This window comes from Microtus oregoni, unplaced genomic scaffold (genome assembly GCF_018167655.1).
Source record: "Microtus oregoni isolate MIOR12 unplaced genomic scaffold, Mior012 000005F_ref0000423, whole genome shotgun sequence".
Classification (NCBI taxonomy): Eukaryota; Metazoa; Chordata; class Mammalia; order Rodentia; family Cricetidae; genus Microtus; species Microtus oregoni.
The window spans coordinates 52,960,313-53,032,401 of NW_024543064.1; the positions used below are offsets into that span (position 1 = coordinate 52,960,313).

The window sequence follows — 72,089 nt, forward strand, 5'->3', positions numbered from 1 at the left end:
TACCACAGATTCTGTATCCTTAAGTGTCTTAATTAGGGTTCCTATTGCTGTGAAGACACCATGATCACAGCAACTCTTATAAAGAAAACATTCAACTGGGGTAGCTGATTTACATTTTCAGAGGTTCAGTCCATTATCATCATGGCAGGGAGCACACCAGCTGGGAGTATGATGGTGTGCAGGCATGCTGTGCACCGTGGCCCCAGTCTGCGCTCTATGTGCTAGACCCCAGTTCGCGAGCTTCGGGCAAGGGGCTGAAGGTTTAGAATACAGATGCAGAGACAGACTGACACGCAGACCTTTTAACACTGATACCAAAGTCCCTCTTTATTAGCACCCTATAGGCTTAAATACACTGCAGTCAATGGCCAACAGGTGAAAATCCCATCCTCTGATCCTCTAAGCTAGGCACAGCTTCTAGTAACTTTAATTAGAAGGTTCTAGGAGGGGAGAGCAGCTGAAGGCCAGCAGGACTCATTAATCCCAACACAGGCTGATATGGTGCTGGAGAAGTTGCTAAGAATCCTATATCTTGCAGGCAACAGGAAGTCAACTGAGACATTGGGCGGTATCCTGAGCACAGGGTCCTCAAAACCTGTCCCACAGAGACACTCTTTCTCCAACAAGGCCATACCCACTCGGGTAAAGCCATACCTCCTAATAGTGCCACTACCTATGAAAGTCAATTACATTCAAACTAACACACTAAGACTTAGCACAGAGCCTATGACAAAATATACACCCCCCTTCCACTTATGTCTTGGTCATCCATTCACTGAACATTATATACTCACACATGGTATATGTGTTGCTTTGCAATGGGGTGGGGAGGAACTAAACTGAATGCTGGGAGAAAGAAGGGGGAGTCAGAGAGACACCATGTAGCCACTGCCACCGAAGGAGACAGATGCCCAGGGAACTTTACTGGTAAACTACGAACCTCGTGGTAAAATATAAAATAATGGAAATAGGTTAATTTAAGATATAAAAGCTAACTAGCAACATGCTTAAGCTATTGGCCAAACAATATTTTAAATAATATAGTTTCTGATCTGGGCAGCTGGGAAACCAACAAGCAGCCTCCAATAACATATACACATGTGCATGCATAGTCCCAAACACTGTTTACAGGTGTGCATGTGCACACACACACACATACACACACACACCTACTAGCTATTGGAAGACGCAGGATGTGTCATTAGAGTATTGGAATTGGATAGCAAACAAATACAAAGTGAATATGCATGCCAGTTGTTAGTATATCATGAAGAAAACAGCATTTCAGACATGGGGATGGAGGCTGGGAAGATAACTCAGGAAAGTGCTTGCGCTGTAAGCATGGAGACCTGAGTTCAAACCCAATCGCCCATGCACAAAGAGTCAGGTACAGAGTTACAATGCCAGCACTAGAAAAGCAGAGACTGTAGAATCCCTGGGGTTCTATGGCCAGGCAACATAACATACTTGAGGAGTTTCATGCCAGTCAGAGACACTGTTTCAAACAACAAATGAACAAAAAGCCTACAAAGGACGGTTGTGAAATAATCTTTTTGTACCCTGTGAAAAAGTATCGCTCCGATTGGTTTAATAATATTTGAATGGCCAATAGCTAGGCAGGATTTCCAGGCACAGAGGATGCTGGGAAGAAGAGGGTGGAAACAAGAGAAGACACAGAAGGAGCAAAAAAGCAGGATGGACAGTGCATAGATGGTAAACAAGCCTCGGGGCAGCACATAGATTAGTAGAAATGGGTTAATTTCAGTTAAAAGAGCTCGCTGCAGATAAGCCTAAGCTATTGGACAAGCTTTCATAGTTAATAATAAGTTTCCATGTAATGATATGGGAGCTGACTGGTCAGATAGAGAAAGACTCATTACAAAAAGGACAGGCAGTGCTTGAGCACACAAGAAATTGTCCTATGGTTTCTTCATGTACTCATACGCATGTGCATGCCCACTCCCAGACCCTATATAAAGGCACACACACAAACACACACACACAAGTACAGGGAGATAACACAATTGGTAAAGTGCTTGCCATTCAAGCACGAAGCCTTGTTAGAGAAAAAACAAAACAGGTGTGGGTATATGTACTTGTAACCGCATTACTGAGGAGGCAATGACAGGAGGATCCCTGGAGCTTGCTAGATAAATACTCTAATTAACTCAGTAGACTCCAAGCTTGATAAGAGACCTTGTCTCAAAAAATGAGACGCAGAATAATTGAGGAAATCACCTGATGTCAATCTCTGGCCTCCACATACATGCGCAAATATATGTGCCACATGTACATGGACAAACACACAAACTTGTTGCGGTGCTTTGAATAAGAATGGCCGCCATAGGCTCATATTTGTGAGTGCCTAGTTTAGTCATCAGGGAGTGGCATAATTTGAAAAGTATTAGAAGGTGTGCCTTGTTGGAGGAAGTATGTCACTAGGGATCATTTGAGTCTTCAAGAGTCCATGCGATAATCTCTCTCTCTCTCTCTCTCTCTCTCTCTCTCTTTCTCTCTCTACCTTCAGATCAGGATGTAATTTTCAAATACTCAGCTACTGCTCCAGCATCTGCCTACATGATTTCATGTTTCCTGCCATGAAGATAATAGAATAAAACCCTGAAACCATAAGCCAAGTTTTAATTAACTACTTTCTCTTATAATCGTTACCTTGCTCATCATGGTATCTCTTCACAGCAATGGAACAGTGACTAAAACACATGTGCACACACATACAAAGTGGGGACAGAGACATGAAGATATACTTTATGTAGGAAGTGATCTGGGGAGATGTCTCTGATTTCATAGTTTTTCAGTGGGCAGAGCCTTAAGGCAAATGAAGAAGTAAGCCATACAGCTACCTGTGGGGAGTATGTCCCAGGGCAGCAGAAGGGAAGGAAGTGCAAAGACCAGCTGCAAAGCAGGAGTGTATGGAAGTGTTAGAGACAATGAAGAAGGTGTGGGAAATGGAGCAGGGGTTGGGGAGGAAGAGCAGCTGGAGAGACGGTCCAAGAAGATCTTGTGGGCACTCTAGCCAGTGGAATGGGCAATGTTTCAACTGACAGGGAAATCCAATTGGGAGTTCAAGTTGATCAAGCTCTCTCTGAAGGCTATGTCTGTATAGTTGAGAGTGAATACGAGGGTAGAAACAGGAGCTGTTCAAGGTTATTGCAACAGCTGTACAACGAGATGATAGTGGCCATGACCAAGGTGGTGATGCTGAGAAATGTGTAGATCACTTAGGAGCTCTGCAGTTCCCCTTGGCCTAAAAAAAAGAAGGAAGACTCTAGATTTCCGATATGGCTGCAAGCTGAGCCTGTATTTGTTTTTCTCTTTTATAATTTCATTGATATATATTTGACAAGCATAAACTACATTCATGTAGTATATAACATTGCAATTTGACTGAACCAGATAGCTTGCTCTTGCCAGCCAGATAGCTCAATTTTTTTTATGTTTTCTATAGTAGCTAAATAGTGAATTTATATTTGTACCATTAAAGAGTACCTTATCCTTGTCAATGCTTACCCTACTACTCTGGAAGAAGAGCAAGTGCTCTTTACTTTTTGCTGAGCCATTGCTCTAGCCTCCTTCCTTTTCTCATTCTGTGAAACAGATGTTTCCAATGCAGGGTTAAGCTTCCCGGTGAGTGGCGGACAGTGATTATAGGACCTCCAGGCATGCTAGATAATTCAAGGAATGGAGAGGTGATGGATTCCAGGCATCTTTGGAATTCCCTAAGGAAGGAGGCAGGTTATATTACAAAGATGTAACCAACCGTTTGGAATAAAGATTTTATATAAAACTGAGAAAATGTCATTTACAGGTAGCAGCTGAAATCACGCAGGTAAGTTGAGAATAGTCTTTCCCCATTTCTATATTGTGCAATTTTCCTGTGAGCTACATGTATCTCGATTAACAAAAGAAAGAAAAGATAAAGAATAATTGATCTAGAATACTATGTTAAGAAAGGCAGGAAAAGGAATCTATTTCCTGGAGCTATAATTGTTTTTTAATGAAGTAGATCTACATTTGTTAATTAGGGAAAAAAAGACAACTTAGCCACAGTGTCTGGGGATTGAAATTTTCATTGGTGTGGGTCACCCAAATACATCTAAGGTCCCTGGTAGTACATGTTTCTTCATGAAACATGAGCTTTCTTTGTTCATCTGTGTGGTTTGTGGGTTCCTTGAGGAAACTGTGCACATGCTACGTTTCGTGCAAAAGGTTTTTGTGCTTTAGAGTGTGTCTCTGTGTGTTTTGTCAATTAGTGTTTGCTCTATCTACCCCAGGAGCCAAAGAGCAGCAGAGCTGGGCTCCTGTCTTAGCTCTCACTATCTCCCGGTGGCATCTCCAAGTTCAGATGATCACAACCTGGAGTTGAATGACCACGTGCACTGCTGCCATTGCCCTGTGTAAAGGACACCAGGACACTGTGATCCTGGAAAGGAGGTCAGGACAGTCCAAGGAATGGGATACCCAGGAACCCTACAGCATGGAGAAGGGCTGACAAAACTAATATGCATTCTACATGGGAGTGGCTGAACTGGGAAGGATGTGATAATACCATCAAAAAGTTGACTTGATCCCAACCCACACTGTTACTGAGCCAGAGATAGATTTTTAACTCACTTTTCACAGAAGAAAAAAAAAAACAAAAAACAAAAAAACAAACAATCCTGACAGTATTTGCCACTCAACAGTGAAATGAACTGCGTTAGAAAGAGTTGCCATTCTTGGGATAACAGAGAGATGGAGTTCAAGGAGCAGACCTGAGAGTGAACTGCATCTTCCTAAATCTCCTCTCAGTTTGCAGATGCCCTTGGGTGATGAGTGCCAGGAGCGAGCGCAGCTCTGCAGACTCCCGTGTACCTGTGATTGATAGTAAAAACACTAGTCAATGAACAGCACATGAACACATTGTTATGCACAAACCATGCTGCATGGACCCTCACCATCAATTTCACTACCTTCTCCCCATATTTTTATGCTACTCTAACTCTAACACAGGGAACAAAATCGCACGGGCTTTTCCTAAATGGCTATTAAATCTCCGGTTCCTTTCCTACCAAGATGCACACTGTCAGTTTGACCTAAGATAATCCCAAGGCTTCTGAGAAATTTACAGCGAGGCAAATACCTATCATTCCTCAGGCTTCCTGGACCGTGTGGTGACTGCCTTTAGCCAGGCACTGAAAGGCACCCTTGCCCCAGAAGGTGCCTGCTCCTGGTGTGGCCCCAGGTCAAGGCCAATCAATTTGGCTTTGAGGGAAGGAATGTGAAGCAAGTCTCTCCAGGAAGGTCCAGATGTTCTGTTGCACTTGCATGACGGCTTCTGCTAAATGACATATGGCAGAGTCCTTGAGAGTCTGGCCAGGCATTGTCAGGAAAGGCAATCACTAATGGTCAAGGCCCCCTGGAGGACAAGGGAGATGCAGATGAAGTAACAGAGGAATGAGCTGTCACAGAAACCGGGGACTAGAAGGTGGTTTTCAAGCCAGAGAACCTGATACTCACACAGCTTGACCTCTTCACTTTTATAGACGAGGCAGTGACTTTCCAGAAGCGAAGTCCAAGGTCAACTCTGCAACAGTCAGAGCTGTACTTACGTGGCTCAGAACATTATTTCCCTCTGGATTTATACCTGCAGATCCTTGTTTAGCTCATCGCATCTTAACCCTGAACACACTATACCATTTAGGCTGCAGAGCATCCACTGCACTCAAATGCCTTCAGAGGGATTGACGAATTTTAAATATTTGCAAGCGCCCTGCTTCCCATCCCGAGGTCACATAGTGAAATCTTAAATTCCAAGGTGATGGTATTAGACAGTGAATGGGCTTTTAAAAGATGATCAGGGTGGAGCCTTTGTGAGTAGAATTAGGGCCTGTGTCGATTTTTGGTGTTGTAAAATCTATTATAGACTGGATTATCTCTAAGTAATAGAAATGTATTCCTCCCAAGGCCGAAAGCTAGAAAGTCCACGATCAAGCTAGTGTGGAGTGTTATGAGAACTGGTTTCTGCTTCTTGCTGGATGGTGCCCTCTTCAAAGAATGGATGCTACGTCATCCTACGGTAAAAAGGTTGAAAGTGGCCCAAGCGCGTAATGAAACTTCTTTCCTCAGGGTCAGAATCTCCGTTGCGAGGGAGGAGTCCTGTGACCCTGTGACTTCCTAAAGGCCAGGCCCGGTATTATTACTGCATTGGAGGCCAAGGTCTAACGGGGTGAAATACAAACACTTGAGCCACGGCCGTGCTCTTATTGTAGAAGGCCCCGGAACCTTCTTCCTAGCCCCTCCCCCGGGAGGCGAAATGGCAAGAAGCCATCATTTTTGAGGAAAGTGGTTCTCACCAGGCACTGAATCTGCCTGCACCTTCATCTTAGGCTTCCTGGCTTCCAGAACTTTGAGAGACAAGTTGTTACTGTCTGTAAGTCCCCTGGTTTATGGCGCTTTCTTCTAGCTAAGCTGGACCGGATTAAAGAAGAGATTCCATCCATGGAAGGTGCTGAATTTCCTACCAGGGCAGGGGGCCATACCCCCAATGGGACAAAGAAGAGCGCCTGTCCACAAGCAACCAAGGGGAATTCCGCCATCTAGTGACAGGTTAACTATCCCACTGGGTAATCAGAGTCTCTCTTGAGAATTCAAATCTACAAAGAGGTGCAGTGTTACACAAAATTCAGAAACAATTTAATTTTTTTTTTCAAACAAGGTTGCGTTCTATGGTGCGGGCTGGTCTAGAACTCAGAGATTCCTTCTGTCTTTGCTTCCCAAGCGTTGGTATTGAAGGTGTGCCAACACACCGGGTCAAGTTCAAAAGTTTTAATCATCAAGAAAGGATAAAATTCTTCAGATGTTAATTAAGTAAACTTACTGTTCCTTAATTCTTGTTTCTGTGTGTCCACCCTTTCCTGTTATGGAGAGCTAGGGAAAAATAAAGACAGACAGATAGACAGAAACAGAAAAGCAGCCCCAACCCAACTTTTCAGTATAAATAATTGGAGCAATTCTTAGACCATTCACTGTTTAAATTCCAGGCAATCACTGCAGGGGTCACTTGATTTCTCCTTCCTCTATTTAACATTGATAGAAAACTCCATTTATTCAAGGCACAAAGATAGTTAACTCTTATTCCTCCGTCTCAGACTTAGCTGGAAAGTGGAGGGGGAGCACTATTACTACTCGGTAATGATTAAGATGAAGAGATCAACAGATAGTGTTGGGGCAGCACACACACACACATACATAACCTGCCTGGTGAAGAGGATCTGAGAGCAGGGAGGAACACTGGGAGCACGGTTGCCAAAAGGAGTAGGATTTCAGCAAAGGAAGAGAAGGGCCAGGCAGGCCAGCTTCCATCGAGGGCACTGAGCTAAGGATCTGTATGTGTACGTGGGGAAAACTGCAGTTTGACGGTCATAGGGCTGTTAAGTCATCAGGGCATAGCAAGAAGGAGGCTGACCATTATCAACAAAGATAATAACTCAGGTTTCATGTTCTGGCCAAGTCTCACCAGCAGTCAAGGCCAGAACAAGCTTCACTGAGCCTGTAGACTAGAATTTTCCAGAATTCTTAATTTGAATGTCATTAGTCAGCCAAGCTCAAGTTCATCAGGGTCCTTACTACACCTCCTTGCCTCTGTTCTCTTATGGAATGTATTTCCTTCTGCCCCCCCTGAGTGTGGTCCTTGCTCTCAGAAGGGTTGTCAGTTTTCTATGGGTAAGGGGATGATGGGACCCCTGCTTTACATGGGTTGTCTCAGGAGATATGGAAGGGGAGGTTCGGAAGGATGCTCTTGAGGGAGAGAAATCCCTTAGAAAGACACTATAAAAGACCAGCCAAGAGATGTCAAACACCGATAGCTATGCCCCGAAGGACACAGTACATGTAGAGGAGTGGCATGCATCACCTCTTGCTATTCCAACAACTGTGGAGCTTTTATTGCCTTTCCCTCCATCATTCTTTGAAGGCACAAGAAGGCTGACTCAATTATCTCTATGAAGCATTGACCTGAAATTCAGACTCTAGGTTACATGATGTAAATTTCACCCAACTGCTCTCTCTTGTGTGAGATTTTTGTGGCGTCCAAAGGTAGCTCAGCTGAAGCTTAGTATGGACTTTGGGATCCAGGAAAAACCACTGAAGATGGCTCACTGATCTGTGTGCTTGAAGCTGGTGGATTGCATGGCGGTGTCTGCGTCTATTTGGGCTGCAATAGCAGTATACTGTAGACTGAGTGGCTCATAAAAAAAAATTCTTATTCCTCACAGATCTGGAGAAGTCTTTGGCAAGATACAGTGTCCCATGAGGACATGTTACCCCTGTGCCCACATGGTAAAAAGAAGTGATTATCCCTCTGGGATTTCTTTAATAATGACACTTATTACCTTGTTCAGGGGCCTCTACCCTGACCCGGTCATATCCTAAAGCTCCCCCTTCTAATATCAACATGCAGGGAATGCAATTTTAACATATGAATTGGGGTGGGGCACAGACATTCATACCACAGCACTTGGCAAAACCTCTCTACATTTTCCCTTTAGAAATAAGGGGAAAATAATCCAAGCTTGGTTTGTATAATAAATCACAAACACCAAAGAAAGGTTAGGTGTTATAATTTGGCTTACAGAACCACTGGTTTCAAATAGGGTCAGAGGATCCTTTGTGGGCCATAGCAGCCTAGACTGGGAGCCTCTATCTCCATCTCCCCCAGTTCTGAGGAGAATTTAGAAACTACCCCCAACCCTGAGCAGCACCCCCAGAAACTGAAATGTTCCCCCTAAGAGAGAGCTTCCCAAAGTGCAGTTCCAAGAAGATAGTATGGGCATTGTTAAAGGTAAACAAGGAATAATTTCAGTGCTGTACAAAGAACCATGTAACAGAGAAAGTAGCTCAGGAGGTAAGACACCTTGTAAAGATTAGCTAGCAAGCACACTGGCCAACGTGACTCCCATCTTTTATCCGTGACATCCGTGATAGCATTTCACCCGTGGGAGCTAGACTTCACAAACTGATGCAACTGGCTGATTTTTGCAAAGGGAGACGTGAAGGTTCAGAAAACATGAGTCCTTGCTGACCATACTGTCTTCAATGTCTAAAACAAAAGGCGAAGGAGGGCTCTTACAACAGATTGCTTGGGCACCTGCAATGCTGAATTCTCAGGCCCCTCCTTAGACCCCTTGAACTGGAAACTCAGAAGTTTGGGTCTAGTGATCAGCTTCCCCAAGCCTGCTATGGGATTCTGACACTGAAGACTGAAACCATTGCTCCAAAGGGCAGCAGCAGACCAGAAATGTGCTGTTGAATTCGTGAGTCTCTCCTGAGTTCTGGATTTCATCCAAGTGAGAAAATTCTGCAAAGTCATTCAGAGCCCCAGATGTTATTGGTCAGAGTGAACGTGAGCAGACAGCCTGTTGGGAGGTTCAAATTCAAGTTTCATATGTTTTTTTTTAAATCTTTATTTATTTCTTGCTCTGATCTTACCTGTGGTGATGGTTCCTTTGGGAAGCCTCTACTGACCATCCTGGACCTGTGGCACATGTTCCTGCTCATCATTCCAGTGTCTGTCACCTTTTGGTCACATACTCCCCACTCTGGAGCCAGATGAATAGAGACATTGACCTTCTTGTTTATCCTTGAGTTTCCAGAATGTAGTAGTAGTAGTAAGGTATTCAGCAAATATGTACTTTATTCAACACTTAGCTCACCTTTGCTGGGAAAGCCCATTATGGTAGCCCTTGGCCTGAGTTGATGCTCCTCTTTTTGCCTTGTGCCTTGTTCTATCCCCTTCAGTCCAGCTGTAGCTACTAGGCCATTAGAGATGCTTGGGCACTCTCTCCCTAATACAAGTCTATGCTGAACTCTAAGTTGGTCTCCAGCATCCCACTGCATTACAGTCAATGCTATAGTCACTGTCATCCCATAATCCTACCCCAGAATTCAAGATCTACCATGAGGGAGTGCTCCATCATGATCTATTGTACTCTCACTGAACAAGAGGCCTCAGTGAATGACTTATCACTGACTTACTTATTCAACATTCAAACATCAGCTATAAGGTCATTGAGGAGATGAAGAAAAACCAGCCCCAAAAGGAGTGACTTGTCTGGGCTATACAGCAAGTGGGTAGCTGGGCTACAGCTGGGATCTATGGCATCAGACTTTCATCAGGACCACTTTATACCTCTGTTGTCTCTTCACTGAACTAAAATGTTTGGTCTTTTTTTTCCTGTAAGTAATTGGAGCCATTGAATCTCTGATGCTTCGGGGAAGTGGCAAGATGTTTTCTATTACACAGAAGGTAAGTGCCTCCTCCCTCTTGCCACATTGACTTGCCCGATTTCAAAGGCATCTGCTTTCCCAGAAGAGGGTCACAAAGTCACCGCTGCACCCCATAAATCCTTCCTGGGCATTTCCTCACAGCTGTGCCCCTTGACAGCTCTGAATCCGCATCACAGTGGAGATGCCAGGAGAGCTGTCCCAGCACGTCATGTGCACAGCCAATGACGGCCCATGGCTGCAGGAGTGCACCTGAACCAGGGGAGGCCTGTCCACCCTGCCTAGCTGACCATCACAAAGAGCTGATGCGTCCCTTGATTTACGCCTGTGGATTAAATACGACTCCCCATCCACTCTTGCTCAATCATTGCAGAGCATCATAAACTGGAAAGCAAAGTTGTTTCTTGGCTGTTACTTTGAGTGAAAAGGAAAACACGATGTTCACGGAAACATTTTAATAATGTCAATAAATAAATAAATAAGATAGGAGAATTGGCTGAGCCACTAGCTGGCACCTTTCAGAGGAAGGACGTCTTTCATAAGAAGAGTTATTATAGTAAGACAAAAGGAGACAAATTCAATTTTTTATAATAAATTAATTTGAAAATTAAGTTACAAAATGTAAGTATCCCATGAGCTTGTTTACTTTTAGAAAAGAATCTTTGGCTAGATGGATGAATGAATGGGTGTGTAGAAGAATCACAGAAAGACATGTAGGAAATTTGATATGTGACTCCCGAAGACATCAAAACCCCCCCGGTTGAGAACCCTGCTTTGAAGAATCAAAGTTTGTATAGATGGAGACGCGCGTAAAGGAAATATATAGTAGCTGTGAAAACAAACTATGTCCTATCACAGACTAGACTGAGCTCATTCCAACCACACAACCACACAGACACACAACCACACAACCACACAGCCACACAGCCACACAACCACACAGCCCCACAGCCACACAACCACACAACCACCACACAGCCACACAACCACACAGCCACACAACCACACAGCCACACAACCACACAGCCCCACAGCCACACAACCACACAACCACACAACCATACAGCCCCACAACCACACAGTCACACACCACACAGCCACACAACCACACAACCACACAGTCACGCAGTCACACAGTCACACAGCCACACAACCACACAGTCACACAGCCACACAGTCACACACCACACAGTCACACAGTCACACAGCCACACAGTCACACAGCCACACAACCACACAGCCACACAGTCAGTCACACAGCCACACAACCACACAGCCAAACAACCACACAACCACACAGCCACACAACCACACAGTCACACAGCCACACAACCACACAGCCACACAGCCACACAGCCACACAACCACACAACCACACAGTCACACAGCCACACAACCACACAACCACACAGTCACACAGTCACACAGTCACACAACCACACAACCACACAGTCACACAGCCACACAATCACACAGTCACACAGACACACAACCACACAGCCACACAACCACACAGTCACACAGACACACAACCACACAACCACACAACCACACAGCTACACAGCCACACAGTCACACAGCCACACAACCACACAGCCACACAACCACACAGCCACACAACCACACAACCACACAGCCACACAGCCACACAGCCACACAACCACACAGCCACACAGCTACACAGTCACACAACCACACAACCACACAACCACACAGCCACACAACCACACAGCCACACAACCACACAGTCACACAGCCACACAGTCACACAGCCACACAACCACACAACCACACAGTCACACACCACACAGCCACACAACCACACAGCCACACAACCACACAGCCACACAGTCACACAGCCACACAGTCACACAACCACACAGACACACAACCACACAGACACACAACCACACAGCCAGCTTTCTACCCAGTTCATACTGTCTGGAACATAGTGTTTACTCAGGAGATATCTGTTAGTGACAGCTATCCTAGTAGCTATGCTGATGGAATTCTTATAGCTGACAGTAATTTTAACCTGGATTTAATAAGAATTTGCTCATTCTTACAACACTATGAAACAGTTTATTCCCATCTTACAAGCAGAAAAGGTGAGTCTTAAGAGGCTGGAAGGCTAGGCTAGGATCACTCAGCAAGAAGGACTTAAACTGAGGCAGAGAGGCTATAGGATGCTGTACATTTCTCTTGAATTAATCCACCGGTAATGATAGTCTACCCACCGATGCCAGCAACAATTCCCAACTCGAGGAGTTCCGTTGGAAGAAACGGTAAGCTGAATACCAGATGAGTCTAGTGAGATTCTGAAACAGATGGGTACCAAAAGTCCATCCAGAAACGTGGACAACCATGGGTGAGGGTGGAGAATCAAGACAGCCAAGGGCTTCCAGGCTTAGAAGAGCAAATGCAAGGGCATGGAGGTAGGCTGGAGCAATAGTCAGGTTTCCTGTCCTCATTGTGCTTCTCGAGGACGAAGCCACTTCGGAAGCATCTCCATTTTCCTAATCCCAAACAGCACCTGGAACTGGGCCCTCGGTGAAAGTGTAAAACATCAGTAACATTGGCTTCTGTGTTTCCAAGAAAGACAGAAAATTGAATTTCTAGAAGACACTGGAAGGCTGAATTGGAAGATGACTCCAACTTGTAAGGAGTAGCCAAAGATGACCAAAAGGAAATGAATTAATGTTTTTACCAAGACATTCTGGCCTCAGGCCCCATCTCAAACCTGTTCTCCCAGTAACAGAATGCAAAAGCCCCCACCTCTGACTAAGGTGCTGTGGAGTTGCTGGGATATGAACATATTTACCCAAAACCACAGACATTTGGATCAAGGACAGCCTCCTCACACGGGGCCCATCATGGGGATGCAATCAACATGAAGGCCTCTGGGGACTTGGAAATCAGCCGGGGAAGATAATTGCCTCGAGGGTGCTACGGCTGAAGCTCTCCCCACATTTTGCTGTAATAAGTTCTTTTTGTTGTTGTTGTGGTTGTGAAGTTCATCTGCTTTGGCCCCTTTGGGGCTGTAAAATTCAGTTGTGATTGGCACCAACTTTTTTTGAACTTAAGAAAACGTGAGGGAAAAGAAAAGAGTCAGATTTTCCCACTCCTTGGTCTCTGAGTTCCCAGTCTGCATGTGTTTGTGACTGCTCGAGATGCCCGGGGGGAGGAAAATAGGGCATGGCAGGTGGGGAGCACTTTGGTTGAGAATGATGGCTGGGACAGGTGCCGTGCACCAGAAGATGGTTGCTCCTGCGGTGATCCAGAGAGATGGGGATTGCCTTTTATCAAACTGCAGGCCACAAGACCCACTCACTGCCTACAGCAAGGCCAGGTACTCAGCTTGCAAAGGTTTCAAGTGGAGAGGACTTGCAATCCCCGGGACTTGGGAAGCTAAAGCAGGAGGATCACAAATTCAATCTGTCAAAAAAAAAAAAATAACTAAACTTGATGCCAAGGAGTAGCTTATCACAAGAGAGCCCAATGGCCTCAGTTCCCGGGTTTTTAGACCTTGTCTTCATTATTAAGCTCTCAAAGTCACGATTCTCTGTCAGAGTCTGTCCAATAAAGAGCTGTACACTTGTCTTGGCATCATAGTCACCAAGTAGTTTTTCAGCCCCCGTTCTGTGTGACTACAGGATGGACAGTGAATCACACAGTTGTTTCACCCCAAATTTTCATAGAGATTGCAGTCAAATAAACTCCTCTTTGGTTGAAGTTACTGTTTCCAACGGACAAACTATCTTCAATTTAATTATTGGCAGCAAGGCTGACTCAATCTTCACACTTCTGAGACTCTATTTGAGGGCACTGATTGCTCCCCAAACCCCCAAATAATCATCCTAGGCCACAACCTTTACGATGGCTGGAGATTTGTTCAGTTTTTCATCCTGGTAACTTTGGTGGCATACCAGGTAACATATACAATTCTGATGGTTACACTGGCAACTTCTATGGCTTAAACTATATATCCCATGGTTCACTGCTTCAGCTTCTCTCTGGTTCTCATGGGAAACTAACAAGCCCTTTATTGAAGTGCCCAGGGTCCAATCACATGGCTCTCTTCATTTGCATATATTGCTCTTTCCCAGAGCTTCTTGTGTCAAACCGAGGCCCACATGATCATCTCTAAAGGAGTACTACAATCGGACTATCTCTTCCTTGGCTTTGACCTCGACATTGCAGGAAATCCAGCAGACGATCTGTTGCTAGAAGTCTGGAGACCTTATCAGCCTTATCAGTAGTTTGTGTCTTCCTGCAAATCCAATTAGAACACTTAAAATTATTTTATTTAGGAGCCCAGAGAGATGGTTCGGTGGTTAAGATAACTAGTTGTTCTTCTAGAGGACCCGAGTTCAATCCCCAGTGCTCTAATGATGGCTCACAATCATCTGTAACTTGAGTTTCAAGGCCTCTGCAAGCACCAGGCATGAACATAATACACAGATATATGCAGACAAAACACCTATAGACATAAACATCCTGAAAGTAGTAGTATAAATTAGTTATATTTTCTAAACCCTAATTGTTTTGTATTTTGATTTTAACATATTGTGAAATAAACTCTTGTGAATAAAAGCCATGACTTTTAGAAACCACCACTGTTGATCCTGCTACACAAGGTAGAGAGGCTGATGACCGTTCTTGGTTCCTCTTGGTTGAGGAAGTGTTTCAAGTTCAAGCACTAGTCTTTAAAAAAGACTTTTTCAAAATGTTTTCTTCATACAATATGTTTGGATTATACGTTTCCCTCTCTCTCCCAACTCCTCCCATATCCTCCTCACCAAGCAAAGGTCCCCCTACCTCTCTCTTTAGAAAGCAAACAAATAAATACAAACAAAGAAACCACTCCCTCTCAATGGAAATTAAAAGAAGATAAATAAGATAAACAAACAAACAACAAACAAAAAGCCCAAACAAACCAACAGGAGACATAACGTCTTCAAACACATCACTAACTTCATTTTGTTCTGGCCATCTAGTACTTGGCCCGGGGCCTACCCATGTGTGATTAATATTCCCTGTGAAGCTCCAGTGGAGAAAACTAACTTTTCCCCTGTCAGCGGTTATCAGCTGTAGTTAGCTTCTTGGTCTGGGGTGGGAGCTCAAGTCCGCTTCCCCCTCCGAGTGCTAGGATGCTGTCTAGCAGCCTCCTTGCTTTCAAAAGGTGGCAATCTGGTTCCCACAGGAAAAGGAAGGAAGAACGTTCACACTGAGTTGCTGGAAGAAAAGGCAAAGGTGCAAAGGGAACCCTGGAGCTCGACAGCAGCAGGAATCTGTTACACGGCGGATGTCTTCACGGGCGAGAGGAGGGAACAGCTCCAGAAATGAAAGGCAGTATTTGTAAGGAAGGGTCCGCTGCTCAGAGGCTAACCTGTTAGAGCAGGCCCGTAAGCTTGAGAAGGGAAAGCTGAAGGGTTAACATCCATGTCCTTTGCCATAACCACTACTCACTGCTGCTTCCCTTAGGCTGGGCTCCTCCAGAAGTTAAGAGGCTAGCACTGCTCAGTGCTGTGACCCCTGCAGGTTATCTGTCTGGGTGCAGGTGAGAACAAGGCCTGGGGGTAATCAGGACTGGCATGGAAGTTTATCAACACAATAGTTACGACTTCATTGATAACTAATGTACAAGTAGGCATGACTGTAAGGGATAACTGCCATGGTACTTGGTATACACTTGGCCCTTTGAAAATGCTTATGTAGACTAACTCGTTGAATCTTCAGCAGACACAGGAGGTAACACAATCACGATCCTATTTAACTGACTCGGAAACCCGGGATCGTAGATCTCAAACACTAACTGTAAGTGAGAGTGTAAACTCAACCTGGTGTTTATTATTACAGATTCAGTATTTATTGTCCACCTTACCCCCAAATGATAATCACTGGTTTAGATCTTAAATCCGAGATAAAATAGGGGAGTGACTGAGGTGTGGGCTGGGATGCGAGCTATTTATTGTCATCAAGGTCAAGCAAACATCCTCCAGTTAAAAGATGTTAAAGTATAACCCCGGAGAAGAGAGGAAGAGGCGAGGGAGGGAGGAGGGGCTGCCAAGCCAATGGCACATAGAATACAGGCCAAATGTCTAATTATAGCTGACAAGGCTCTCATGATCTGGGCCTCTTTCCCTCTGCCCCCCACGGGGCACTGTGTCCCAGCCAAAGTCAACTTTGTTTAGTTCCCTAAATAGCCCGCAGGTCTTTGCCCCAGCTGCTGCTTCTGCCTGGAACACCTCACCCTGTTTTCTATTGCCCCTTCTTAACTCCTGCTTACCTAACAGGCAGGGCCCAGTGAGGGCCTTTCTTTCATCATTTCTCCCTCTCCTCCCTCTGATAGGTATTTATTTGACTGCCTGGTGTACACGGACACCATGATAGCTGGCCCTAGGCCTGCAGGGTTCTCTGAGGAAACTGCTCCTCCACATCCACGGGTAGGCTGGGTATTTTCCAGTGTGTTGGCATGACATTCTGGGCTTATCAGATGGCAGCTTTCTTACTCTGTGCCGTGGCACCCCGGATATGGGTCTGTCTCTGTTATATCACAGGCTCCACAGGACAGAAGTCTGTCTGACTGGGTGGGTATTAGATTTCCATGCTTCAATAACAAATTGCCTGACTCCGAGGTTTAAAATGACAGAAATTTACCGTCTGTGGTTACCTAGGTATATGTTTCACAGAAGTTCACTGGGCTAAAGTCAAGACACCCAGAGGCTCTTGGGAAAACCTATTTTCTTGGCTTTCCAACTATAGGCTACCCATAGTCTGTGGCCAAGAGCCCCGTCCTTCATCTGCAAAGGCATCTAAGGCGCATAGCAGTTGCTACAAGACATCACTATGATGTTGACTTTTGTCTCTATCTTACAGTTTGTAAAGGCCCTGATTATATTAGGCGGTCCTAGATAAGCCAGGTCAGTAAGAAGACTTTTAACTCTAGCCGGCACGCTAATTCCCTTTTGCTTACAGGTTCCAGGGATTAGGACTGAGATATCTTTGGAGGCCTCTCCTTCTTCCCACTATAGTGTGCTTCCTAAATGTAGGATATCCAGGAAAGACCAAATGTCTGAGTATGCGGCTAGAAATGTGAGTGGACGGAACACACAGAACCTCCAGGTATATGTTAATATGTGATGCATAAAACTGCTGTGTAGCTGGATATTGGGGTTGCAACAGGACTATGTGTGGGGGTGGAGTGGGGGGCTGAAATTACACACTGCCTGACCTCACTGATGGAGCGCTGGTATGTAGTGCATGCTGGGAGCTTAGGGATCATCAGAAACAGGAAATAGAAGCATGAAATCGATAACAGAGTTCTATTTTCCTGAAAGTACTATGAAGTATTTAGTTTATTTCCACTGTGGATACTCATGATTCTGGACCTGGATTTCTATCTTTTTTTTTTTTTTCGAGACAGGGTTTCTCCGTAGCTCTTTTGGTTCCTGTCCTGGAACTAGCTCTTGTAGACCAGGCTGGCCTCGAACTCACAGAGATCCGCCTGCCTCTGCCTCCCGAGTGCTGGGATTAAAGGCGTGCGCCACCACCGCCCGGCCTGGACCTGGATTTCTGCACTCTATCCTCACATGTGCCTGTAGCCACACTGAGAATGAAAACCCTGTCTTGACCTGGAACAGGCAGTTCTGAGGTTGACTTGGATGAGTCAGCACACAGCTCAGACACACGTGTGCTGCCAGCATTGAGAAATCAATCACTGCACAGCTCCCTGTTGTTACTCTGAGGGCAACAGCTCCTCACACAGATGCTTTGAATCCCTAGCCCACTTCTTACCTAATTTCACAGATCTAAGAACAGTAGAACCCTTAAGTCATGTCTCGCCTGACTTTCTTTTCACAGACAAGTTACTTCCCAGTGAGTGTAGATGCTGTCCAGTGAGTGCAGATCCTGAGGAAGAGGCTGAGAGAGACACTTAGGATACAGACTCCAGAACTGCAGGAAGTCTTCCATGGTCTCTCAGGAAGCCTGGAGGAAGAACACAGGATTTCTGGTTCAATTCTACATAAAGACAGATTCACTCTTCCAGAAAGCCCCACCTGCCTGTATCCTTGAAGAGTAACTACACTGTCTCCCAAGGGGAGGAAAAACACTACACAACTCCCCATCCGTCTTCAATTCATGCATCCCAGTCTTACTGTGGGTATGTGTGCTATCTTGGTATTGTTAGCTGTTGTGCTGAGCTGATTGTGTCAACTGACACAAACTAGAGTCATCTGAAAGGAGGAAATCCCATGAGAAAGTGTTTTCATAAGTGCAGGCTATAGGCAAGCCTGTAAGTATTGTCTTAATCTGTGGTGGATGTGGAACGCTCCCAGCACACTGTGAGTGGTGCCAGTTCTGGGCTGGTGGTACTGGGTACTATAAGAAAACAGGCTGAGCAAGAGATGGAAAGTACACCAGTAAGCAGCTCCCCTCCATGGCCTCTGCATCAGCTCACCAAACCTTCAGATTCTGCTCTACTAGGGTTCTTGCTGTGACTGCCTTCGGTGATGAACTGTTGTGTGATGGAAGTGTAGGCGAAATAAACCCTTTCCTCCCAAGTTGCTTTTGGTCATGGTGTTTCCTCACAGCAATAGTAACCTTAACTAAGACAGCAGTTGTCATGTATACATGCTGTGACAGAGGTAAAATACAGTAGGCGCTCCTTCCACTCATTCAGCCAATAGCCTTTAAAATACCAGCCCACTTGAGCATGGTCTCTTAACTATAAATGCAGCTGTAAAGCCTGTGCTCGCTCTTTTGCTTCTGGCTCTCACTTCTGGCTCTGCTAGACTCTGTTCCTGTTCCCTGTTTGTGTAGAGGACTCTGATCTAGGACAGTGATCTGTGAGTCTCCCCTAAATAAATAGTGCTTTATTATACATTATTCTGAACTAGTATGGGATTATTTTGTAACTTCTGCCATAATCTGGTGCCACACTTTTTGGGATTGGTCTGCCAGCTGTGTGGCACATTGGGCACTGACTCTCCTGCCCAAGGCTCTAGTTGGCCCTAAGACACAGGCTGCTGCTCAGTGCTCCCTGACTCATGACTCACATGCTACCTCTCTGTGTGTTGCACACCAGCCCACACACTGCTGCCTGAAATGCCCATGGTGTATACAGTCTGCAACTCACACTGACAGAAAACTTTGAGTTTTCTTTTTTTTTTCCCATGGACCCCAACTCTAGGAATTGTTTGATTGCCTTAATAACTGCTCTTAATTTGTTAAACAAAGCATATTTTTCAGTACCTAAGTAAGCAACACATGCTGTTCAGTGCGTTAGCGTCTCTCAGTCACATGGCTATAACTGCAATACCTGCTGGCTGATAACGATTATCACACCTATTCCAATTCATTGTAATTACTTCTCGACAGGTAAGATCTGAAAAACTACAAAAAATGACTGATAACATCCAGGAGTTCAATAATTATTTTGCTTGAACTATGGAAAATATTGTGCAAGACTTATGCTATTTTTCTTACCTTTATTTGAGTCTAGGAATTAACTTTGTTTTCAATATTATCTCATTAAAAATGGTCCAATATATGGAGAGGGATAATGTCAATTTGATAAAATTATCTGAAAGAATTTGTGCTGTTGAATCTAACTATTGAGATTTGTTGAAAAGTTATGATATGCCAAGGATGAGACATTATCTTTACTGGACAAGTTTCATACCTTAGAACAGAACACAAGACAGGAGATTCAGACTTCTAAGAAGGCAGTAGTAAAAGTATTTAAAAATATTGAGGAATTTATTGAAATTGATGAATATGGACAGAAATTAAAAGGACAGGATTTAGCCTCATGAGTATATGCCAGATCATTAGGATGACTTAGAGTTTCAACTGCAGATCTGGTAATTTCCTCAGAAAGACCATCTGGCACAAAGTACCCTAAGGTAGTCAAAGAATATTCATGGGAACCAATACGTATGAGTGATCTAAAAGACATAACAAGCAATAGTTTCTTATGGGCCACATTCACCTTTTGTCAGGGAAATGGTAAAAACATGGGCTTCAAGAACTAAGGCTACCCCACAAGATTAGCTTCAATTAATCAAAGTGGTCCTAGAAAATGGACCTCAGCTGCTTTGGAAGTGTTGCTGGAAAGAAGAAGCAAAAATTTTAGAGCAACAGGGGAAAGCAAAAGGATTTGAGATGTCCCAATATCAAATTTTTAGTGAGGAACATTACTCTGATCCTCAGGAATATTTGGCTCACTACGATGAACACACCTTGTTCTATGTAGTACAGCAGCTTTAAATGCTTGGGACAGGATTCAGGAACTAGGAAAGAGGACTGAGTCATATATTAGGGTTAAACGAAGCCAGAGAGAATCCTTTACTGACTTCGTACAAAGATTAACTAAGGCTGTACAATTAGGAGTGGCAGACCCTGAAGCTAGATGTACTAATTGAATCCTTGACTTTTGAAAATGTCAACTTAAAATGTAAGAAGATCCTTGGTTCTTTAACGGTTAGATCAGCACCCATAGATGAATGGATCTTGCATACAATGAATGTTGAAACATTTGACTATAGTACTGAAGCTTGGATAGGAGAAGCGATTGCCAGTGGTAAAAGGAGACACCAAAATGCCAAATGTTTTAAATGTGGAAGAATAGGGCATCAAGAAGGGACTGTAGACAACGAATTCCTGGGAATAATGTCTCCTCAAGGAATGGTAAGGAAAGTAGGACTCAGTCTTCTGGGAGGAGATGTGACAAAGGCTGACAATGAACTAATGAATGTAGGTTGACAAAAGACAGACAAGGCAACCTGATAGCACTGAGAAATTCCTTGGTGGGCCTCTCACAGGCTCCAATGTCAAACAAGGTCCAGTCATTCCCAGTCACTGTGGAGAACATGACTCACCAGGAAAATTAAACAATCCAGTGTCTACTGTAAAAAAAAAAAAAAACCATACTGTTCTGGATGATGAGATAGACTTGAAAGATGAGTTAAAAACTCCAATAGGAAATAAGAAATGTATATTTTGGCAGACATCTATAAATAATCAAAGACCAAGCTAAGAGTGCATATAAATGACATTGTAATTAAAGGATTACTAGACACAAGTGTGAATGTGACTATCATTACTCCAGAATCTTGGCATCCAGATTGGCCTTTTCAAGAGGCATATATTTAATTCCTAGGGTTTGGAACAACATCTCAAGGAAAACAAAGCATGAGATGGGTTGAATGCATATGGCCAGAAGGACAGAAAAGAAGGCTGAGGCCATATGTAGCTAGTACTGCAGTGAATTTATGGGGCCATGAACTATTGCAGCAATGGAAAATCCAGGTTAACATTCCTGCAGTCCCCAAAACTCATGTTTCTTGGAAGGATATTATAAAATATTATAAACAAAGGTCACCAGCCATTCAGGCTGTACAAGAACACAAAGCAACTAGCAAGCTGTCAGAAGTACTAACAGCCTTGTCTTTAAAATGGTTGACTGAGAAGCTCATATGGGTTTTAAAAAATGGCCTTTAATGAAAGACAAACTGCAGGCTTTGGAACAGCTGGTACAGGAGCAATTAGATGCTCAACATATGGAAGAATCAACAAGCCCTTGGAATTCTCCTGTATTTGTTGTTAAAAAGAAATCCAGAAAATGGAGAATGGTGACAGATCTAAGAGTTGTCAACAGGTTATCCAACCTATGGGCCCTTTACAGTCTGGAATTCCTCTGCCTTCTCTATTACCAAAAGGATGGCCTCTTATAGTTATTGATTTAAACGATTGTTTCTTCACTATACCTTTACAAGAAAAGGATCGAGAAAAATTTGCTTTCACAGTGCCTACTTATAATAATTCTCAGACTACTAGGAAATACCAGTGGACCATCTTCCCACGGGGAATGCTCAATAGTCCCAACCTGTGCCAATACTTTGTAAATCAGCCATTGGAAATAATACACGAGCAATTTCCTAAGTCTATAATTTACCATTACATAGACAACATTTTGTTATATGACTCAAATGCAGATACTTTAGAAAGATTGTTTGAAGAAGTAAAAAAATAAAAAAAAAGTTTTGTCTAAAAGGGGATTACAAATTTCTCTTGAAAAAATACAAAGAAGAGATTCTGTCAATTACCTACGTTACAAAATAGGTTTACAGAAAATTAAAACACAAAAGGCACAAATCAGGAGAAACTGATTGCAGACTCTTAAAAACTTTCAAAGATTATTAGGAAATATTTCCAGTCTATGACTGGCTGTTGGGATAATACCTGACCTAATAATTCATTTAAACAAAACCTTAGATGGTGACAAAGGCTTAAATAGTCCCAGAGAATTAACAGCTGAAGCAGAAAAAGAATTGATGGTCTATGAAAAGAAATTACAGAAGGCACATGTAGATAAAGTGAATCCAAATCTTAATTATATTCTAGTGATATTGCCTTCCAGAATTTCCCCTATAGCAATTTCAATGCAGAGGGAAGATATTATCTTCGAATGGATCTTTTTACCATATAAACCAAGTAAAAAAAATTAAAACTCATGTGGAAAAAAAATCTCTGAATAAATTATAAAAAGAAAACTGAGACTTTGGCAACTAGCAGGTATAGACACAGCAGAGATTATAGTGCTTTTTACTGCTGATGAAATTAAAAAATTATGGGAAGACAATGAACCATGGCAGAGACCTTTTGTTAATTTCTTGAGAGAAATTAATAGCTATTATTCCAAAAGTGATAGAATTAACCTATTAAAGATAACTACTTGGATTCTTTCCTGAAGTGTACATGATGCACCAATAACTGGAGCCCATACATTTTATACTAATGCAAATAAATCAGGAAAGGCAGGTTACAAATCAGAAGAATTAAATAAGGTGGAACAAAGCCCTTATAATTCTGTCCAGAAGGCAGAATTATTTGCTATTCTCATGGTACTAAGGGATTTTAAAGAACCTCTCAATATAATTACTGAATCACAATAGGCAGAAAGAGTTGTCTTGACTATTAAAACCATTGAATTTGTACCAGATGATACAGAATTGATTGCATTATTCATACAGGTTTAAGATATAATCAGGAATAGGCTTTGTCCCATATACATAACACACATCCAATCCCATACAGGTCTGTGAGGTACGCTAGTTCAAGGTAATGCACAAATTGATCTATTATTGATTGGAAATATGCTGAAGACCTCAAAATTTCATAAGAAACATCATGTCAATAGCAAAGGTTTAAAGAGTTTTCTATTACATTGCAACAAGCTAAGGAGATTATAAAGAGGTTCCTACTTGCTCTTTCTATAATCAAACACCATTACTAGCAGGAAGTAACCCAAAGGGTACTCAAAGAAATGAGATCTGGCAGATGGATGTGTTTCACTTTACAGAATTTTGAAAATTAGAATATGTACACCACATCATTGACACTTATTCAGGTTTTCAATAAGCAATTACCTTGAGCTTAAAAAAGGCTGATTCAGTAATCACACATTTATTAGAAGTTATGGCCATTATGGGTATATTTACACAAATAAAGGCAGACAATGGTCCAGCATATGTGTCTAAGAAAACAAAACAATTCTTTTGCATATTACAGGTATACCAAAGAATCCTACAGGTCAGGCAGTTATAGAGAGATCAAATCACACTATAAAGGATATGCTAAACAAACAGAAAAGAATGGAAAATACTCCCAGAAATATATTGCATAATGCTTTATTAACCTTGAATTTTCTTAATGGTAAGGAGAAAGGAACAGTGGCAGCAGAGAGATGTTGAATAATAGAAAAAACTTCTGAATTAAATCAGCCAGTATATTTCAAGGATGTGCTGACCTTACGATGGAAACCAGAAGATGTGCTATGTTGAGGAAGGGTTTTTGCTCTTGTTTCCATGGGAGAAGAAAAGCTATGGACACAATAAAAATAGATAAATATTCAGTTTGAAAAAGAGAGACATCTTGAGAAAGAGAAATGATGGCTCATCTACAGAGGTGACAATCATACAGGTGGTAAGAAAACCTCATAAGGGTTGGGGTAGGGTTCTGTTCTTGTCTTTGCAGGAAAATATTCATCCTCAAAGAATGGTGAGACCTTGGACATCTAGGTGCCTAAAGAAAAAAAGATAGCTATCCAGAAAGAGTCAACAAGCAAAGAGAAATATACCTTATGATGCTGTATTATCTGCAGGGTAAAATTTGATTATTTGGACATATATACATCTCTAGTTAAAAATAAGAGCTGGCTTTGGAGTTGGACAATGACTATCCTTCTCTAAATCCAAGCACGTTGTTCAAAGAAAAATTCAGAATTTCTGTCTCATGTCAGGAGCCATCTGGTATGGGACAGGAAGAAGATAGATTTTAAGGAAATATACTTTTCTCCATGCCCATTTTGTTTATATTGTATCTTTCATTGACTATATGTCTATATAAATAATGCTTAAGTTTTCCACAGTGAGCAGTAGATTTTCCTGCAGTAATGTTTAAAGCTTCCAGGAAGAAGATGGGACCCCACAACAATGACTCCACCTGGTAGATATAACATCATGATGCTAATAGCACTACTATGAGACCAGTTTTTAGGTACCAGCTGCAGAAATGGTGTACCTTCTTACATTTTGGCCAGAACTACAAATAAGAACTTCAAAACAAATAAACAAAGACCCTATCAACTACTCAGAGACCATCTATAATTATACAAAACAGCAATCTTGAAACTTAGCCATCATTTTACATTTACGGGATCCCATAGAAAAAAGCATTGACCATATGACAGTAGAAAGCATTTCTAGAAAGCAAAGTCCCCTCTCCCAACAAAGTTTGTCTTCATGGTTAGAGATACTATTTAGGGGTTCATTATTACTCACATAGGGCTCGGGGTTGGGGTGGAAATTATATAGGCCTAGAGATCTCAATTAAAAAAAGATTGAATAAGATAATAGGTAATTTAATGTGAACTTATTCACACTAATAATAATAATAATGAGTAATAGAGTGATACTTGTGAACTATTATTTATGGACAATTTACACTGATATAGTTTCTTGTATATTGATACTTCAAATTATATTTGTTAATTCTGTTTACAATATTTGTACACTAATGGAGGTGGGTCTTGTATCTATCTGTTGCTTTCATTGGTTAATTAATAAAGAAACTGCTTGGCCTTTGATAAGACAGAAAATTAGGTAGGTGGAGAAAACAGAACAGAATGCTGGGAGAAAGAAGCCGAGTGAGGTAATCACCATGATTCTCCCACTCCAGACAGACGCAGGTTAAGATCTTTCCTGGTAAGCCAGCTCGTGATGCTGCTACACAGAATATTAGAAATGGGTTAGATCAATATGTAAGAGCTAGCCAATAAGAGGCTGGAACTAATGGGCCAGGCAGTGTTTAAAAGAATACAGTTTCCATGTAATTGTTTCAGGGCATAAGCTAGCTGGCGGCCAGGAGCCAGATGGCAGGAATGCGGCCCGCAGCTGCATCAACAGTACACCTATGCAAAGTTATTTTGCCATATTGTATGCATGCATGTTTCTATCTCTGTTTAAGGCAAATTGATACAATTTTAGGATATAGTTATCATATTGCATTATATATTTCTACCTCTGATTAAGATATTTATACATTGTTTACATTTTGATGTCATTGTCCTCCTTTACTGAACAGTTGTTTAAAGACTTTAATATTCTGATTTGAAGTCTTAATCTTTAAGTTATGTAGGTATTAAGTATTATAGGTCTATAGTCATTCATGTTTGTTATACTTTTAGTCAGACTAACTAGATTCTTTAGATACATAGAGATTTATTCTGCATCGATTGGTAACCTTCAACCACTTTAAAGATCTGTAGTACATGACATTTAAATAACTTAGGATTCTGTTGACGAGAGACACAATTGCTCCTGGCAGCACTGATCTATTCCCGAGAGAGAATTGAGCACCAAAGACACTCCACTAGGAGCTTGTCTTCTTCTTGATACAACTGGCCTTTGGGAAAGAAACTGCCCATGCCTCAACCACTGACAAAATGCATGATGTCTGGACTGGACAAGCAGGATACAAGAAAAAAGACTGTCAAATCTTGCCAAGACAAGTTTTAAAAAATTTTTGCCTCTGAAAATGGTCTGTCAGTTACTCTAGGCCTTAGCCAAAGTTGGTTGCTTCAACATCGCAAATGAGACTTTGGGTGATTGCTCAGGCAGCCAGTTATCTCTGCACATTTTGGAAGCTGCTTGATTGCACTTCCTGCCTACTCAAGTAATATTATTTCTCTTTTCAGGCCTTCAATGGGGTTGAAGATTAGTCGTACTTACCATCCTCTTATGATCTAGCCAAGCCTTTTCCAATGCAAGACTTAGACTCCTTAGGATAGAATGTTTATTAAAACAGTAGGTTATGTTCCTTGCTTAATATTGTTTATGCTGGTTGTAATTCTAATCTTGTACTTGATATCTGTTCCTAGTGTACATAGTTTTGTATTGGGTTTAGAACTCTCTTATTTAAACAAAAGGGGGAAATGCTGTGGGAGCTCCATTAGCCCTTTCAGCCAATAGCCTTTAAGATACCAGCCTCCTTGGGTGTGGTCTCCTATACTATAAATGCATCTGTAAAGCTTGCACAGCTCTGGCTTCTTTCTGCTTGACTCTGTTCCTGTTCCCCATTCATGCAGAGGACTGTGATCTGTGAGTCTCCCCTAAATAAATAACCCTTTATTATATATAATTCCAAACTAGTGTGGGATTATTTTGTAACTTCCACCATTAAGGCTAAAAGCAAAAACCACTAATCTGTTGCCATTTAGTAAACCAATATTTATTGAACCCCTACTAGGTGCTGACACCACAATAAGTTTATGCTGGTAATTCTAACCTTGACCTGTGGAACAGGCACTCATAACCCTGTACTGCAAACAGAACAAGGAGATGAACAAGCCAAGAGCAGACAGAGGAAGGCCTTGGATCACACTGGGATTCAGACTTTCCTCAGGCCTGCCTTTTAGCTTTCTCTAATACCCACCTCCTGCAGTGAGTCTAGAATTCTTGAAAAACAGCAATGTTATGAAGTCACCTTAGTCTCGACAGCACCTCCATAATCCACAGCACACATTAGGTTCACAGAGAAGTGATCTGGATGAATGAATAAGGTGTGGGGTCCTAGAGTCTTTACTATATCGTTGGAGTCTTAGAAGAGGGGCTTTTGCCCTCAGTTCCAGGTACTCGTTGCTACCCTACTTCTGGGAAAAGTGTGCAGAAGTGGGATTGTCTCAGAGGCACACTGAAACATCCTCAGGTCTAGCAGAATCCAGGTGAGGCCAGTACAAGAGGTGGAACGGGCATGACCTAAAATGAGCACCGGTTCAATCCTAAACAAAATAGGAAGCATGCCAAATTCAGGCATTGGCCCATGCGTACCTAATATGTATGTGTGCTGGGGGGCATGACAACAAGGAAAGGTTCCAGGCAATTCATCCACCTGATACCCAAGCTAGGAGATACCCAAGATTCCCCTTTTGTTCTGGAAGGGTGACTGAAATTGAACACAACTGAAGCCTCAGCCCCATCCATTTCAATCTTGGTCACCCCTAAACTTGTATCAAATCTCTATGGTCTTCTACACAACACAGGAGCTCACTGTCACCCTCATAACCTCCAGTAGTTCCCAGAATGGGTACCACTTAAAATCACATGAATAAAGTCTCCCATGTCCATCTTCCAGGCCAGAGTACGCTAGGTAGAAGGAAGCAACTTCAGATGAGACTTGTAAAGACCTTATACGACAGGTATGATGTCGGAGGCTGGAATGTGAATAGGAACAGACACTGAGAGAATGTGTGCAAGCTCCTTCCTGAAGGCTGAGAGGGAATGTGTGAGTTCAGTTAGGGGAATTTGGGAAGGCCTCATAAATATGCATGCATATGAACTGGGCCTTGAAGATTAAGCAGATGTTTGCCGGCTGGAGAAGGGGGACAGAGCAGCCAGAGTCAAGGGAGCTGCCCCGGAGCATAAATAATACGTGAAGACCAGGCACCCTGTGGGAGAACAAGGCTGGCACAGCCTGACAGAAGGCACGAGTGTGTTTTAGGGTTTTCAGATTTCTGCACATTGCACTCTAAGCAAAGACAACAGGGCCTCTAGCCACCCAGACACCCAGCGAGTGCCAGGGAAAACGTTTAAGGTATCATTTCACCTGAAGCAAATGTGTCATCCGCGTTTTTATAAACCTTCAAGAAAGAAGAAGAAACAAAAGCTGTTGAAATGTGAAAATGATTAGAGAAGCGACTTTTCCAGGGAACAAACATGGCCCACGCTGTGCAGAGGGAAGAACAAACAAATTTAGGGACGGTTATGAAGCTGTAAAAATCCCTGTTTATTTCTGAAGAGAGAAATAACGTTGGAGCAAAGCCACCCCACCGAGTCTGTACAACCATAAATCAAGGCTGAGGCGGGGAGGAAGGAGGAGTCAGCCGATAAATTCAAAGGAAAGCAAAGCTGCCTTCCAGCTGTCCCAGGCGGCCTGGGAACCTGTTCTGCTGGGGTTCTGCAGCCCAGGAAGACAACAGCCAAAGTTAGCGTGCCCCTGGGTGTGTTCTCCTGTGCTTGCCCCATCAGAAAGGCTTTGGCTTGGTTGCGATTTAGGAAAGCTAGTCTGAGAGTTTCACTTTTCAAAACGAAGTGGGGGGAAACAGAACAGCGGAGTCCCCCCTTCTCTGGCTGCTTCGCGAAGGGTAGTTTCAGCCCAACAGAAACCCTGAGCAGGCAGTGAGGCATGCTCAGGGCTCGGGAGGGAATTCCCACCCTGTCTGCTCGCCCACCCCAGGCTGCTGGCTTCGGTAAACAGCCTCGGTGGAAAGGTCACCACTGACCTCCGGGCTGAGGGATTTTTCTCGTCTCACACCTCGGGTTTCTGGAGAGAGAGAATGAGATATTGTTTACCGAGAATTTGCTCCACTAGCAAAACTGAGCCCTGAGCGGCCGGCAGCGTTTACAGAGCAAGCACCCTTAGCAGGCCAGGCTTCAGCTCCATGTTGGTGAGCACTTTAGTGACGCCCCCTGCCTCAGACCAGCATGCCTCATTTTCAGTCTTTCAAAGAATGAGGAGAGCAAGTGATTTTACTTCATTGAGTTCTGACCTCTACTTCACTAGAAGCCACATAAACTCACCCGAACGTCGCATAACCTGGTGCTCTGTATGGTAAACACCGCTGTGTCCTAGGAAGACAAGCAGCTCTGGTAAATTGCTTGCAGCAGCGGTCGGATGTTGCAGTCAGTGCGTGGGGGCGGTAGGAGGCAGGAATACCTCCACTATCTCGTAGCCACGGAACTCTGTGGTTTCAGTAGCCAAAACTCTTATCTAAAGGAGCTAAATGGTTCGAGAAGATGGGAGGTGAAAGTTCACTCGAGGGAATTTGCTTCATTAAGAGGTGAGTAGCCACAATAACAAATTATTCAGTGCCAAGACAGTTACTGGAGAACCAACTTGCCTAGCCAAGAAGTTCTTTACATATGCTAATTCAGAGCTGCCAGAAAAGCACCGTTGAGGAAGGTGGCAACTCCATTTTCTAGATCAGAAAACTGAATTAGGGAGATGGAAATGTCTGAACCGGTCACCTTACTGGAAGAAGCAGAGCAATCTCGCTATTAAAAGTCAATTCTTGTGTGGTATCTGAGCTGTCTGCAGACAATAGAAAGCGTATTTTCTGTTTAAAAAAAAACTTAAAATAACTGAGTTTTTTTTTTTACTAAATCAGATGCCATCCTAACAGATGTCCAGGTTTTCTTGAGATTAAAGCAAAATTAATCACCTGTACCTTTGTGTATGTTTGTCGGTGTGGCATGTACATGTTCATGTGAGTGTGTGCACTTGTACATGCATGAGTTTACCTACATGCATAGCTACCTACATGGTGAGAAGGTAGATAGACTTTCTTGGCATTTGACATGTCCGCTGGCCCTAGTCAGGACTGAAGTTCCCCCATCCACTTGTAGGCATTACTCTCTAGGCTCTACAAACGTGGAAAGGGGCTATCACACATTGTATCATGTTTTCAAAGGGCCCCTCCTATCAGCCCCATCATAGGTCACTTCCTCAACAGCACCATGTGATTGAGATTAAGGATAACCATTGCCAGCTTAGCATATGCTGCTCTAACATACAAGCTGTTTTCACAGTCATTTTTGTTGTTCTCAGGAAAATGGTGTGCCTGAAATAACAGTGATGTCTCCAGCGGTTTGTTGGGGGGGTTTGTTTGTTTTGTCTTTTGTTTTTGTTTTTGGGGTGGTTCTTTTTTTTTGTCTGTTTGTTTGAGATAGGGTCTCACTATATAGCTCTGACTGTCCCAGAACTCACTCTGTAGATTAAGTTGACCTCAGACTCACAGAGATCTATCTGCCTGCCTCCTGAGTGCTGGAATTAAAGGTTTAGGGACTGCCTCCATCAGATTGGCCTGTCCTCCCACCTTGGATGGTCCTGGAGTCTACACCAGAGCAGGCTGAGCAAGCTGTGGAGAATGTGGCAGAAAGCAGCAGTCCTTTGTTCCCTCAACTGTGGTTCCTGTCTCCAGACCCCTGCTTCTGAGTTTTTGATGATATCTCGTATCAACTGGACATGTAGGACCCACAGAAAAGTGACTGCTAAACTTGCCAAATCTTTCAGGATTCCTCCTTCACAGAAGAAACTGCCAGACATTCTGCAGGACACAGAAGAAAGCGACAGATGAGCTTTGTCAGTACAAGGCAGAGCAGATCTCCAAATTTCCTGCTTCACTGAAAAGTCTGCCAGATACTATGGGCCTGTAGGCTGCAGAAGAATTTCCCAATGTTACAAAAGAACTTTGGGTAACTGTCTAGGCAAGAAGACGTTTCTGTTAGTTCTAGAGTGTTTGAAGTTTCTTTTAGTGCTCTTCCTGTTTACTTAGGTAATATTATATTCTTCTGGGGTTTTTGATGTAGTTGAAAACTGCATAGTTTTCCTTAGTAATGATAAAAGATAAATTAGATATAAAACCTTAGATTCACAAAGATAGGATAGATGATAGAGTATTTAATTTTGCCTAATACAAATAGAATAAATGTTATAATAATTCTTGCTTGGTAACTGTTTTGTTATATGTAATTTTACTATGTTAAAGTTAAAACCTTTATTTAGACAGAAAAGGGGAGATTATGTGGGATGTCCTTCTGTATGCTGTGAATATGTGTTGCTTTTATTGGTTGATGAATAAAGCTGTTTTGGCCAATGAACAGGTAAAATATAGCTAGGCAGGAATTACAAACAAAGATACACAGAGAGAGAGAGACAGCAAAGTCATGAAGACTCCATGTAGCTGCCAGGGTAGCTGGATATGAGGTAAGAAATCGTGAGCCTCATGGTAAAATATGAACTAATAGAAATGGGTTAATTTATAGTTAGAGCCATCCAGTAAGAAGCCTAAGCCAATGGCCAGACAGCTGTAACTGATATCAAGCCTCTGGTTATTTGGGAACAGGTGGGCAGAGAGAAACTGGCCCAGGGGGACCAGAGAGACAGAGAATACTTCTAGCTGTACACTTCCATATTCACAGATATTTATCTTTGGGAAGCCTACTCCCATGTTCACAGGTATGCTTTATCTTTCCTCTTAGTGCTCTCATTCTCTTGACCCTTGTGCTTAAGCCTATAGGAATATATTTTTATGGAAAACCTTTAAAATCAGCACACTATGGATTAGATGTTGTAATGAAATCTTTAAACACAATTTCTTTTAGTTGATTATCCCACACAGCTCTTCCCCATGCCTTTGTCTCCATTCTGCTTTCATATTACCATATCTCCCATGATCTGTCCTTTGCTTCCTCTCCTTTTAGCCTTTCTTGATTTCATTTCTAGTTTGGGTGAGAGTTGGCCACATTAACTCCCATTTATATAAGTTACAATCTAGGATTTGTATATGAGAGAAAATACACTTTTTTTTTTTGTCTCTCTAAGTTAGGGCCATCTCACTTAATATAATATTAGCCAGACCCATCGATTTCCCTGAGAACTTCAGAATTCCGTATTTCTTTAGAGCGAAGTAAACTTACTTTGTGTGTTTTCACTTTGTGTGTTATTCATTCGTGGATGGGCACATATTGTTCAGTTTGCTTGCTATTGTGAGTTGAGCACTAACAAACCCAGATGTGTGAAACATCTCTGCCATCGAACATGGAGGCCTTTAGATGTCAAATGGTATTTCTATGTTTAATATTTTGAGACATTTCCACAAAAATTTCTATAATGACTGGAGTAGTTCCCACTACCACCATCAGTGGTAGACCCTCGTTTTCCCCCACGGTCTTGCTAGCACGAGTTGTCCGTCTACCTGATGCTAGCCATTCTGACTAGAGAGAAATGGTATCTCAAACTTGTATTAATCCATATTTCCCTGACGGCTAGGTATAAATTTACTGACGAAGTCTATTAGGCATTTAAGGGAGATTTAGGATCAACACTTCTCTTAAAGAGAAGGAACACTACCAAATTCATTCTTTGAAGCCAGTACTTCCTGATACCAAAACCAGAGAATACAAATAAAAAAGAAAATGACGAATCAAAAGTCAAGACTTTTCTTATCGAATATGGATACAAAAATTCTCAAGAAAATACTCACACATCAAATTTGTGAGCATATTAAGAATATATGTCAAGACCAAATGGGTTTTATCCCAGAGATGCAAGGTTGTTCCAATGTACACAAAGCAATAGATATAATACATCATTATAAATAAACTTAAGTATGAAAATCATATGATCATCTTCATAGACATGGAAAAGGCACTTGACAAAAATCAATATACTTTCATAATAAAAGCCCTGGAAAAATTAGAACCAGATGGACCATACATCAAAATATTAAGGGCCGTATATGACAGACCTATAGCCAACATTATATTAAACAGAGGAAAAACTGACAGCATTTCTGCTCAAGTCCAGAACAAGACAAGGATGCCTTTCTTACTCAGTATAATATTTAAAGCCTTAGAACAATAAGACATGAGAAAGACATAAAAGATATAAAATTAAAAAGGAAAAAATTCAATTATCTTAATATCACACATTAATTACACGTAAAAGGTCCCATAGAACTCACCAGAAATCTCTTAAGTCTAATAAACAATTTCAGTAGAATTGCAAGACACAAAATCAGTAGCTTTTATCTATACAAATAATTAATTCACAAAGAAAGAAATTAAGAAAACTATCTCCTTCACAGTAGCTGAAGGAAAAAGAGGCTTCCTCTGGTAGCAGATAGGAGCAGGTGCAGAGAGCCCACAACAGCCTGATATTATCCGAGAAAGAGCCACTCCTCTTGGAGGACTGTAGGAGTCACAGGGGCTGGAGGACACCAGGAGAACACATCCCACCAAACCAACTATGAAGGACTCACATGGACTCACAGAGCCTGAAATGGCAAGCATGGGTCCTTCTGGACCAGGTCCTCTGCCTGTATGTTATGGCTCTTAGCTTGGTGTACTTATGAGACTCTGAATAGTGGAAGCAAGTGTATCTTTGACCCTTTTGCCTGCTCCTGAGACTCTTTTCCTCCTATTAGGTTGCCTTGTCCAGTCTTGATATGAGGGATTTTGTCTTATCTTCCTGCATCTTGTTTAGTCCTGTTTGACTGTGGTCTCTTGGAAGCCTGATCTTTTCTGAAGAGGAAACAGAGGGGCAGTGGATCTGGGAAAGAGAAGAAGGAGTACTGGGAAAAGTAAAGGGAGGGGAAACTGTGGTTGGTATGTACTATATAAGAGAGGAATCTACTTTCAATAACAACAACAAAAGGGGGGGGCATTACCTAGGGATAAACCTAACCAAAGCAGTGAGAAATCTCTACTCGTAGACATTGAAGAAGAAAACCAAAGAAGATATTAGATGGTGAAAAGATATTCTATGCTCCTAGATCGACAAAATACATATTGTAGAAAGAGTTGTATTTACCAAAAGCAACCTGTTTGTTCAATGTAACTCCCGTCAAAACTGCAATGCCATTCTACATAGAACCAGCTAGAAAAATAAAACAGTTCAAGAATTCATAAGGGAATGCAAATGACCACAAATAGTCAAAAACATCAACGGAGAAAGAACACTAGAGGGGATAACAATACCTGACCTTAAAATAAACTACAAAATACACTATAGTGACAAAGCAACTTGGTACAAGCGCAACAAAAGACACACGTGCCATTTGAAACCTTGATGAAATTTAGAAATGGTAGACACTGTGCTTCAATATCTTCATCTCTAAGTAGCTAGTAATGGCATTTACCTCATAGGTATTTCCTTCAACATTAACCAACTCTATGCAAATCACTTAGAATGATGCCTGTCAGGCTAACGTTTTTATTACCACCATATTATGGAACATAGTACACTATACAGTAACTCGAGGTCCACCATTGATTCTGTGACCAACTCGAGGGTAGTGTTTACATGTTCAACACACATTAGGTAGTCAATAAATGATTGGTGTATATGGAGAATTGAGAAGTCAGGTCCAAAAATTTCCTCCAGAGCTAAAGGAGTTGCTATGCGGCTGGGTGACTTCCCTGCAGGACTATTTAGGTGTGTCTGCACCACTGGGAGCAACCAACCAGTTTCTAATTTAATTATGTGATTAGAGAAATGGCTCCTCCACCCTTCACACTTCCCCACCCTCTTTAGAAACCAGTAATGAGAACCTGAATTTTTGCCACAGCCCAGCTTTCTCTGAAGAGGATGCACACTGCCCCCCTGACTCAGCAAGATCACCATCAGACTAAGCAAAGAATGGTGGGTGTGGTCTTGAGAATCCTAGTAGGTCCTAGACTGACTCTGAGGCCCAGGAGCAGGTTCCTGACTGGAGGGGTCCATGGCAGGCCTGACTCAGTTCCCAACTCCAGTGCCCATCCCCCTAGGCTCACTCACTATTCCTCCCTCTTGGGGGGGGGGGGACAAGTGCAAAGGTCTATAAGGCCTCCAGGGTGTGTTTTCACACCCCTGTCCGAAACTGTGCCCCTCAGCTGCCCTATTGAGGCAAATGGGCCTCTGGGGAACAGGCCCTTCCCTTTTCCTTGTGGAAGATTTGCTGAGGCTTCCCCGCCTATCCAGCCTTCTCCTTTTTCGTTTCCCAGCTATTCGACTTAGCAAATAAATTTTAAAATTTTATATTAAGTTTCAGTTTTTTTAATTACATGCTAGCATGATAGTTAGTTGTGGTAAAATACACTTGACATAGAAGTTGTTATTTTACCCAGGATCAACTAACTATGGTGCCCAGTGGCATGAGGTGACCTCACATGGCTTAAACCATCTCCACCATCCATCCACAGACCTCTTTTCATCTTCAAACCTAAAGAATCACACTCAGCCAGCAATAATTCTCTACCGCTTTTCCATTCTAGCTCTTTCTAAGCACTACTTTTTCTGTTTCTGTGGTTCATTGTTCTAGGTACTTCATACAAGTTTTCTGTCAACCTGACTGACTTATTTCACTTGAGCATAGTGGTCTCATGGTTCATCATTGTAGCACGTGGCAGAATTCCCTGTCTTTTTAAGGCTGACTATCACTCCACTGCATGTTGGCTGAGCATCTTACATATTTATCTGCTCAGTGGACACTTGAGTTGCTCCTACCCATCATGACTAACACTGCTACAAGCATGGGCAAACAAATCACAGACCTGTTGGTCCTGACTCCAATTCTATTGGATACACAAGCAGAAGTGAACTTTCTGGATCATATAGGGTAATTATTTATTTTTTCAATAATTTCCATGTTGTTTTGTACAGAAGCCAGCACTATTTCATTGTCCCAACATTAGTGCATAAGAATTTCAGGTTTCACCAATACTTATTTTTGTTCCTCTCCTTCTCCCATCCTTCTTTTTCTCCTTTCCTTTCCCTTCCTTCCTTTCTTCCTTTCTTTCTCTTCTTTCCTTCCATCTTTTTTTCATCTTTTCTGACAGTAACTATGATAATTAATCTTCACTGTCAGTGTGGTTGGATTTGGAATCACCCAGGAAACATACCTCTGGACACGTCTGTGAAGCTGTCTCCTGAAAGCTTTAACTAAGCGAGAAGAGAAACCCCACCGTGAATGTGGATGGCAACACCCCATAGGGTGGGGTTCCCAACCAAATAAAAAGGGGAAACAGATGAAACTAGCTGAGCATCAACACCCCCTCACTCTACTGTCTGCTGCCTGGCTGGGAAAGCAAAATGACCAGCTGTCTCATGTGTCCGCCCCAATACATCCCCTGTCATGAACCTAAAGATTAAACCCTTCCTCCCGCTAAGTTGCTTTTAGCCGGGCATTCTGTTACAGCAACGAGGCAAGAGCTAATTCAGTGGCCATCCTAAAAGACATGCCACAGGATACTGTTGTGGTTTCTAACAGGCAATTTTGGTGTGCGGACTCTTACCAGATCTAAAGAAGAAGATAGTCGGGGTATGTAAATAAACTCTTGTCCCTTTCTGCCAGGAAGGGAGAAAAAAAAAATCAACTTGAAGCGAGCGAAAGCCCTGTTCCTATCACTTCTTTCTTTCCTCACCTCCTTTCCAAGGCGGATATAACTCACCAGTGAAGGGACCAAGAGTGATGGGGTTCCCTGGGGTTCCCTGACTTGTCTCATGGTTGGAGGGCTGATACTCATGTATGGCTCAACCGAAAACATGTTTGGAGACATAACTAGACTCTTTTCTCGGTCACTGCTGTTCTCAGACTTGTTTTTGCCTTTGTTTTGAACAACTGAGCCAAAGAATGTATTCAATAACTTTGCGTTATTTAATGAAAAATCTGGAAAGTGATGACACGTCATCTACTATCACTATCCTTGCTTGCATGAAATGAAAACTCAGCCACGCCCCTTGGAAACACACAATAAGGGAGAAAAGTGATTCGATAGAATGAGCCAAGCTATAGGAAAAGCTGGTTGTTTTTTTTTTTTTTTAATAATCTCAAACCATGGCTAGTGTTTAGCCTGCAGATGTTAACCCACCTAAACTCACAAGTCCTCAGGTAGGGGCTGGCCATGAATTTGCCTTCATAAACCACTGTACAGATCTTGCCATGTCTAGAAGCAGATCTGAGTGTCCTCTAAGGGTTAGCCAGCCCGTCCTGTAGTGTCAAGGCCACAGGAAGCATTACTAAAGCCCCTCTTCTAGAGATCTCATCACCCCCTCTGATTTCTCTCCTTTTCTCACTACTGGTTCTGGTCCCATTTTCCAGAGAAAACGGAAAGCTTCTATACAACAAATATCACCATAAAAAAAAAACATATGATTTGGGACCAGCCTGTGAAGTCTGTGTCCTAGCCCCTCCCTCACTGGCTTTCTGATTGACAATACGTTGTTGAACTTCCTGAGCTTCAGTTTATCCATACATAAGGGGCGGGCAGACCTCATCACTGGCCGTGTAAAGTCAATTATTCTGCTAGAAGTTGCGCCTGAGCCCTGCCAAGCCACAGAAAGTGTGCTGGAATTGCTAGAGAGAGTCATCTGCAGAAAGCCCCCCACCCCCGGGACCTGGACTCTTTCCCCCTTTGCCCAGGCCTCATGCCATAAAATCCTAGCAAGCTTTAATCATAGTATCCATGCCTTTTAAGTAAAGAGTATATTTTTGACATAAAATGCTGACCATATAGGAAAGTATCAAGGGTAAAATAATGCATGATCATGTACTTCCCTTCTGTCCTTAGACCTTACTTTTGTGTCGTGTTTGAGTCACAGTTTTAAAAAGAATTTAAGCGTTACGATTTAGAGTCATTTTAATGTTCCCTTCTCCCTTGAAAGCACATGTGGTATCTGTAAGTAATATGAGATAAATTGCAAAGTATTAAACTTTGTGGCCATGATATCATACTGTATTCAGGATAGCTCTGCAGTCAACATATTCACTGAGTATGGGTATCTTTCCTCATTCAATGTTCTATCTTTGAGCTTTGCTCATGCAGAAATACATATACAGGTTTCTGTAGACCCTTTGTCAGCCTAGGGGACTCTTTATTTTCAGTGTGCTGAGTCTGTCAAAGATGAGTATGGTCTTTTCTGTGTCTATGAATGTGTTACTTTTCCATAGCTGGTTGATATGGCGGATTACATTTGCGATTTTCAGTAACGAGTTGCGCTTGTGTTCTTCACGTTACCTTCAGTTGATTGTGAGAAATTAATTTTTCTATTGGTCTGTATTTGATTTACGGATACATTTGTTTCATTTTGTTGTATGTATTGGGATAATGCCGACAACATAAAATGTATTGAAGATGCCCTAGTCTCTACCTTGTCTCCTTTGCTAGACAAAGATTTCCTGAAACACAGCCATTCCCATTCATTTGCATTTTGTCTGTAGCTGTTTTTATATTACAATGACACAGTCTAAAATACTGTCTGTGTCTTTACCGAAAAGGCACATCAGAGCCTGATCCGGCTTCGTGTTCCTCATCTTAGTTACCTGGCCTTTTCTAGGCAATTGTTTATTTCTGTTATTAGGTCTTTCAGATATAAGATTTCCAGTGTGTGTGTGTGTGTGTGTGTGTGTGTGTGTGTGTGTGTGTGTACATGCCCATATAAACATGTGAATGAAGATACACATGCATTGAGTCAGGACAACTTCAGGCACTAGCCATTGCCTTCTATGTTTTCAAAGTCCAGTCTCTTCCTTGCTTATTCCATGCTAGCTAGCCCCCAGCCTCCAGGATCTTCCTCTTTCTACCACCCATCCTCATGCTTGAGAGAGCAAAGATTACAGACCCTCACGCTATGCATCCAGCTTTTTGTGGGTTCTGGAAAATTCAATCTCAGGCCTTTATGTTTAGGTCACAAGTGTTTTTACACACCTGAGCCATCAGCAGCCCCCAACCCCGCCTCTGTTTTTTAAATAGCTTCTATTTCTTAACTGATAACTCCTGTTTCTTTCCCTTGGTCAGAAATACATCTTTCCTTCTCTAAGTTACTCTCAGGTGTCTGTCAAGGGGGTAAGAAATGTAAATAACTCGGTGTTTTTGTGTCAGGAGATAAAAGCATCATGGCCTTCTGCTCTCTTTGCTCTTCACAAGAAATTAATCCCCTCTCCCATTTATCTTTCTACTTCCATCTACCCCATACTAACCATCAAGACCACTGGGCTTGTTTCTTCAGGCCTACCGGCCCAACTGCAGGAGCACCACCGCCGCCACCACCATATCCAAACTCACCTGCCCAATCCCCTATAGAGGACTTACAAGAACAAAAGTCTTGCTATGCACCTGGGTTTCCCTTTACCCACAGGGCCAAATGTCAGCTACTCCACAGGACAGAGATAAAAATAGAGCCTGCCAGGCCTGCCCACAGCTGTAGCTGCTGCTTCCTCTAGCTGTGGGTTCTATTCACACCTGTACTCAGAGACATCACCGGGTTGTCTCTCCCAGGGTGCTGGGCATCTTCACACCCCGCCTTCCTCTCACTTTTGTGTTTGAAATAGCCGGTGGTAACCCCTTCTCGGTCCTACTCTGGAGCGCTATTTCTAAGATTTCAAGGTGAAATAGGAGGCTCCGTCTGAAGATTCATAGCTACTGTGAACCAACACCTGCACCTCTGTTAAGGACTCAGTTCTCCCGTTGACCTCATTTTACAGGCAGTAAATGCTCAGAAATACGGAGTGACTTTCTTAATACATGGGTAGCAAACAGCAGAAGCAGGATTTGAGCTCAGGGGCTTGACAGCCCAGCTGCTGAGCCACAGTCCGTCTGGTTTTGAAGACAATGCTACAGTCTGGGCTGTGTCACATTCTGGCTTTGTGACCCTGAGCGAAGTCCCTCTTCATTCTGAGTCTCCATTTCATCTTTATAAAAGAAGGTGGCAGGAGACGATGGATTCTCCTTGTGAGAATACATGGACACCCTCTGACGTGTCCACAAGGCCGAACCCTGGCTCTCTGACAAGCATCCCCAAGTCAGAACACTGACGATCCTTTCTCTTCTCACTAGCATTTTTACACCAGTCTCCAGATGAGCACACACCTCTGTCAGGTGTGCTGTCTGGACTTATTTCTGGCTTCTCCATCTCATCCTGGACCCAAAAACCCATTAGGAGAAGTGAGATGGCAAATCCAAACATGATTTTCTCATGGAATCACACTCAATTCGCTTCTTTCCTGATGGACCACGAGTCAGTCCATGTCCGACTCTTCATCACAATGTCCCTGTATATCCAATAGGAAGAGTGTTGTAAGGAGACAGAGGCCCCTTCCATGCCTAACCCGTTCTACAGTGGGGCATTGCCCGAGGGAGAGCTAGTTGGTAAAAGTGAGCCATCAAACAAAGCCCCATTCTCCAGGGAGACCCTGCCCTAAGTAAATTCGGGGTGCCTGTTTTGGAATCACTGGCTATTTTCCCAAGTTCAAAGGCAGACTCTGATGCAAGTTCCCCAAAAAGCAGGGTCTTATCTTTGAGGAGAGAAGGAGAGGGGAAAATAAGAGCCATGTGAGGACCTTCTGCTGAGTGCAGAAGCTTGGTGCTCTTCAGCGTAGCCCACCCTCCTCTGTTAAGTGTGCTCATAAGCATTGATCCTAACCTCTCTGGGTGCAGAGTTGTTCCAGATTTTATTGCTGTTCTCGAAACTTGAATGCTGGCCCTGACGGGGAGCTCACTGCTTTCCAGATGCATGCATGTTACAATCTAACACCCACTAAGCATCTGCAGCTTCCAGTATCCTCCAAGCTTTGCCATCCCAGCAGCCTCTCTCCATAGTGTTTCTCGGCCCTTTCAGTCACCTATGAAAGGCAGTTCACATCTCCATCGCTGTTGCTAAAACAACCCCCATAGAAAGTTCTCTGTGACTACCCAACTCTATGAGGCCAGAGCATTTCCATTCCCCGAGCTCCGTTCATATGGGAATACTAAACAACTTTATGTTTTACCAATTGGTCACTGTTACCGGAGGTCCTCCCACTCCTCCAGCCTATCACCGCTGAGAGACCAGCCCGGACTTGATTCCAGTTTCTCAGGAGCAAGGACTGTCCCTCTTAACATTTGTGCTTCTAGCCCCTCAGCCAGGTCGGGTACCATGGGAAAAGTCATGGCTAGAGAGGGCGGAGCAAAGATGCCCTAGACTATGGAGCTGAGGAAGAACCATCAGAAGTGTAGCCATAATCGGAGCTCCCAGCGGTTCTCAACCAGTGGGTCGCAGCCCTTTTCAGAGAGTCAAATGGACCCTTTCAACAGGGGTCACTTAAGGCAATGGATTGCTTGCCCACATGTCCACTTAAGGCTCTTCCCACAATCACAAACAGTGTTGACCATGACTCCAGCAGTCACCTGGTTAATACTAGGCTTGTTTTCTAGAACACCTACAAATGGATCTATGTGGAGGGCCTGGGTTGCTCGTCTCGATTTGTGACAACCCAGAAGAGACACCCAAACCACAGAGCCCCGTAGCTCTATCTTGTTCAGCTTCTGTGTCTTCCCGGTCCTTCTCTAGTCCCCTGCCTCTCGACAGGTGGCTCTCAAGAGCATTTGCCTATGACCTGTCCACAGGCAAATATCTGCACTGAGTCTGCTCCTCAGACGTAAGACAACCGGTTCCATGCATCGCTCTGCCCCAGGGTCTGGGTCACCTGAAAGCTAGCTGGCCATGAGACTCCTCGCTGAGCTTGGAAGGGAACTGAGAGCATGTGGCACATAGGAGTGAGACGCAAGGGCTGCATTCTTGGGTTGAGTATAGTAAAAGAAAAGGTACCCATAGCTGCAGGGCTTCAGGGTATCAGATATTGGAGAGGTGAAGGGAAAGAAGGAAGGAAGGAAGGAAGGAAGGAAGGAAGGAAGGAAGGGCAAAACTATTGAATAAGATGACTACTGAAATAATAAATAAATAAATAAATAAATAAACCAGTCACCACTAGTTTCAGACTAAATGTGGAAGTCAGAGGGCCTCCTTGGCAGCACGCCAAGAACTGATTTCCTGCAAGGAGACAAGGAAAAGCTGCGGACTGAGCCTAGAACTTGCTCATCAAGGTATCACAATTTAGAGAATTAGAGATCAGATCAGATTCTTTGGCTTTATGGGGGTGAATCTAGCCAAACATGACCATTTGCTGAGTCTTTTTCAATTATTCTTCCTTTCTCTTTCCCACTTTGCGTATTTTACTTATTGTAGGCATGCAGCGTGATCTGCATGATCCCTACGGTCATCCTACTGCTGTGTCTCAGGGGGCCTCGCTAGCTGTTAAATATGATGCCGAAGAACACGCTCTCCACGTTCCGACATCTGTTCCTGCTCTCCTCCTGCACCTTCGGAACCTGTTTCCAACACACTCTTGGCTTCTGTCACTCAGGTTGGTGAAGTCCTTTGCTTCTTTAGGGTCTAGTCCCTTCCTTGACAGGTTATGTTGTATTTGGTCTCATGACTTAAGGGAGATGTAGCAATGTTCTTTGCCAGGTTGAGCTTCCCTCATCATCTTTAAACAAGATGAAAGAGTTATCCTGAAACAGAGAAGATCAGCTTCTGCTGCCGGGAGAAACAGACAGAACCAGATCAAGATTGGCAGGTTCTCAAATTCTCAGGACTTCAAACCCAATGTCCTCTCCCCACGCCTCTCAAGCAGGGTCTTAGCCTTAGCGATGCCATGGTGGAAATTCTTTAATCTCTAATTCTCTAAATTCTGATACCCTGATGAGCAAGTTCTAGGCTCAGTCCGCAGCTTTTCCTTGTCTCCTTGCAGGAAATCAGTTCTTGGCGTGCTGCCAAGGAGGCCCTCTGCCTTCCACATTTAGTAAAGATGCTCTGAACATACCTGGAGCATAGGGGACAGTGCTGAACTTGTAACATAGCTAGTCCTGCTCCATAAGACTATGTGTGGAATACTGTGATTGCCGAATAGTGATTCTGATTTCTAAAAACACAGGACCCAGATGGATGCATCTCAATGGACACAACTCTTTTAAAATGGCTCAGTGGAAGACTCCAGATATCCACCAATCAAGGAAGAAAAATCAAGATACGTGGAGTCACACAGACCTGGATTTAGGTCTGGATATGATGTAATTTCTCTTAGAGCCTGTAAGAACTTGGGAAAATGTTCTAAGATCTTTGGGTGCTAATTAGCTCACCCGTAAAACTCAGATGGTGATATGCTCTCCATTTACATTAAGGTGAGACACAAACAAAATGCCTAGTTCAGTAAATGAATTGAAAATGCTCCAAAAATAACTTTCTTCTCACATGTTTCTGTTAGGCTCAGCCAACTCCTTTATATGAAGAAAAATAAGAAAAGGTGTCTTCCTCCTTCTCCCTGTACTTGTTCTTTCTCTGGATTATTTACTGGGCAGAGCTGGAGCAACTGTTCCAAGCCACTCCTTTTCCCCAATGGCTCTTAAAGCCTTGACTGTTTTCACATGCTCTCTGCAGCTATCTGGGGTGAGGACCTGCTCCTTTAGGGGATGTAGAAGATCGTAACTTTGGTTCTGAAATTGCTAAGAGTGCTAGAACCACTGCCACATCTCTGGAACAGGCTTTTATCTTTAGGACATGATAGATGGTCTTGAAGAATTGACCCTCGTAGGGATGCCTGAACAACACACTCCAAATTAAATAGGAAAGAAGATTGATGTTGTTGAGAAACACAATGGTGATCTCCTCCAGAAAATCATCAAGCAGTACATTATGTTTTCTGTGTGTCAGACACAGACACTGGGCAGTGTGTCAGGGAGATATAAAATTATATCTAACAAACAAAACAAAACCAAAAAAAAAAAACCAGAAGCATTATTTCTGGCTGAAGAGAGAAATGAGCTTAGCAGAGAGACTGTGGAAAGATGTGCAAAGGCATGATTATGAAAACACAAAGTACCATTCAGAACACAAAGAGCAGCACCAAAATTCAACAGAATGATTATAGCAACACACATATTGTAATAATAACTGTAAATATAAATGGACTCAAATCTCCAATAAAAAGACACAGACTGTCCAAATGGATCAAGAAACAAAATCTAGCTGTTTATGAGAAACACATCTTAGTTTTATATGGGCACTGCCTTAAAGCAAAAGGATGAACAAAGTTACTGCAGTCCAATGGGACCAGGAAGTAAACAGGTTTTGTTATTTTAATACCTGACAAAACAGAGACTTGATGCTAAAACTAATCACAATATATAAAGAGGCACGCTTCATTTTACAAAAGGAGACATTAACCAAGAAGACAATACTATCCTAAACATTTATGCACGGAACTCTGAAACACCTAATTTCATTTAAAAAGTACTTTTGAATTTAATACACAGATTTATTGTGAATGGTTTCAGTCCCTCACTTTCTCTAACAGAAAGGTCATCTGAGCAAAAGTAAACAGAAAAGCATCAAAATTAATTGACATCATATATCAAATGAACTTAGCGGCTATGTATAGAACATTCCACCCAAACTCTGAACAGACATTCTACTTAGCATAAAAAAAAACTTTTCTAAAATTGAACACATCCTGGGACATAAAACAAATCTTTATAAATTCAAAAACAATGAAATAACCCCCTATGTTCTATCTGATTACAATGCTATACAATTAAAGTTGACAGAGGGAAAATCTCTTGTTAATACCCAAGTCATAGCAACTAAGCAACTCATTACTCAATAATGAATGGATCAAAGAAGAAAGCAAGAAAGAAATTTAAAAAAAAACTGAAACTAAATGAAAATGAAACCGCAATACAATTAAAACTCTAAGACACACTGAAAGAAGTCCTACGAGGGAAACTTATAGCGCTAAGTGCTATAAGTTTCTAAAAGAAATAGAAAGAACACAAACAAATGGCTAAATGATACAAGTCAAAGAGCCAAAAAAAACAAAAAACAGAAACAAAAACCAAGAACAAACCAAATCCAAACCCAATCAATGGAAATAAATAATAAAAAACAACAGATATCAATGAAACAGAAACAAAAAATAATACAAAGAATCCATGACTATAAGAGCTGACTCTTCGATAAGATTAAACAATACTGACAAATTGTTGACCCAACTAATCCTAAGAAATAGAGGAACCAAATTAGCAGAATTAGAATTGAACAGAGAAACATTACAACAGACTCTAAAAAAAATTCAGAATATTTTAATGGAATATTTTAAAAGCCTGTACTCTATTAAGCTGGAAAGCCTAAAAGAAATGGATGAGTTTCTAAATTCAGCTAAACCACCAAAATTAAACCCAGAATAAGTCAACAACACAAATAGATTCATAACAAATGAGGAGATTAAAATAGTAATAAAAATCCTTCCAGCCTAAAAACATGCCCTGAGCCAGATGAATTCATAACAGAAGTATACCAGATTTTCAATGATTTACAGTCAATATTTTTTCCTAAACCATTCCAGCAAAGTGGAATAGAAGGCATGCTCCCAAACTCTTCCTATGAAACCAGTATCACTCTAACACCAAAACCAGGTAAAGACACAACAAAAAAGAAAGAAGGAAGGAAAAAAGGAAGGAGAAAAGAAAACTAGAGGCCAATATTCCCAATGAATTTAGGCTTAAAAATGCTAAATAAAATACTTCAAACAGAAGACAGACATACATCAGAAAGATTATGCATGATGAAAAAGTTGTCTTTATCCATGAACTACATGGGTAGTTCAATATGCACAAATCATTAAATGCAATAAGCCAACATAAATAGAGTTAATATCAGATCATCTCAATAGCTGAAGAAAAAATCTTCAAAATTCAACATGACTTCTTGATAAAAGTCCTAGAGAATGTAGGGAAAGAGGGAATATATCTCCACATAATAAAAGCTGTTTATACGAAACCATTAGTCAACTTTATTTTAAATGGAAAAAAAGTTTGAAGCAATTCCACTGAAGTCAGGAAAAGACAGCAATGCCCACTAGCTGAAACAAAAGGAAAGAGAAAGAAATTAAGGGGATAAAAACAGAAAAAGAACACTTCAAATCATCCCTGTTAGCTAGTGACAGAATATAACACATTAGAGAGCCAAAAAAATTCTACCCGAAAACTTCTAGAAAAGATAAATTCAGCAACATGGAAAGGTACAGAATCAATTTGCACAAATCCATAGCTTTTCTATACACCAACAAACATGCAAAGAAGGAACCCACTTACACATTCCCACTCACAAGAGTCTCAAAGAAAAAAATCTGGAATAAACCTAACGATAGAAGTAAAGGACTTCCACAATCGAAAACTTTAAACTTCTGAAGGAAAAGATCAAAACACTAGAAAATTGAAAGACATCTAATGCTCATGGGTTGGTAGAATTAACATGGTGAAATGATTATTTTACCAAAATCTGTTTACTAACTCATTACAAATCCAATCAAAACTCCCTGTCACCACCACAGAAGCAGTAAAACTATCCTAAAATTCACATGAAACTTCGAAAGTTCCTAGATAGCAAAAACAACCAATGTTGGAGAGATTGCCAGTATAGACCTTAAGATACTACAGAGGTAATTTGCTACCCACATAAAAAACAGATATATAAACCAAGAAAAGAAATCAAATACCAAAGTATGAGTCTACACACCTTCATAGTTGGCAAAGATAGATACCAAAAGCATAAGCTGAGGAAGAGAAAGTATCTTCAACAAATGATCGGAAAATGGGATGTTCAGAAGCAGAAGAAGGAAATTAGACCGTGTCTGTCACCTTGGACAAAAACTAACTCCAAATGGATCAAAGACCTAAACATGAAACCTGAAACACTGAAATTACTAGGAAACAAAACAAAAACAAATAAACAAACAAAAACCATACACAGAATCTTACAGGTATATAACCTTACAGAATATGGGTTTAGGAAGAGACTTTCTGAATAGGAACTTCCAACAATTGACAAGTTGAACTTTATAAAACTACAAAGCTTCTAAACAGCCAAAAAAAAAAAAAAACAGTTGAAGAGGACACCCACAGAATGAGAGAGAATATTTACCTGCTATACATCTGACAGAAGAGAAATACCCAGAATATACAAATAACTTTTTAAAAAAAAAAAAGTCAGAAAAACAAAAGACACATGAAAAATGGGCCTGAGACATAAAAACAGTTCTTAAAATAAAAGAAAAAATGGCTAAAAAAATAGCTCAAAAACTCTTCATCATCCCTAGCAACTAGGGAGATGGAAAACAATGTGAAGATTTCATCTTACAGCAGTCAGAATGGTAAAGGCCAACACAAATAAACTGACAAAAAATGCTGGAAGGGATGTGCCAAAGGAGAAGCTCTCACTCGCTGTTGCTGGGATGTTAAAATGGGCAGTCGCTATGGAAAGAAGTGTGGAGCTTCTCAAAAAGCTAAGACAAATCTACCGTATGCTCCCTCTGTGCCACTCCTTGGTATATGCCCAAAGATTCACAAACATCCACAGATATTTGCTCGGCCATGTTTACTACTACTCTAGCCACGTTAGTTAGGAAATGGAAACAACCTAACTGTCCTTCAACCAGTGAATAGATAACGAAAATGTGGTATCATGAACTTTACAGGTAAATGGGTTGATCATATTGAGTGTCAGAACCAGAGCCAGAAAGACACCTGTCTCTTGTTCTCGCTCACAATCATCAGAGACAAGTACATAGCCTGTAGTAACTACATAAACCAGGAGAGTAAAATGGGACCATTGACAGCATAGGGGTGTTGGAAAGCCATAGAGAGGAAGATGGTAGGATACAAGAGATCTGGTCAGGGAAATGGAAAGAGAGGTTCTTTAACAATGGGGGAGAGATGTTAATACAGAAGGAGGGATGAGGGTAAAATAAGAATAAAAATGTCTGAAGAAGTCATAAGGAGGGGTGTATGGAAAGGCTTGGAGAGAGAAAAGGAAAGTGAGAAATATTGAAATTATGATCTCAAAAAGAAAAAAAAATAATAAGAGACTTTTCAAAGGCAAAAACCTGTTTTCAATTTCTTTGTGATTCCCCAAAGTAAGTTAGCATAATGTGTATTTGATAGCTGTTCCCAGTGAACAGTCACCTCTGTAGATGTATCCCTCTTATCTTTCCTTTTCAAGAAAAAATATACCAGAGTAATGGAAGTTTAAAAAAATAAAGGAACCTTTACCTAACATGTCAGCAGCTGCAACCACTACCCAATAATAGCAACAGCTCACAAGTGTTTCCTCTTCTCTCCAAGCACCTTCTACATCCCTGAGAAGGGAAGAGAGTAAGTGAAGCTGTGTTCCCAGAGCACCCTGGGGACAGCCCTGGGAGACTTTCCCAGTGAAAGGTACCCAATGTTTGAGGATCAAATGACCTCTGAGAAAACAGGCTCAGAAAGGTGGATGACTTACCCAAAGTCCCAAGAAGGAAAAGTCCTAGCATAGAAACCGAGTCATAAAAAAACCTTTGTCATCATACCAGGGGCCTACAGGAAGAAATCTTTGCCCATAACATAGACAACCCTGCTGTGAGACACTGCAGCTGAGAAGCGAGTCTGACCATGTGGGTACCCATCTCCCAGACTCTCCTTCTAAACGAATCCTAGCCTTTCTGTACTTATGGTCTCTTCATCCCCCTCGGCCCCATTTCACTTCCTCTATTCCTGCACAAAACCTCATACAGTCCTCAAGGGTCAGCAGACTGTGACCAAGTGAACAACCTTTCTTCTCTGCTGTAACAGTACATACATGTCAGTATACAGATGCCTTCTCTATAGTGTGAGCCTCTTGAGGACAAGGGATTTTGTCTTATTTATCTTTATACCACCGTACTCAGAATAGTAGACTCAGAAGACTGCGGGTATCTCACTGAAATCTGTTGACCGAGGGTGCATTAATCCTTGTCCTGGCCTCTTAATGAGAGACCTAATCCCCTAAAAGACCTTTGCCTTCCCTGGCTTGCAATGGAAGGTCCTCGTAGATCAGCTTCTGAGAGGAAAATATAAACTGTTTATTCTCCCCCCTTATTGTCAAGCTTAGAAGTGGGACAATAGATTGCTAAGGCAGATGGGGTGACTTAAATAGTAAACACGTTTCTCATTGCCCTGGAAGCTAGAGGTTTAAAAATGAAGGTTTCTTTTGAGGTCTTTCTTATCTTCTGAGGGCCTTCACAATGTCTTTATATAAAGTGGGGTGAAGGGCGGGGAGTGTGCTTCTCTGTATTAAGACTTCTGCACAGTGGCTTAGATTCACACTCACAACATCATTTTAACCCTGTCATCACCTGTGACATGCTGTCCAAATATAATAACAATGTAAGACACTGGAAGTTGAGTCTTTAATAACACTGAGTTCTGGAAAGGGACACAGACTCAGCCCATAGAGGGTGATAACCACTTCCCACTTTTGCAAGTCTCTGCGTGTTGGTCCCTAAGCCTGTCCATGCCTCTGCAATTGTGCCTTCATGAATTCTATTTATTGTGAAGCCTATGCAATCATGCTGGACGCCCTCTGGCAGATTTCTCATGGAAACAGGTGAGCGCCACCATGAAAATCTTCAAGCATTATTTAATTCCTCAACCAGCAAAGCAGAGCCCATGCCAAGTTCTGTGAAAATCAAATGCTGGGTCCTTCCTCTTCCATGCTATTGTCTCCACCTGGCAAATGGGACACTGGGACCCTTAAAGAAGCTGTTTCACATACATGAGCCTTGGGTATGGACCGTTGTTAAAAAGTGAGTTCTAAATCAAGAGATTTCAGTGCAAGCTACACAGAGAGAAAGGCTCCAAAAGACACCCCTAGGAGCTAGTATGGGGCAGGGGAGAGGGGGGTAGGGTATGCTTTGATGGCCTCAGTCAAGAGAGACTCTAGTCAGGCTAAGTTCTGGGCCGAGAGAGAGCCTCTTTTCTGCTCTGTAGTAAGAATGACAACTTCACAGGCTTGCTGGGTATCTATGAAAACCAGTGCAGCCAGGGATCCTGGATACATTTATTTATAATGATGTTGACATAGAAAAGACCAGTACATTCACGCAGAAGTCATGCTTCCTGTTTCTATAAACATCTTCAGTGTGAGCAAAGGCTTCAGAGGGTCCGTGGGTACCATTTAACATCTGCTCTGTGCCAACCCAAATCCAGCCTGAATACCATCCCAATGAAATCATGAAGATCATTGATTCAGGGTGCCAAGGCCTGGCAAGCAGGATGGATTCCAAGGCCCCTGTGTCTAGTTAGCCTTTAACTTAGGGAGCAGTGAGGGCCAACTTGACTCGGGGGTGCACCACAACGAGTCTGAGTTTTGGCATTAGACCCTGAGGGATCATAGCTGGCACAGGACCTTGTTGGTGACTGAATTAGGCCCTAGTCTCCTCTTCCTTAAAACTAGGTTAGTGAGGCCACCTTCAGAGGCTGCTGGGCAGCAAGGCCTAAGCAAGGGCAAGTGCTTGCTAACTGGTATCTTTTTTTTTTTTGGTTTTTTTTTTTTTTTTTTTTTTTCGAGACAGGGTTTCTCCATGGTTTTGGAGCCTGTCCTGGAACTAGCTCTTGTAGTAGACCAGGCTGGTCTCGAACTCACAGAGATCCGCCTGCCTCTGCCTACCAAGTGCTGGGATTAAAGGCGTGTGCCACCACCGCCCGGCGCTAACTGGTATCTTAAGGCCCCTTTCTCTAAGTGCCTTCATGCTTCTAAAAGGGTTTTCTTGTTATTGTTGTTGTTTTTCTTGTAATTTTTAAATGGTCTCCAAATTGACAGACATTGAGCAAGTCACCAAAGTTACATTGAAAAACTTTGCCACTTCCTTGAAATCACTGAGCACTGCCCCAACCCCACGTCCTGGTTAATTTTATGTTAACTTGACACAAGCTAGAGTCATTTTGGAAGAGGGAATCTCAGTCGAGAAAATGTCTTCACCATATTGGCAAGATCATAGGGCATTTTGTTGATTAATGATTGACGTGGGAGGGCCCAGCTCACTGCGGGTGGAACCACCCTGGCCTGGCCCTGGGAACACTAAGAAAGAGGTTGTGTAAGCCACAAAGAGCAAACGAGTAAGCAGCTCACCTTCATGGTTTCTGTTTCAGTTTCTTTCATTATATTCCTGTCCTGACTTCCTGGACAACAGACTGTGATGTGAAACCATGAACTTGAAATAAATCCTTCCTCCCCCCAGTTGCCATGGTGGTATTTCTCTACAGCAGTGCAGACTCTAGACATCGAGTACGGAGTTCAATGTCTTTCTTTTCTTGCTTGTTTCTCTAGGATGTTGTTCCCATGACTACTTATAAGTCAAGTGAGTGGTTTACCTACACAGTCTCAATAATTATGAAAAAAAAATCAACAGTAGCCAGGCACCAAGAGAAGTTAGGTCACCGTCCATAACACTGCTCTATAGGGGATTGAATTGGCTCACAGGTCATAGCGGATCTTTGGCAGTTTTGAAGAAAAATCATCGTCCTAGCCGAGTTCTCACAAGCTTTTGAAACTGGCTTTTCACAAGCCTCACACCCCTCCCCATCCCCCGCCACCACTCACTACCCCATCTTCCCCCCCCCACACACACACACACCTGTTCCAAAAGGCCACTTTCCAGAGCAGCAGGAAGCATGCTGGCTATCACTTCCAGCATGGTGGACTCAGAATACCTGACTTTGGCTGGACCCCAACTGCCTGCTTCCACGTGCGCCTTGCACAGTCATCTCCCACACTTGGCTTTTTCATCAGTGAGAAGGAAGCGTCCATTCAGTGCTAACTTCCTCTGGGAGCTGAAGACCCACCGAGAATAGGAGTGTTGGAGGACTCTGGCTACAGAGCATCACCTTAACAGGACGAAGAAACGGTTGCTTATTTCTAAACCCAAACCTCAGCCTCACTCTACTTCCATCGAGGACCCAGCCTCATCCATTTAGATTTCCCCTCATCTGCCACACACTCTCCTAGCTCTGGCTGTTTAGGTACACGATGATCATTTGTATTTAAAATCTGTTCATTTGAGTATTTCTTAAGATAGTTTAAAAAATAGGTATGCTTGTTTGGTTACATGTATGTATGTACACATATGTGAGTCTTACGCTCTGTGAAAACCGGAGGAAGTTCTGGAATTTCTTGGAACTTTAGTTAGAGATGTTGTGAGCTGCCGCGTGGGTGTTGGGAACTGTACCCGTACCCTGTGCAAAAGATGCCACTGCTCTAAACCACTGAGCCGTGTCTGAAGGTCTCAGGGTGTTTCAACATCTTATTCTAAAATAATCTTAACTTATAGAAATGTCACAGAGCTTCCACACATAAAAATTAAATGTATCATTAATTAGATTTCCAGAATGTTGAAAACATTTTACCGGCCTGCCATGCTCTCTCAACGTTTTAATTTCCAGCCTTCAAGCCCTCTTCTCAAAGGTCGCCTTCGGAAGCACATGGCCCCACCCCATGGTACCATTCCAGTTGCACTCTTCTGCCCAACCCTGAACTCCAGATGCTATTTTTCTTGGCTCTTTGTTGCTGGTTCCCACCCTGCCTCCCCCACTAGGGTGGAAGCCTTAGCCAAGTACTGGCGTTGTGTCCCTCAGTCTGTTCGCCGCAGGATCCTCAGGACACAGAGCAGGACTGCAGGGCATTGGCACTGAGTCATAGCTAAGAGGATTAGGGAGCTGCTGCCTCTGGATGGGCAGGAAGGAGCTTGGGAGCACATGATGCGGTCTCTGCAACCAAGATGCTCCCTTCCTCCACAATCCAGAATTTGCCCTGGAAGGGGATTATTTAGAGCCCAGCTAACATTTGGATGTAGCTCCTCTAGAAAGAGGGAAAAAAAAAACTACACCAACATGGGTGCTCATACGGAGAGGGAGAATGGCCAGCTTGGTGCTTTATAAGTGGCCATGTGGCCACACAGCCTTGTGCACACACTGGTTCTGCCACTCATCGCTGTGCGAGCTTACAGGACTGCACAGACCTCAACTCCCTGTGAGAAAACAGAGGCAGTAAAAATACCTTGCTCATATGCTTGACACATGAGTAAAGGTGTTATTATATTTTACACGCTTAGAGCTATGCTTGATACACAGTAAGTGTCCAATAAACGTCATCATAATATATACTTACTTAATTGGGACCAGAGAGTTCCTACTATTGTGTAGCCTTTTTCTGCTTAACATAGTATCATTTTTATAGATAGTCTTCACCATATGATTGTTAATGGCTTTTAATTTAATGATTGTTCATACTTTTCTGGTAAATAGATATATTGTTAGTATCCTCACTTGTTCCACTGGTAGATATTGATACTGTTTCCTTGTTTTCTTACTATCAGTGTTACACTGGCCATCCCTGAGCACACGTCATGAGACATGTTAGCAATTGTTTCTTCTCATTGTTTTCTTAGAGATGGAATTACTGGGGCAAAGGCTATGCATGTTTTCTGAGCTGGGATACAGTTTCCCGGTGTCTAAGACAGGTTGTCCTGGCAGAGGTGTTTCCTCCTAGACTCAAGTTCAGAGGTCAGGGCGAGTCCTAATCTTGGCCACTTCCCTGCTGTCCTGTCTCCCAATGCCAGCCAGCCTCTGGCCCGTGTGTCAGAAACAGCCGCCACAGGTTCCCAAAGTCCTGTTTACTAAGCTTCGGGAAGGCTCAGCGTATTCTTGCTCCAAAGAACATCAAGTTTCATCTATGAGAATGAAAGCAAGCACAAGCCGCCTGCATGTTGTTCCCCAGCTGCCTTAACCTCTGCCTGAGGCACAGAGGGTCTGGTTCTCTGGAAACCCTTTAAATTGTGACTTTTCCATCCACCTCTGTTACCAGAAGAAATGCTTAGGTCAAGAACTGCCTCTCTCAAGACTAGTCAACCCCACTTTACTGTTATGTGGGAAATCTGTTAGATGGCCTCAGCAGAGCTGCATCCAGCTCCACCCTACTCGTGAGCCCCTCCGTCCTCAGCTGAAGCCAGGAGTAAAGCCATAATCCCAGCACCAGCCACTCAGCACAGAATGGATTGTGCTCTTGAAGGGACCCTGTGCTGCTGCACTGGGAAGTGGAGTCTGTGGGTTGGTTTCATTGTCTAGGCTGTGGGCTGGGATGTGAGTGCCATTTCCATGTCCCCAAGAGAAGGGAGGCCACTCATGTTCTTATGAAGAGCTAAAGAGCCCTTCCACATCCTCTTTCTACTTCCCTAAAAGAAGGATTGATGATTCCTGGGCGGGGAGAGGGAATCAGGGCTGAAACTCAAGTCAAAAAGGGACCAAGCAGTAGCCATTCTGCAAAGTGTAAAACAAACCATGGTGGTAGCTGTCTCCAACAGTGGGGATCTTCATTCCTCTCCCGTGCAGCACCACAGTCTCGGAAGGCAGGACCTCGCAAAGCAAGCTTCCTAGGAAAAGTCAACGTTGAACTGCCAGGAAGTATGCCTGTGGCCTGCGGAGAAAGACTGCTGCCTTTGAATGAAGTCCAGCAGGAAGACATGCAGGGTTGGGAGCAGATGGGTTAATGCATGTGCAATTGGCAGAGCTTCCTTTAATGCAAACCCTACAGGACAGGACTGGAGAGATGACTCAAAGGTTAAGAGCATGAGGTGTTCTTCCAGAGGATCCGGGTTCAATTCTCAGCACCCACATGGCAGCTAAAAAAACTGTCTACCTTTCCAATTTCAGGAAATCCGGTGTATTCTTTTGGCCTCATGCACTCACTTGGTGCATACAGACTTACATTCAGACAAATACCCAAACACATAACAAGAAAATAAATCTTCACGCACACACACACACACCATTCCCTCTGCCATGGCAGCTAATTAAATAAGATCACACATGGGGGTGGACCTCAACAGAACCTACACTCATTGGGGTTATACTGCTATTTGACATGGCTGTGTGGACATTTTGCTGGTGTCTTCCTCAGAAGGGACTTGTGTAGTGAGGTTTCCTAAAGGTCAAGCTCCTTATAGCACCTTTGGACCTGAGACATGTTAGCTCTGAAACCAGAGACAGACCCTTATCTAAACTCTATTTCTTAAGAGCCCCCAGGTTCTGGGGCCACCCTACCCTTTATAACTAAAAGGAGACTTTCCCTCAAACTGGAGAAGTCTGCTTTGGAAACCCAAATAAATGTGTTACTTTGCACCATAGTGTCGTAAAAACACCCTGGCTGCTCCACACTCAGGAGACAAATTTATTTTTAAAATCCCAACAAACAATAGATCCCTTCTGAGGCTCAGTTTCCCTGCCTTGCACAAAAGGGTGATAAAGCCTACCTTGCTGGTTATACACACTAATGTGTGTAGGGTCCTGGCATGGAGAGCGCGCATATTTCCTGAGCATTCTCTTGGTACCTGTCTTGATTAGGGTTTCTACGGCTGTGGGGAGACTCCAAAACCAAGGCAATTCTTACAAGGAACACACTTAACTGAGGGCACTTGCTTACAGTTTCATTGGCTCAGTCCTTTACCATCATGGCGAGGTGCATGGTGGCATGCAGGCAACACAGTACTGGAGGAGTAGCTGAGAGTCCTAAATCTTGTAGACATCAGGAAGTTGACCGACACACTGGGCGACATCCTGAGCCCAGGAAACCTCAAAGCCCACTTCCGTAGGAGCACATATCCTCCAACAAGGCTGTGCCCACCCCAACAAAGCCACACCTCCTAATAATGTCACTCTCTATGAGATTATGAGGGGCAATTACATTCAGACTCTAAAGAGGAAGATCAATCAATTAAACCAGCCCCATCCTCCAGGGCCTCAACTGAACCGTGCAAAGCAGGGACGGATGGACCTAGAAGTTGTTAGCTCACTGGCAAGAGGCTCACAGGCTCCCTTGGCCCAAGGTTTCAGGCACAGGAAGTTCCAGATGTCTTTCGGTACCATGTGTGATAACGTGGGAGAGGTGTATGTGATGCTACCCTGAGAGCCTTGGCCACCCTCGGAGGGAATATTTGAGAGAACAAGGGAATAACTAACTGAAATGAGGCCACAGTTGACACATAAGGGCCACGGGTCAAAATGTCCTGTTTCTGCCCTGGATCTGAGCCATTGGTAAAAATTTTCTCCTAATTTCCTGAGAGGCCACTTGTGATCCCTTCCTCTTTGCAAGACGCTGACCTCAAGGTCCAAGTGCAGGGCTGGGGTGCTTCCCCTTCCACTTAATTCTCCTGAATTCTATTTAAATGAGCATCTTCATACTCAGAGGAAATTCAAACCACTTCCTCCCTGCTCCTAGAGAGTTTTGAAATAACCACCCTTCCGAATGTCTACCCAATTGTGAAGAGTTATTATCCCTTGATTGAAGATAGTTCCACAGCACTTTTCCTGGATCCTATGCTGATCCAGGTCATTGAGACTGTCAAGAAATTCCCAGAGTACCTCCCTTTCATTGTTTGTGCTTTACTTGATGTTAACGTCCTTCGACCGACTGGAGTCTGATGCCAAGTCGATGGCCTCGCTCCAGTGACATGTGTCCTGATCCCAGTCTCTTACACCTGGATGGCTGTTCTCACTTTCTTCTTCCTATGACAATGAAGGCATCGACAGAGGGAGTCTGGATGGAGAGCCAGGAGGCCTCAGTCTACCAGCAGTGTGTGTATCCCCAGGGTTGAGCTCTACATCCATGCATTCATGTATAATTATCTCAGGTTGGGCCATACCAACTCAGGGTCTCAGAAGGCTCAACCTGTCCCCTGCTCATGTTCTTGCTAGTGAAGACTCCATTTCCTACTCATCAGAGCCTAAAATATAAATATCAGTACTTCTCTTTAAGTCCATCATTCAAGGTGTTTTTGTACTGACCAGGCTCTATGTGAACTTCCAAATAAATTAAATAAGTAACACAGGGGGATGGGGAATAACTCAGGTGATAATGTGCTACTCTCAAAAGCCTGAGGACTGAAGTTCAATTCCCAGAATCTACACTTTTCAAAAACCGTGTGTGTGTGTGTGTGTGTGTGTGTGTGTGTGTGTGTGTGTGTGATTTCACTTCTAAAGAGTCAGACACAGAGGGATCCAGGGGACTCTCTGGGCAGCCAACCTAGTCTTGCTGGTCAGTCTCAGGTCAGTATGAGACTGTATCTCAAAATAGATTGATAGTGCTGAGGAATGTTACCAGAAGTTGTTCTCAGGTCTTCATATACACATAAACATGTGTACCTACACGTGCACAAACATGTACATGCGTATACACAAAAATAGACAGACAGATAGATAAAATACCTCAGTACTTCCAGCACACAAATGAAACCTATGATGCGTAGAAAATCCTGAGAAAGGGCATAAATGGTAGGAAAGAAAACAGGCACTCAGGAGTTTTGCCTTGGATGAATGTGGGTTCACACTAAGTCTTGACCAGTAAGTAGATTTGAGGAGGAAAAGAAAAAGTCTTCCAAGAAGGGAACAGTATTGCGAAGGCCAAGATCTGATTCAATAGCCTAGAATAATCCAACACAGTTGTTGTGCGGTGTTTATGGATGAGGACCAAAAGATGTAGAACATGTACAGAGAGAGCAGGTACAGATTTCCCTGGACCTTGACCTCCCTCTGCAGAAAGAATCTGCTGGAACTTCCAGTGCCATCTGATATCAAGGACCTCACCAAACACAAGACCTTAGTACAGTTTGTTTTGAACCTCAGGCTCTTTGTGAGTTTTGCGGCAGAATTTCTGACTAAGACTCGAAAATGGTCTTCAAGCTAAGACAAATATTTAGAGTTTCACGAACCAAGCCTACAAATTTGGAGCCACGTGGAAATCAAATGTCAGATGTGCAACTTTGCTTTCCCTAATTTAAAACAGACGTTGTTTTCTGGTGGAAGACAGATTGACATCCCCCTGCCTTCTCAATAACATGGTGAAAACCACTTCTGAAGAGCCAATGTTTTATGTTATAGACAACCAAATTGAATAAGGTAGCAGAAGAGAAAGAAAGTGACGTCAATATGGCTTTAACCAGGAATCAAAAGAAATATAGCCTCAGTTTCACCGAGGTCATTCCAGGCTTAATTGAAGGGAAAAGTGAAGTTCTCCATCTCTGGATTCTCTTTTCTTCCCCCTACCCTGACCCTAACAGTCGTTCTGAACAAATAGAGCTTGCTCAGCAAGAAAGAGGGGTTTCATGCCTCTTTCTCCGTCCTCCTTAATGTGGAGGGTGGGCCAGGGGATGCTTGGACTCCTGAGGACCTGACAGGTCTTCTCCCTTTGCCTACATGTTGAATCTATCGCAATGCACAATCCAGCAAGAAGACTCATTTTCATTTTAAAAAAAGGCAACCAGAGCTCAGTAAAGAACTGAATTTGCTAAGGTCATATAACTCTGGTCATAAAACTCTGGTCATATAACTCTGGTAGCACCAGATGTGCCTGGCATGTCAGAATCTGACCCCCAAACATTTTAGACCCTCTCCTTCCCACTTCCTTTGTGTAATCCAGAGACTTACTTAATAAGAAGTGGCTGTCTGTGTATGACTCTATGATGGAGGGATTTAAAGGAATTTAATAGAATAAACCATCAACCATTCAACCATTGAACAGATAGTTATTGGGCATTATGATGTATAAGGCTTACTCTAGGCTCAAATAAGATTGGCAACCCCTGGTCCCCATGTAATTCATATTGCACTGGCAGAACAAGACTTGGGATTAAGGACTCAAGAAGAAGTCTCTTGACTCTGCCACCTGTGAACTGCATGACTTTGGACATGGTACTTAACTCTCCGTACTTCAGTTTCCTCTTCCATATGGAGAGACACATACCATGTCTTTCTTTACAGTGGCTCAGGACTGGTTGTCTGATATTCACAAAGCAATTGGAGCATGCAAGTGACATTACAGAAGCAGTATTGGACCAAAGGTAGTAAATCCAATATTTATCACTTTCATTCCATGACACAATATGAAGATGAACAATAAATCAAGGACTATTGGTAGGGCCTGTTGATAAGGTTGCAGAATCTTAGTGGGGTAGCCAGAAAGGCCACACTGAGCAGTTATCATTAGAAGCCCAGTGACTTTGAAAAGTCACATTTAAGCCTTGTGCTGATGACTTGGGAGGAGTAGAATGTGACTCTGTCTGTGTTGGAATGTCAATTACTTTCCAATGTCTAGTATAGGGGTTCAGTTAAGAAAATGTACCCACACATGGCTATGCGATATGACTCATTAATACTCTGTAAGACATATCTCTTCTAAATCTGTCTCAGATGCCAATAAACATGTTGTGTACTGGAAGGACAAAGTCATTTCTGGAACATTCCTTTATGATAAGAATAAGCCTTCCAAAGTTAGTCCCTGATTCCCAGGGTGTACTTACAGACCTTATCACCTAGATAAGGGTTGTGCTTGCTGGCTCCTGGGCTTGTACACTGTGTGCCATCATCTGCTTGTGATTTTCTTTAAGACCACACCTGACTGTTGTTTTAGTGTCTTGCCAAGCCACACAACCATCCTCCCTCTGCAATGACGTGGAGGAGAGGTTTAGAGAAAGGTCTTCAGACTGTCTCCTGATCCCCAGAGATACACAGGCTTCTACTTCCAATGAAGCTGTTGATTCATGTAGGAGGTTCCTCATGCTCCCCCAATGAAGCTGTTGATTCACATAGGAGGTTCCTCGTGCTCCACCAAGGCGTTACTTCTTTGTATAGTCTCGGTTGTCTCCAGAGTGGAATGATGAAACAGAGGGAAGCCTTGGAAAGTGTCTGTCATTCAACTGGCCAGTTTGTCCTTGTGGTATTGCCAGAGGATCTTCAAAGCTAGATTAAAATTCATGCGGTAGGCATAAGAGGAAAAGAGCTACTAATGATCTACCACTCAAACTGTAGGAAACAAAAGGCCACATGTGTAGAATGGCTTCCATAGGGAATGCTGAAACCAAGGTGACATCATCCTGAAAAGGTTCTCAGAAAGTATTACCACATTTTTAGAAAGAAGATATTGGGGCTGGAGTAAGGTGAATGGGCAGCATGGAGCTGGGGAGGGATAATGTCTGAGCTTGTATATCATCAGAACATATAAGATGCAATCTTTCAGCCACAACACTTCACATTTGTCCTAGATTGCTTCTTGTTGCTGTGATAAAAGACCAACCAACACCAGCATGGGAAAGAACAGGTTTATTTTTCTTACACGTCATCATTCATCATTGAGGGAAGCCAAAATAGGAACTCAAGGCCTGAACCTGGGGTCAGGAACTGAAACAGCAACCACAGAGCAAAGTTGTTTACTGACTTGATTTCCATGGTTCTTACACAACCTAGGGCTACCTTCCCAGGAGTTCTACTGTCCACAATGGGCTAGGCCCTCCCCCCATTAATCATTGTATTAGTGAATTTTCTGTTTCTCTGATAAAACACCATGACCAAGGCAGCTTGTAGAAGGAAGGGTTTATTTGGGGCTCTGGTTCCAAAGGGATGAAAGTCTACCACCATCACAATGGAAAAGCGGTGATCTACACTAGATAACTGTATTTAATCTGAGCATATCTTTCAGCGTTTAATGCTAAAATTCAGATTGAAAATGGCCATGCAACTACAAGTGTACCACAACGCTTACTGGCAGGTAACGGTTACTGCACCTACTCCAGCCTTTTATAATTTAAAAGGACAAGATGACAGACAATTTAACCATCCAGGAATCTAGTAGCCTTTTGACTTATACCATGCACGATGTACAATTTACATGATTTCCCTTCTACATCCCTCTATTTGATTCCTGGGATTAGCTTTGTCCTTCATATTTTTTCCTTAAAAACATAGTTTGATAGTAGGGCCAAGATTGAGGCACTTTTAGAAATGATAGTCTTTACCGACTGATAATGATCAACTAAAAGGGAAATTCAACAGTCTGGAGCAGGATACAACAAATTTGACAAAATATCCAGTCAAATGACACACTTTTAGAAATGATAGTCTTTATAAACTGGTAATGATCAACTAAAAGGAAAATTCAGCACTCTAGAGAAGGATACAGCCAATTTGACAAACAAAACCCAGTCAATGACAGAGGGTGCTGAGACATTGTCTGAGAGAATTCGTACTGTTGAATGTATTAATCAGACTCTGTTGAAGGGTTATGATAGATTGACTGATAGAATGTCTCTCCAGGAAGGTAATATGCATGCTATAAAAATTATGACCAAAAATGAGACCTTACTTTTACTGGACAGACTTCACACCTGGGAATCCTCTGGGAGATCCAGACGTTACAAAAGGCAGTGGTAAAAAGATTTAAAAAGATTGAAAAATGTATCAAATTTGATGACCAGGAAAAAAAGGTACAAAGACAAAATGTAGCATCATCAGTATGTATAAACTCCGGTTCGGTGATATCATCAGAAAGAGCATCTAGCACCAAATACCCTAAGTTAGTCAAAGAATATACATGGGAGCCCATATGTATGACTGATCTAAAAAATATTAAACAAGCAGTTATAGCTTATAAAATACATTCATCCTTCGTTTAAAAAAAATGGTCAAAAAAAAAGGCTTCAAGCAACAAAGCAATGCCACAAGACAGGATTCAGTTAATCTCAGTGGTCCTAGAAAATGGACCACAAAGCAAAACACAGTTGCTTTGGAGGTGTTATTAGAGCAATTCTAGAGGACGGCATCCCCTCTTTAAAAAAAAGTTTGCCCTCAGGGTTGGGAAAACTTATTTAGGGGTTGTTGATTATTGCTTGCATCGGGTAGAAGGTTGGGGTGGAAAAGGGGGGATCTTAAGAGTAGGTAATAGAGTAAATACTTGTGAGCTGATATTTATGGATAATTTACATTGGTATAGTTTTTGTATATTGATATAAGTTCAAATCATATTTGTTATTTCTGTTTACATTATTTGTACACCTATGCAAAGTTATTCTGTCAGATTGTATACATGCATGTTTCTACCTCTGTTTAGGATATTTTATATATTTATACAGCTTTTAGGATATATTTTTGTATTGCATTATATATTATTCTTGCCTCTGATCAAGATACTTATACATTGTTTACATTTTGAGATCATTGTTCTCATTCGCTGCACATTTGTTTACAGATTATGTAATATTCTGACATGAAGTCTTAGTCTTTAAGTTATACAGGTATTAAATATTATAGGCCAATAGTTGTTAATGTTTGTTACACATATAGTCAGATTAATTAGGTTTTTTAGATACATAGAGATTGTATTCTGCCTAGATAGGTAATTTTCAACTACTTCAAGGATCTGTAGAATATGGCATTTAAATAACTTAGGGTTCTGTTGATATGAGACACGATTGCTCCTGACAGCACCAGTCTGTTCGCAAGAGAATGTTGAGCACCAAAGACACTCCACTCAGAGTTTTTCTTCTTGGCACAATTGGCCTTTGGGCAAAAAAACAGCCCATGCCTCAACAATTAACAAAGTACATGGTATCTGACTGGATAAGCAGTATACACACACACACACACACGACTGCCAAACCTTGCTAAGACTGCCTCTAAAAATGCTCTGCCAATTATGCTAGGCCTTAGCCGAAGTTGGTTGCTTCAGCATTGCAAAGTAGACTTTGGGTAATTGCTCAGGTAGCCCATTGTCTCTGTCATCTATTGCACATTTTGGAAGCTGCTTGATTGCACTTCTTGCCTACTCAAGTAATATTATCTCTTTTTCTCAGGCCTTCAATGGGGTTAAAGATTAGATAGTCATAGTTACGTTCCTCTTATGATTTAGCCAAACTTATTTCTGATGCAAGACTTAGATTCTTTGGAATAAAATGTTTATTAAAACATTTGACATGTGTTCCTTGCTTAATATTGTTTATGTTGTTTGTAATTTGTTTTGTATTGAGTTTAGATAGCTCTTGTTTGGACAAAAGGGGAAGGTGATGGGAAAGCCTTGTTAACCAATTATCTTTAAGAAGTGGGACCAAATTAGGGTATGGCTTTCTGGGACTCAGAGAAAACTGGGCACACGGCCAGGTGTGCTCTCTTTGTGGCTCCCTCATGGCACAGATGAGCTTGGACTTCTCATTCCTGTTTCGTGAGATTTCCCCTTATAATAAATAAAAATATAATTGTTTATCTTTTAGCTAGCCTGATTATTTCCCAAATTGAGCTAACTTCTACACAAAACAAGTCACTCTCACACCCTAGACCAAAACATTCCATAGGCAAACCACTCTCTGGGTGGAATCTATTGTTATTTCCCCAAGGGAACTGGGACTTAGCTGGATCCTTAGACTTTTGTTTGGGGTAGAAACAGATCTACTTCTCTATTCCTGAAATACAAGGTCTGGATATTAGCCACACCTGTTGATGATAACCTTAAGAGAGTAGAACTCTCTGACGAGAATCTAAGTGGGACCTTTGTTTAGGGTAGAAACAGAGAATAACCTTAAAGGAATCGACCTAAATTCCAACACTCTGACCTTTGGTAAAAGTGGAAATAGGCTCACATTTTTAGGCCTCCATACTAAAGTACATATTTCCAACATACAATGGTACAGAGTATACATTACCATTCCAAAAGAAAGGAAAGAAAACATAGTGAGAAAACACTCGATTGAAGCAAGACAGACACAGCAGAGCTCACCCCAAGTTCTACAGCTCTATGTTTGAGATCCAAGGGCTTAGATGGCTCTTCAGATCCCCCACTCCTTCCAGCTTTGCTAACTTTGGCTGGCTTCACATCCTGTTAGCAGCTATCCTTGGCAGGTAGCCCATAGCTCAGGAATCCCCATTATCTTGGGGTCTCCAACAAAATCCAGGCTTTGCCTTCACAGCTTCACTCAATGGCCTCTCTGGGCTCCCATGTGGGGACTCCCCTACCACACATCTAGCCTAAGCAGCTTTCCTTAACCACAGAGGAAGATTCCACAATACATTTATTCCTGTACCCCTCTTGGTAAAGTCGGAACAACATGGGCAAAAATGCCAAGCTGTATTGCTCTCCTGGACTGGAACCTGGCCCCATCTATGAATTGCATTTACTTGAGCTTTGACTTGGTGTTTTGGGGGTAGAAGAAATTTCTCAGCCTCTTCATCCCAAGGGATGCAGGATTAGCTGGGTGGTGTCTTGCCCTGAGGGCACAACTCCCTTTATTCCATTTCTCCTTAAGTCTTTCCTTAAACTTCTCCTTTCTTTGAGCATAAGACTTGGTTCCAACATTAAATTTCCTGGTGTTCTTTTTCTCCTCAAACTGCACATTTTCATTTTTGTTTTCGTTTTTTTTTTTTCCCCTGATAGCAATTTTTCATTGTAAAGCTGCTTAAGAAGGACCACTGATGACCATACGACACAGAGACTGCCAGGCTGTTTTAAAACGACCTCTGCTAATGACATTACTCCAAAACTCTTCAATTTAGCCTCAGGTTAAATTTGGAAAAGGGCAAAAAGCAGCCACGTTCTTTGCCAAAATATCACAAGAATGGTTTCTCGTATTATCTCCTGCTAAAGCCTCCTGAGCTGAGCCTTCACAGTCCACATTGCTATCAGCATGGCTGTCTCCCATGTTCCTACTAGGATGGTCTGTTAAGATCTACTTAGAGTATTCAGTTGCTTTGCTAGTCCAAAGTCCCAAAGACTGCCATATTTCTCCAACAAAGAGCACATTCGGGCCTGTCACAGCATTACCCCAGTCCCTCGCACCAACTTAATTAATGAATAAAGAAACTGCTTTGGACCTATAGCAAGGTAGAAGGAAGATCTGCCTGCCTCAGTGGGGGGGGGGGGGGGGGGGGGGGAGGGGCAATGGACATGGCTTGTCTCTTAAAGGGATAGAACAGATCATTACACCCCGTAACACAACTTCTCCAACAAGGTTACACCACACCCACTAATCCTTCTTAAACAGTTCATTGGCATAACCAAACATTTGAATATATAAACCTGTAGGGCTATTCTTCATCAGACCACCACAGTACCCTTTCACCTGAGACACAGCGATGTTTGGAGAAATGTGTCTTCAGACACTAGTTCTTTGCTAAAGAGTTCAACAATCTCCTGGGGACGCTGAGGCCCCTAACACGCTCTTGAACATGGTGACTTAGACAATCTATTCCTAACACACGGCTCATCATTTGTCCATCCTGATAAGTAGTAGGTTCCCCATCAGACTGGCACTTTTAAAACTGCTGAGTGGTTCTAGGTCATGGGAGCTGGTGCTGGGGGCCATAGCAGTCTGTGGGACTTGGGGCAAGACTCCGCAGTGAAACGTGATACCTAAAAGTAGCCTTCTGTTGCTTTTGAGAAGCATTTCTTAAACTAGGGCATGCGTACAAATTCCACGGGATCTGGTGGCATTGTAGATTGTGAGTGGCCTGGCTGGGCCGGAAATGCTAAATTCCTCACACTCTCTTTGGTGAGGTGGTTCAACCAGAGCCTTGCTTTGAGAAGGAAGGAAATAGAGCCAATGACTTCCATGTCAGGAAAAGTTGGTTACCGCTGATGGAAAAGCCACAGTGTGTCATCATTGCTTTTTCCTCCTGAATGCACTAGGAAAGAGTCCTCCTAAAATCCCAACTCTGTACTGGGCCTCGCTGTAGGCAATGGAAGGTAGGGTCTGCCTTGCCTTCCATTATCCTAGTAGCAGAGATCCAGTTTGTGCAGCAGAATAGCCTATACATGGCCTGAAGCCATCCAGTGTAAGCAGGAGAGGACCAAGTGTGTGACGTTTAGAACCCAGGTCTAGTGCGAAAGGAGTCTGCACACAGCTGGAACAGTAGCACCAAGGGCCAAGGCTGCCTGGCTACAGAAGGATTTCACCAACCTTGATTCAAATCAGTGGCCTGGTCGAGCACTTGGCTCTTGCTAAGTCTTCCACGAGACAGGAATCAAGTCTTGCAAAAGAGAAGCTCCCAGCTGTCCTTCCTCAGAAATGTCAGGCCAGCTGTCCCTGGACTAGAGAAATATCTGGGAGGCAGAATCCTGTCACCTGACAGGCGTGACAGTTATGAAACTCACCTCCGCCCCAAGTACGCTGCACCAACAATGCCACTCAGGCAGGGCTTTAAATGTCCTTCTTCCCAAAGACTTGTGACGAGGAAGTGTGATTGCCCTTTGATCACTGCTAATAATAGTCCTGACTCTGCTTTTTTTTTTTTTGAAACAACAATGAACTTTGAAACATGTGATGGCAGCCACTCACATCAGCTGATTGTCCTCAGAAAGCAAAATCCCAGCACCCTGGAAGCTGCCAGGACCCTTTGGGAAGAAGAGACAGGAATGCAACCAATACAAGCATGGTCTTTGTGCCAGGCATGCACATAACGTATTTAAATTAAGTAAAGGTGGCATGCACAGGCTTGGCATGAAACGAAACACTTCATGCCCTGTCAGCCAGGCCCCTCACCTCCATCTCTGTTTTGGAAACAAATTCCTCTCTTGCTTGCCTTATGGAAGGTACTTACTGGTTAGAAGTTTAGCTGAGCAGGTGTCAAGCTGGGAGCACTCACTGAAGGAGAGGGAGAGAGGAGGGTCTCACTGAGCTTCCAAACAGATCAAAGATGGCAGCTTTGAAGTTCTTGACTGCTTGTCTTGCTTCTATTGCTGTGAAAGCTTCTATTACTGTGAAGAAACACCATGACCACGGTTGTTGTATTACGAGCTGCGGGGCTGCGTCCCCAGCACCCCAGCCGCCTGGCTAGCTTATGCCCCGAAATAACAACACACAAAACTGTATTCATTTAAACACTGCTTGGCCCATTTCTATCTAGCCTCTTCTAGGCTAATTCTCACATATTAATTTATCCCATTTCTAATCATCTGTGTAGCACCGGTCTTACCGGGAAGATTCTAGCCTACATCCATCCTGGGTCAGAGCTTCATCACGTGCGTCTGTCGGGAGAGAGAAGCATGGCGTCTCTGCTCCAGAGAGCAGAGCTGTTGAGTCTGAGCTCACTTCCTCTTTCTCCCAGCATTCTGTTCTGTTTACTCCTCCCACCTATGTTTTAACCTATAAGGCCAAGCAGTTTCTTTATTACTTAACCAATGACCTTCCTCCATCACACGGTAACTCTTATAAAGGATAACATTTAATTCAGGTGGCAGATTAGGGTCCCAGAGGTTTAGTCCAGTGTCATCATGGCGGGATATGGTGGCTTGCAGGCAGAGGCAGTGTGGGAGAGGTAGATAAGTGTCCTGCATCTTTGCTTGCAGGCAACAGGAAGTGGTCATGTGTTACACTAAGTGAAGCTTGAGCAAAAGAGAGCTCAAGGCTTGCCCCCACAGTGACACACTTTCTCCAATAAGGCCACACCTATTTTCACAAAGCCACACATCCTCATAGGCCACTTCTTTTGGAGGCCCGTTTCTTTCAAACCACGGCACTGCTGACCCCAATGTCTCTTCATTTTTCATGCTCTCTTCTTGGTAGAGTCATACCATCTTAGCTGCTTTTCTATAGCTGTGACAAGACACCATGGCCAAGGCTACTCATACAAGAGTTTATTGGGAGTTTATAGTTTTAGAGGGTTAGAGTCTACGGCATTGTGGTAATGAACTTGGCAGGAGGCAGACAGACATGTGTTTGAGCACTAACTGAGAACTTAAATCTTGATCCACAGCATGAGACAGAGAGTGAGCTAACTGGGCAGGGCATAGGCCTTTGAAACCTCAAAGACTGCCCCCAGTCTTCAAAGGCCACACCCCTTAATCCTTTCCAAACAGTTCTACCAACTGTGGACCAAGTATTTGAACTTATGAACCTATGGGGGCCATTCTCATTCAAACCACCGTGGGCATCCTTTGCCCTAAGCTCTGCAAGGCCTCTCATTAGAGCCAGCACGCAATGAACTTCCTTTCATAGCATTGCAGGGCCTGAATATTTGCTTGCCATGAGCAAGGCAGATAGAAAGGACAGAATGGCAGACCTGGACTGACAACTGTCCATTTCTATATTTGCATGTCTTCCTATAAAGGCTTTCTGCATGTATTCTTCCCCAACAACAAGGCTCTCCTCCTTCAGATCTGAACCACCACCCAACTGGAAGGGTCTAGACCTGCAGGCCCCTGAAATCCTGTCTGTCTGTCTGTCTGTCTGTCTGACTGTGTTTGTTTCTTCCAGGGTTCATTAAGCTGCCTCAGGATAGGGGTAACACCTTCTGCAGCCCTCCATACCCAGCACCTAACAGTTATCTGTTTCTTCTATATTATCTTAATGGGGAGTCTACTCAATATACACTTTCTACAAATAGAATTGAAAATTCTGTCCATAATTATGCTGGAGAGGTTGTGGGGTAAAAGGAACACTCCTTCATTGCTGGTGGGAGTACAAGCTGGTACAGCCCCTTTGGATAACAGTATGGTGCTTTCTCAGAAAATTAGGAAACAACCTTCCTCGAGACTCAGCAATATCACTTTTGGGTATATACCCAAAGGATGCTCAATCATACCACAAGGGCATGTGCTCAACTATGTTCATAGCAGCATTGTTTGTCAGAGCCAGAACCTGGAAACAACCTAAATGGCCCTTGACCAAAGAATAGATAAGGCAAATGTGGTACATTTACACAATGAAGTACTACAAACTGTGAAAAAAAATGACATCTTGAAGTTTGCAGGCAAATGAATGGATCTAGAAAACATTATATTGAGTGAGGTAACCCAGACCCAGAAATGCAAATATAATATGTACTCACTCATAAGTGGCTTTTAGACATAAAGCAAAAAAAAAAAAACCCCACCTACAATTAATTCACAATCTCGGAGAACCTAGACAACAATGAGGACCCTAAGAGAGACATACATGGATCTAATCTACATGGGAAGTAGAAAAAGACAAGATGTCCTGAGTAAATTGGGAGCATGGAGATCATGGGTGAGGGTAGAAGAGGAGGGGAGGGGAAGGGAAGGGAGCACAGAAAAACATATAGCTCAATTTAAAAGAACAGTTTTTAAAAAAGAAAACTCTGTCCACATAAACACATGTTCAAATTTGCTGGAGGTAGTTTCGGGAGGTTTTGCAGACTTGCTCCCATGCAAGGCTGGTAAAATTTCTCTTTAGCCAGTGTTGGCCCTGGCCCAAACTGTACTGGATCTTGCAGGCTCTGGGCAGGGAGCCTGCTTGGGTTTTGGTTTAGTTTTCTTTCTTTCTTTCTCCTTCCTCCTCCTTCTCTTTTTTCTTCTTTAATTAGAAGTGGAACCATAGAGCTCTCGGAAACCCCTTTCCAACCAAAACTCTCAATTCCTGTCACATGCTTACAGGCCTTGCAGATTCATGAATGTACCCAGAGGTCCAGTCATAAATTGTCAGAGAGCAAATTTCTCTTGGAAGGACACAAAAGGAAGTTCAGGGGGGATCCTGTCTGGAGATTATGATCCAGGCTAGTCTTGTTCCCTCAGAGCAGACTATATTTGATGACTTGCTTTGATGGACAGCTTCTAAGACCAGGGAGGCAGGGACAATGAAGGGCAAAGAGATACAGAAGATGGAACTCCACAGTCACATGCAGTTGTATCCACATGCTGGTAGGGGTAGCAGGCAGAGACCTTTACTTCTCTGAGTCTCATTTCTTACCTATGAACTTGGCAACACCTGCCTGGCAGGACTCATGTGTGTTTTTTTTTAATTGTTTTTATTGAGCTATATATTTTTCTCCACTCCCCTCCCTATCTCTCCCCTTCCCTTCTACCTTCTCCCATGGTCCCCATGCTCCCATTTACTCAGAAGATCTTGTCTTCTTCCACTTCCCCTGTAGATTAGATCCATGTATGTCACTCTTAGGGTCCTCATTGTTGTCTAGGTTCTCTGGGATTGTGAATTGTAGGCTGTTTTTTCTTTGCTTTATGTCTAAAAGCCTCATGCTGGTTTTAAATGAATTTCTGTGTGGGACAGAGGGGTGTTTCAGTAACTGAACTCCAATCTTGGAACTGGAAAAGGGCACCTGAGCCCATGTTTTGAACCATCCCCATTCCACCTGAAAAGGGCACTCACCCCTCATGGTTTCTCCTCTGCCTAGCTTGCAGGCACCCACGATGGGGTTGTCACTATTACAGAATTCTTTCTTGAACTGAGAAAGTAGTCTCCAGACCACTTTCCTTTTAGTCTTCCCCCAGGGCACTGAAAACAAGGCTAGGCCCACACCCCAGTGCAGCCTCTGCGGGAGAGAAGAAAGCTTTCGGCCATCCCGGTGAGGCCCAGAGAATTCTTGAGGCTTTAGCTGGGTTTCTACAGAAACCTATTCAAGTATAAAGAAAGGGAGATTGATATGTTGTTTTGCAACCCCTTTACATTTTTTTGGGTCTCCATCCACGGATTCAAGCAATTGAAATTACTACTACATGAAGAGAAATCTTGTGTCTGTATTGGATACATATCCACTATTTCTCTTGATTGTTTATTGAATGATAGAGTATAACAAATGTTAAAAAGCGTTCATATTGTTTAAGATTAACCTAGAAATTTGTGAAATATAACAGTGCATAGGTTTTTGGCAAATACTTCCTTCTTTTAAATGAAGTTTAGCATCAGCAGGCTTGGGATTTGTGTATACAGACAACTATAAGAGAGCATGTTAGCACACATTAGAGGTACCCTTTGGAAGTTCAGGGGGGCTTCTTTAGAAGAAGGGAGATTTAAGCCAAGTAGGAGTTGTGGACTGCTTGTATAAAGAGCTCTGGCCAGTAGAGTCAAAACTGAGATGCAAGCACAGGCCTTCACTGTCACAGTGCTAGGAGACAAGTGATGTCAGTGAGGGATTTACGACAGCCAATCACCATGGTCAAGCTGCCAGTGCTTGCTAAAGCCTACCCTGGGCTGTTTGCACTTCAGCCCCAGCCTTGACCTGACAGCACCTTTTCTCACTAACCTCATAATAGGCAGAAGACAAAGAGTTTGCAGTCTAGACACCAGACAGTTGAGGCTGGGTGCGAGTTAAGCTCCAGCTGCGTGGCTCCTTCTCTTTGGACAGTGCAAATGGGAATGGCAGGGCCTCCTCCCCCCCGGCTGCTGTGTGGATTGGATAAGAGGTTATAGGCGAGGTAGCCCAACCCCTGGCTTGTGCACAACAGACATTTGCCTTCTGTCCTTGTTTGACAAGGACGTGCTGGCTGACCTGATCTTTGACTTCCCTCCTAGTAGATAATGTCATTCCCTCTGCTATTTGCCAAGGACTTGCATCAGAACTGAGTTCTAGAAAGTTCGGTGACGCGCCAGGCCCTGGGAAGGGTGGATAAGGACTTCAGGGGAGCATAAGGCCTGAGGCCCATGAAGTTGCCCTGGAGGACAGGAGGTGATCTCTACGACAGGTTTCAAACACGCAAAGGGGAAAGAATTGAATTCACACCATAGTGATCTTGCAAAGGCCTCAGCAGCAGAGACGGCAGACGTTTCAAATGGCAGAAGTGGTGGCACTGGCTCCTGATGGCACATGGCGTCTCCCCTGAGGCTGCACTCCATCCTGGGAGCCTGCTCTTCCCTGGAGGGATGACAGAAACTCCTCAAATTAGAAATCAGCCTTCAAACCTGCAAAGACTTGCCTTTGTTTCACACCTTAATCCCTGGCTCTGTGAGGGGGACCTGCTTTGGCTACAGCCCACACACAGAGAGGTTGGGTGTCCTGGAGCCAAGAGCACCAGCCTCTTTTGAAAGACTGTCTGCACAGCATCTCTGCCTGTCTTCTCAGAAGCCACCAAGGTGCGAGGGGATGAGGATAGCTGCCAACTGTGTCAGTTCATGGCTACTGCTGGGCCTCTCGGAGAAGCTTTCCTGAACCCTTCTGGAAGGATTGGCATGGCCAGAAACAGGATGTAACAGGGCTTCATTGAGAAGAATCTGATGATAGGTTTGGATTGAGAGGTAACGGAAGAGTTAGAGAAACCAACAAGGAAGGTAGGCTAAGCCAGCACTGGCAACAGAGGCAAAACACATCAGGTTATAATTGAAGGTAGTCCTGGATGCTTGAACAAGACAACTATCCATAGAGTTAACAGCCAACTTATTCTAGGAAAAAAAAAGTTCGGGGTTGGGTGGGGCCATGACTGCTGTCTTCCTGCTGCCCGTCTTCTGCTGGAGTGTATCTTTGGCCATAATAAAAGGTCTAACTAATGAC

The 72,089-nt window shown here is 42.9% G+C and overlaps 2 long non-coding RNA genes across 2 annotated transcripts; one reads left to right on the top strand and one right to left on the bottom strand.

Moving 5' to 3' along the window:
* Positions 1 to 3,585: 3,585 nt before the first annotated feature.
* LOC121448671 lies at positions 3,586 to 29,489 on the bottom strand. The gene is made up of 4 exons (XR_005974380.1): positions 29,424 to 29,489; positions 18,079 to 18,270; positions 4,773 to 4,872; positions 3,586 to 3,737 (listed from the first exon to the last, which is right to left on the bottom strand). It is a non-coding gene; the product is annotated as an uncharacterized LOC121448671 (long non-coding RNA).
* Positions 29,490 to 29,524: 35 nt separating this feature from the next.
* LOC121448672 lies at positions 29,525 to 43,428 on the top strand. The gene is made up of 3 exons (XR_005974381.1): positions 29,525 to 29,683; positions 42,385 to 42,562; positions 43,133 to 43,428. It is a non-coding gene; the product is annotated as an uncharacterized LOC121448672 (long non-coding RNA).
* The last annotated feature ends 28,661 nt before the right edge of the window (positions 43,429 to 72,089 follow it).